Raw genomic sequence first — 57,995 nt, 5'->3', positions numbered from 1 at the left:
AGATGGACACATCGGTCACTGTACTGCTACACTGCATCACAGGCACACCATGCTATATTTTGCAAATATCAAGTACGATATAGCTGTGAACATTGGAGGAAAAGTCCTGAGACTTACACAGTCCAAATGGAGATCAGCCTGCCTCCGACCACAACAGGAGGGGACCCTGGCGTCTCTGCTTCCCTCTACCACCAGGCCAATGCTTCCTGGTGCACGGTACAACCAGCCTGCTTCCCACCTGGGGCCTGGATGGACAGAGGCCCAGGGTCCCCCCCCACCTGTGGCAGTCCTCTGCACCCTTTCCCCAGGCCCCAGACACCCCAGGAGCACACAGCAGAACTGACTTCTGCCTCCTGCAGGCTGGGAACCACCATCCGGTTCCTCCCTAGGGCTTGGGGAGGGCCCCTTTTCAATTCTCACTCCACAGGGGACCTCATTCCACCTTCTTTCCAGAACAATGCGGCGACTTACCCACATTGCTCAGTGCAGCCACCTTAGTTACATCTTCAGGGCCCCCACACTCTTCTCTTCTAGTGAGAGGGTTATAGTTAGTGTCCCCGATTTTATTTACCCTCCTAAGGACTCCAAGATAACCTTCTGGTCCCTCTCTCTGTAGAACAGAGCAGGGAAACCCTTACATCTTCTGCAGGCACCCTCCTACACAGTGCTGCTATTACAAATGCCAAAGAAATTACAACAGTCCCTGATTTTTATTCCATATCACTTCTCTTTGAAGAATCTGTAATCCACCAACAACGTGGTATTAAGTTCATGTATTAAAATTTCAGAAAATAGTAGGCTTGTCCCCAGGTCCCCCAGTTCTTCTGCCCAGAGGTACTGATTGTTACCTACTACACACACACACACACACACACACACACACGTGCACACACATGTACACACACGTACACTCTGTTTCCTAATGTATATAAGATGGGAGTATATCAGAGACACTTCTGTTGTGCTTTAAAAAAAATCTAAATATGCATTGTAGATTGCTCCAGACCAGTATATAAAGAGCTAGTTCCTCATTTCAGTGGCTGCCTGGTAGTCGGGGTCTGGCCGTGGTATATCAGTGAACAGCCCCCTAGTGGTGGATATATAGGTGGTCTCCGATCCTTTGCTATGGCGCTGTAATGAATATTGTTGTCTAAATATCTTTACTTACATGAGCGAGTGCATCCTTGGGATCAATTCTGGGAAATGACATTCCTACTCTCTCTAAACCTCACACCAACCATCACTTCATTTTATCGATGAGAAAATGGACGTTCCGAAAGCAAATTGCTCAGTCCAAGCAGAAATAGGATTTGAATCTGTGAAGTTTATTCACATGGCGTGGGATCTGAGGAGATGAAGAGCCCCATCAGGGTGGTTCCCCTCACTTGAGTTCACCTCTGTCCGGAAGGGAGTGCTCTGTGGCCACCACTTGGAGAGCCCGGGACAGGTGGCCGTGAGGGAGGCCGCTCGGAGCCGGGCTCTAGAGGAGGCCTCTGGAGGGGTGGGCAGCGCAGGTGCCGGGGGGGGACAGTGGGGGCGCCTGGCCTAGGGAAGCGGCGGCTCACTAGCTTGAGTTCCCAAAGTTGGCTCAGTAGAGGCGGTGGCAGCGGAGGGTTCAAGCAGGACAGTGACGTAAAATCTGGGGCCCCAAGCCTAGAAAAGCGACACAGAACCCCACGGGTCCAGAGATGTCGGCTGGGGCCACGACCAAGACTGCTCCCAGCCCAGACCTGCCCTGGGACCCCACGCTGAGCCTCTGCTGCCCTCCCAAACGCCACCTCCCATGTCCACGTCAGAACCCCAACAGGGTTCCCGCGCCGTGCCTCAGACACAGCCAGGACTTGGTCCACCAGGCCTACGCAGACACTGAATGAATGTCATCCTCCAGTCGCTGGACGGCCACCAGCAGGTGCACCAGCACTGTATGGCCACTTCCCCTGTAAGGCCACTGCTCCTCCCTTGGTCTGTCTTTTCCAACAGCTACATCAGCCTTAGAGTTGGAGGGAGGTGCTGAGGCAGTTACAGTGGAGCTGGGGTCCGCGGGAGGTGGGGTGGATGCCCCTCTCCACCAACTGGTCACAGAAGCCCTGCATTATGTCACAGCTGGTGTGTGATGGCCCAGGGACAGCCTGGATCTGAGTTCCAGTTTAGGGCGAGTATGTGAAATGTTCATGTGTGGGGACTTTCCAAGGGTGTCTGGGTGTTTCACTGTGTGTGCCCGTGTGTGGGGGGTACATCTGTGAGTAGATGGTCAGTCTAGAAGTGGCGAGTGTGAAGTCCCCTGTCAGTGCCTCCACCCTCAGAGCAGGCTGCAAGGAGACCAGAAACTTGTGGGCTCTTCTTCTGTTTTGCCTCTGCTGTGTGGAAGGATGTTGGCTAAGCTGCCTGCTCAGGCCTGTTTCCCTACATGTGGACAGGGCCCTCTTCAGATGAGGCCAGGGCCTGCCCACCCGAGGGTCCTGTGCAGCCTCTCCCACAAACTGCTTGCTGTGGGAGGGACCACAGGACTTCAGTGTCTCCTTTCTGGGCCTTGGTTTCTTCAGCTTGGAAGTGGAGCCTGCTGGGAGAGTCACATGAGTGTCTGTGTGCAGAGCTGGGGTGTAAGGCCAGCAGCTTGAGAGTGGTTGGTGGGCCGAAGCAGCTGTCGGCATCCTGGGCCTGTGACTTACCCTCTGACTGGAATGGATCTTGTTGGCATCAAAGTCTTCTGCAGGGGCAGCTGATCCCTCAGTGTGGTGGTCATCTTCGTGACCTCCCAGGGCTTCAGGAACTCTACAGTAGGTTCTGTCAGCCAAGAGAACCTGCAATGGGCACTTGGCATCTTTAGTGAGCCTGCAGCCACCAGCCATATGAATAGCTCTTCTCATCTGGAACTTTGTACTTGCCAGGCATCATTCTAAGTGCTTTATCAACATTAACCTGTATGTCAACTCACAACCATTTATAGATGAGGAAATTAAGGCACAGAGAGGTCAAGTGACTTGCCCAAGCTCACACAACTAGGAAGCCCTCCAAAGTTGCTACATTTTTTTTTTTTTTTTTTTTTTGGTCAGGACCTATCAGTGCATTGATGGTGGGATCCAGGACACAGCCTGGCCACACAGAACATTTAGTAACTGTCACTGGTCGGGGCCCCAGAGCTGCCCAGTCTGGGGGTCTCTACTGATTCCCAAGTGCCCTAGGGCTTTACACACTACATCCCACCCCAGTCTGACCCCATCACACCTTTGGCAGGGGTAGGTGTTCATGAATGTGCTCCTCAGGTGGTTCCCACGAGGCCACTGACTCAGAGCGAAAGAGCCGGCTACGGCTCTGGGATGGCCCCAGGTGTCCCGGCCACCTATCTAGAGGCCCTCAGCTCTGATTGGGATGGGGGCGGGATGCAGATGAACCCCAGACTGTCACAGAGCTCCTCAGGGAACTCCCTGTGGATGAGAAACCTCATCCCAGGTCCACACTATATGCCCCTGGAATGCGCTTTGGCATGGCCTCAGGGGAGGCAGGACTTGGCCCTAGGGGCCTCGGAGTCTAGTACCTGTATGGAAACTTCCTGGCAAATTTTTCCTGGGCCTTCTTTCTACTCTTCTTGTACTGGGGGCACTTCTTGGGGTTCTTCGAGTTCATCACGGAAGGAGGTTAAGCTGTGGCACACTTTTCAGCCATGGCTGGAAGACAAGAGGAGGCCTGTCAGAGTGGGGAAGGGGATGGGAGCAGCCAGACTGGACCTGGACCAGGCACTGGGCTTCCCCTCGGGATCGCGAAGGGGACAGAGAATGGGGCCCCTGCCTGCCCCTCAGGGCTGAGTGAGGGCTGGGTCATGCTGGCCCATCGCCCATGCCCGGCCTCACCACACTGTACCAGTCATACATGCTCTCACGTGTGAGTGTGTGTGTGGGTGTGTCTGTGAAATTTTATGTGCACAGCTTTGTGTAACCACCACCTGGGATGGTTCTCAACTAAACAGCCCATCCCAAACTCTGGCAACCACGAATCTGTGTTCGTCTCTATACTGATGTGACTTTACAAGTGTTATACCAATGGAACCACGCAGGAGGTATCTGGCTTCTTTCTCTCAGCATAAAGTCCCTCAGGAACCAGCCCGGTTGTGCATATCAGCAGGTGGTTCTTCTTTCAGTGCTGAGTAGGATTCTATGGGATGGATGTGCCATGCTTTGTTTAATCCTCAACTGTTGCCATGCTTTGTTCAAACTACATCTGGGTAGTTCCTGGTATGGGGCTATTATGAATAAAGCTGCTATGAATATTCATGTGCAAGTTTGCGCATGAAAATAAGTCTTTGTTTCTCTGGACTATATAAGGGTGCAGTTGCTGTGGCTTATGATAAGTCCATTTTTAGTTTTAAAAGGAGCCACCAGCGGAGCAAGATGGCGGAGGAGTAGGAGACTTGGATTTCGTCTGGTCTCAGGAATTCAGCTGAATAGGGATCAAACCATTCTGAACACCTACGAACTCAACAGGAGATCGAAGAAGAGAGTAGCAACAACTCTCTGAAAAGAGAAACTACCACTTACTGGAAGGTAGGACGTGCAGAGAAGTGAATCCGAGGTGATATTTGGGAGGATAAATGGCGGGGGAGGGGGCCTCCGTTGGCCGCTTCTGGCAAGTGCTAGAGCCGCGGAGCACAAAATCAGAACTTTTAGAAGTCGGCTCCGCTGAGGGACGTCACTCCAGTGGCTAAGCGGGGGGTGGAACCCTCGCGGGACAGTGTGGTCTCAGGACCCTCAGGGTCACAGAAAGACCGGGGGTGCCTGAGTGCGGCAGAGCTCCCAGGTATCAGGGCGGGGAAGCCAGCTGCAGAGACGGAGCCGAGGCGCGGGCTCTCAGCTCAGGGTTGCCATAAACTGTGATCGGTGACAGTCGGGCCACTGCTCCTCCAGCAGGGACCCAACAAGCGGCAGATCTGGGGAGACTCCCCTTCCTCCCCCCGGAGGAGCGGCACGGGAACGCACTGCAGGGATCTGCTGGGTTTGGAGACTCCACACAGGGTCGGGTGCCAGAGGTAGCAATGCTCGGTCACAGGCCGGGTGAGCACGGAGTGCGGCCGGAGACCGGGGAGACGGGAGTGACTGCTTTTCTCTGGGGGCGCACTGAGGAGCAGGGCCCCGAGTTCTCAGCTCCTCTTGGCGGAGATTGGGAGGCCACCATTTTCACTCTTGTCCTCCAAAGCTGTACCGAGAGCTTGCAGGGAACAAAAGCTCCTGAGAGCAAACCCGAGCAGATTACTTAGCCCGGACCGACAAGGGCGGGGCAATTCCGCCTCCGGCAAAGACATTTGGGAACCACGGCAACAGGCCCCTCCCCCAGGAGATCAGCACGATCGGCCCACAAGCCAAGACCAAGTTTACCGATCAAGGAGAACGGGAGAACTCCAGCGCTAGGGGAATACTGCACATAGAATTCATGGTTTTTTTACCATGATTCATTTGTTTTTCAAAGTTAATTTTTTTAACTGTTTTTTTTTAATTTTTCTTTTTCCCTTTTTCAACCAACATCTTATCAATCCCTTTTTTCAGAAAAACATTTTTTATTTTTCATTTTTAGAGTCATATTTTATCCCTTCATAGTAGTTACCCTTATTTTGGGCATATATATATAAGTTGTTCTCTCTTTAAAATTTTGAGATACAGTTTCTTCTAACAGATCAAAATATACCCTAAATCACTAGTGTATGGCTTTGCTCTAGTCTCCCTTTTTCTTTTCTTTTTTTTTTAAATCTTCTTCTTTTTCCAAACAAGTTCTTATCAATTCCTTTTGTAAATTCTTTTATAATTTTCATCTTTATAGTCATCTTCCATCCCTTCATTGTATCAACCCTTATTTTGTATATATATAAGTCTTTCTTCCTTTAAAATTTTAGGAGGCACTTTCTCCTAACAGACCAAAATACGCCCAAAATCTAGTGTGTGGCACTGATCTATGCACTAGCCTGATCATATCTGATCATATTCTGGTTTTTTTGTTTTGTTCTGTTTTTGTTTGTTTTTATCTTTTTCTTTTTTTCTCTCTCTCTTTCTTTTTTCTTTCTTTCCTTCCTTTCCCCCTGGTTTCAGGTCTTTTCTGATTTGTATAGAGTATATTTGCTGTGGACGTTGTTAACCTGTTAGCATTTTGTTCTCTCATTTATCTATTCTCCTCTGGACAAAATGACAAGATGAAAAAAATCACCTCAGCAAAAGAATAAGAGGTAGTACCGTCAGCCAGGGACCTACTCAATACAGACATTAGTACGATATCGGACCTAGAGTTCAGAATCATGACTTTAAAGATACTAGCTGGGCTTGAAAAAAGTGTGGAAGTTATTAGAGAAACCCTTTCGGGAGAAATAACTAAAATCTAGCCAAGTCGAAATCAAAACGGCTATTAATGAGGTGCAATCAAAAATGGGGGCACTAACTGCTAGGATAAATGACACAGAAGAGAGAATCGGTGATATAGAAGACCAAATGATGGAAAATAAAGAGGCTGAGAAAAAGAGAGAGAAACAACTACAGGATCACGAGGGCAGAATTCGAGAGATAAGCGATACGATAAGATGAAACAACATTAGAATAATTGGGACCCCAGAAGAAGAAGAAAGAGAGAGAGGGGCAGAAGGTATATTGGAGCAAATTATAGCAGAGAACTTCCCTAATTGGAGGAAGGAAACAGGCATCAAAATCCAGGAGGCACAGAGAACCCCTCTCAAAATCAATAAAAATAGGTCAACACCCCAACATCTAATAGTAAAACTTACGAGTCTCAGAGACAAAGAGAAAATCCTGAAAGCAGCTCGGGAGAAGAGATATGTAACCTACAATGGTAGAAACATAAGATTGGCAACAGACCTATCCACAGAGACCTGGCAGGCCAGAAAGGACTGGTATGATATCTTCAGAGCACTAAACGAGAAAAATATGCAGCCAAGAATACTATATCCAGCTAGGCTGTCATTGAAAATAGAAGGAGAGATCAAAAGCTTCCAGGACAAACAAAAACTAAAGGAATTGGCAAACACGAAACCAGCCCTACAAGAAATATTGAAAGGGGTCCTCTAAGCAAAGAGAGAGCCTAAAAGCAGAGGTTAGAAAGGAAGACAGACAATATACAGTCACAGTCACCTTACAGGCAATATTATGGCACTAAATTCATACCTTTCAATAGTTACCCTGAATGTAAATGGGCTAAATGCCCCAATCAAAAGACACAGGCTATCAGATTGGATTAAAAAACAAGACCCATCCATATGCTGTCTGCAAGAGACTCATTTTAGACCCAAAGACACCCCCAGATTGAAAGTGAGGGGGTGGAAAACCATTTACCATGCTAATGGACACCAAAAGAAAGCTGGGGTGGCAATCCTTATATCAGACAAATTAGATTTTAAAACAAAGACTATAAGAAGAGATGAAGAAGGACACTATATCCTACTTAAAGGGTCTATCCAACAAGAAGATCTAACAATTGTAAATATCTATGCCCCTAACGTGGGAGCAGCCACTTATATAAGGCAATTAATAACAAAAGCGAAGAAACACATTGACAACAATACAATAATAGTGGGGGACTTTAACACCCCCCTAACTGAAATGGACAGATCATCTAAGCAAAAGATCAACAAGGAAATAAAGACTTTAAATGAAGCACTGGACCAAATGGACTTCACAGACATATTCAGAATATTCCATCCCAAAGCAATGGAATACACATTCTTCTCTAGTGCCCATGGAACATTCTCCAGAATAGATCACATCCTAGGCCACAAATCATGTCTCAACCACTACCAAAAGATTGGGATTATACCCTGCATATTTTCAGACCACAATGCTTTGAAACTAGAACTCATTCACAAGAGGAAAGTCGGAAAGAACTCAAATCCATGGAGGCTAAAGAGCATCCTACTAAGTAATGAATGGGTCAACCAAGAAATTAAAGAAGAATTAAACAAATTCATGGAAACCAATGAAAATGAAAACACAACTGTTAAAAATCTTTGGGATACAGCAAAGGCAGTCCTGAGAGGAAAGTATATAGCAATACAAGCCTTTCTCAAGAAACAAGAAAGTTCTCAAATACAGAACCTAACCCTACACCTAAAGGAGCTGGAGAAAGAACAGCAAATAAAGCCTAAACGCAGCAGGAGAAGAGAAATGATAAAGATCAGAGCAGAAATCAATGAAATAGAAACCAAAAGAACAGTAGAACAGATCAACAAAACTAGGAGCTGATTCTTTGAAAGAATTAACAAGACTGATAACCCCCTGGCCAGACTTATCAAAAAGAGAAGAGAAGTGACCCAAATCAACAAAATCATGAATGAAAGAGGAGAGATCACAACCAACACCAAAGATATACAAACAATTCTAAGAACATATTATGAGCAACTCTATGCCAGCAAATTAGATAACCTGGAAGAAATGGGTGCATTCCTAGAGATGTATCAACTACCAAAATTGAACCAGGAAGAAATAGAAAACCTGAACAGAACTATAACCACCTAGGAAATTGAAGCAGTCATCAAAAATCTCCAAAGAAACAAAAGCCCAGGGCCAGATGGCTTCCCAGGGGAATTCTACCAGACATTTAAAGAAGAATTAATACCTATTCTCCTGAAACTGTTCCAAAAAATAGAAATGGAAGGAAAACTTCCAACCTCATTTTATGAGGCCACCATTACCTTGATCCCCAAACCAGACAAAGACCCCATCGAAAAGGAGAATTACAGACCAATATCCTTGATGAACATGGATGCAAAAATTCTCACCAAAATACTAGCCAATAGGATCCAACAGTACATTAAAAGGATTATTCACTATGACCAAGTGGGATTTATCCCTGGGCCACAAGGTTGGTTCAACATCAGCAAATCAATCAACGTGGTACAATACATTAACAAAAGAAAGAACAAGAATCATATGATCCTGTCAATAGATGCAGAAAAAGCATTTGACAAAGTACAGCATCCTTTCTTGATCAAAGCTCTTCAGAGTATAGGGATAGAGGATACCTACCTCAATATCATAAAAGCCATCTATGAAAAACCTACAGTGAATATCATTCTCCAGGAACGCGGCAGGGATGTCCACTCTCACCACTGCTATTCAACATAGTATTAGAAGTCCTAGCCACAGCAATCAGACAACAAAAGGAAATCAAAGGCATCCAAATCGGCAAAGAGGAAGTCAAACTCTCACTCTTTGCAGATGATATGATACTTTATGTGGGAAACCCAAAAGACTCCACCCCAAAACTGCTAGAACGCATACAGGAATTCAGTAAAGTAGCAGGATATAAAATCAATACACAGAAATCAGTGGCATTCGTATATACCAACAACAAGACAGAAGAGAGACAAATCAAGGAGTCGATCCCATTTACAATTGCATAAAACCATAAGATACCTAGGAATAAATTTAACCAAAGAGGCAAAGGATCTGTACTCAGAAAACTATAAAATACTCATGAAAGAAATTGAGGAAGACACAAAGAAATGGAAAAATGTTCCATGCTCGTGGATTGAAAGAACAAACATTGTGAAGATGTCAATGCTTCCTAGAGCAATCTACACATTCAATGCAATCCCCATCAAAATACCATCCACTTTTTTCAAAGAAATGGAACAAATAATCCTAAAATTTGTATGGAACCAGAAGAGACTCCGAATAGCCAGAGGAATATTGAAAAAGAAAAGCAAAGCTGGTGGCATCACAATTCCAGACTTCCAGCTCTATTACAAAGCTGTCATCATCGAGACAGTTTGGTACTGGCACAAAAACAGACACATAGATCATTTGAACAGAATACAGAGCCCAGAAATGGACCCTCAACTCTATGGTCAACTAATCTCCGACAAAGGAGGAAAGAATGTCCAGTGGAAAAAAGACAGTCTCTTCAACAAATGGTGTTGGGAAAATTGGACAGCCACATGCAGAAGAATGAAACTGGACCATTTCCTTACACTACACACAAAAATAGACTCCAAATGGTTGAAAGACCTAAACGTGAGACAGGAGTCCAACAAAATCCTAAAGGAGAACACAGGCAGCAACCTCTTTGACCTCAGCCGCAGCAACTTCTTCCTAGAAACATCGCCAAAGGCAAGGGAAGCAAGGGCAAAAATGAGCTATTGGGATTGCATCAAGATAAAAAGCTTTTGCACAGCAAAAGAAACAGTCCACAAAACCAAAAGACAACCGACAGAATGGGAGAAAATATTTGCAAATGACATATCAGAAAGAGGGCTAGTATCCAAAATGTATAAAGAACTTATCAAACTCAACAGCCAGAGATCAAATAATCCAATCAAGAAGTGGGCAGAAGACATGAACAGACATTTTTCCAAAGAAGACATCCAAATGGCCAACAGACACATGAAAAAGTGCTCAACATCGCTCAGCATCAGGGAAATCCAAATCAAAACCTCAATGAGATACCACCTCACACCCGTCAGAATGGCTAAAATTAACAAGTCAGGAAATGACAGATGTTGGCGGGGATGTGGAGAAAGGGGAACCCTCTCCTACACTGTTGGTGGGAATGCAAGCTGGTGCAGCCACTCTGGAAAACAGTATAGAGGCTCCTCAAACAGTTGAAAATAGAGCTACTGTACGATCCAGCAATTGCACTACTGGTTATTTACCACAAAGATACCAATGTAGGGACCCGAAGGGGTATGTGCGCCCCAATGTTTATAGCAGCAATGTCCACAATAGCTAAACTGTGGAAAGAGCCAAGGTGTCCATAGACAGATGAAAGGATAAAGAAGAGGTGGTATATATACACAATGGAATATTATGCAGCCATCAAAAGGAATGAGATCTTGCCATTTGCAACGACGTGGATGGAACTGGAGGGTGTTATGCTTAGTGAAATAAGTCAATCAGAGAAAGACATGTATCATATGACCTCACTGATATGAGGAATTCTTAATCTCAGGAAACAAACTGAGGGTTGCTGGAGTGGTGGGGGGTGGGAGGGATGGGGTGCTGGGCGATAGACATTGGGGAGGGTATGTGCTATGGTGAGTGCTGTGAATTGTGCAAGACTGTTGAATCACAGATCTGTACTTCTGAAACATATAATGCAATGTATGTTAAGAAAAAAAAAGAAGATAGCAGGAGGGTAAGAATGAAGGGGAGTAAGTCAGAGGGGGAGACGAACCATGAGAGACGATGGACTCTTAAAAACAAACTGAGGGTTCTAGAGGGTAGGGAGGTGGGGGGATGGGTTAGCCTGGTGATGGGTATTAAAGAGGGCACATTCTGCATGGAGCACTGGGTGTTATGCACAAACAATGAATCATGGAACACTACATCACAAACTAATGATGTAATGTATGGTGATTAACATAGCAATAAAAAATAAAAAAAATAATAAAAGGAGCCACCAAACGACCTTCCAGAAGAACTGTACTATTTTCCATGCCCACCAGCAGTACACGAGTGACTGTCTTTTTAAAGCTCCTTGTGCAGATGAAGGTAGGTCAGGGCAGAGAACAGCAGGGGTTAAGGACTGATGGATGGTGTTTCCTTTGCCATCAAATCGCGCAACCGTTGCCTGCCAATGGCTGTGGTCATATGCCTTCACTGTGGTCAAACCAGCCATCGTATTGTGAACATGTGACCTCAGAGCCCGTTGTGACAGTGCCAGCCTCCTGCCAGAAATGCCAGCAGCCCTGGATTGTGGCCTGGCCCCTCAGACCCACCAGGAAGTCTTCCCGACCTTCCACATACTTGCCCACCCAGCAAAGAGCTTTGTTCAAAGTGCAGCTTCTCTACACCAGTGCTGGCCAGTGGGGGCCTCCGTGGCCTCTGACCCCAGACCGCGACTGTTATAAGGACACTGGGGTCCCTTTCATGGGCCTGGACCCACAGCCTCCACTGTCATGTAAACCCGGGCAGGTCACTATACCCTGGCCCTCCTCCTCCTGCTGAAAAGCCAGGTGAGGGCCCTGGTCCAGGATGGGTGCCTGTTTCACAGTGGGAGGCACGGGCTCTGGGCTCAGCCAAGTGTCTGCTAAGCTCCATGTGTGACCTCATTTAATGTTCTCCACCTGACAGAGACCAGGTGATGGTCACCCCCGTTTTCCAGGGAAGGAAACTGAGGCTCTGAAAGGTTAGGTGCTCTGCCTACATCCTGACCCACCTGGTGAGTGGGGGCGAGGTGGGGTCCAGAGTGCCATCTGAGCTCTACAGCCTCAAACAGTCCCGAACGGGGCTGGGAGAGGTGACTATACCAGCCATTGACCTGAGGAAGTGGCGCCACTACAGGAACCCAGCGGTCTGGAGGAGGCAGGGGAAGGGACACCCCTCAGGCCCACCCCATACCTACCCGCAGACCCCCTAAGTTGTCAGCGTGACCCTGCAAACTGACACAGCTGAATCTCCCTCCCTCAGGGGCAGAAGGGCCACTGCAGAGGCCAGGGCAGGACTCTGACACCATGGCCATCTGTCCCTGGCGCCATCTTGCTCCTGCTTCCCTAGCTGATCTGGGACTGTCCTTCCCAGCCACCCAGGCTGCCTCCCTAAATCCTAGTAGTGACCATGATGGGGGCTTGGCTCAGGGTGCCCTGGCAGTGTCGGGAAGACACCAGGTATGAGAGCTGCTATGCCCCTTGACCCCCCAAGACTGGTTCCCCCTGGCTACAACACTCTCTTGGTTCAGTGACATAGAGAGGCACAAGCCTGGGTACACAGAGCCTCCAGCCAGAAAGGAGTGGGTGAGTGGACCATCTAAGCTGCAGGCTACTCACAGGCTCGCTTATGTGATGCCAGAAGGGTGGAAGCTGGCCATGGCCCTAGCTACCATGCTATCACAGGAGCACTGGCCCTGGGGCCCCAGCAGTCCAGGCCCACAGGGTCATTGCGACATCAGAAGCCCTTGAAGTCACAATCAATGACACTGCAGTTGCTGAACCATGTGGCTTAGAAGCTGGCCTGAAGCCCCTCTAGCCCAGAGTGGCTGTAGAGATGGCAGCAAGTAAACCAGGGCTTGCTGGCATTCCCATGCTCAGCACCCTGGGTGGATCATCCACCTGAACATATTCCTTAGCAGGGATCTCTCCCATGCAGATTCTGGGGACAGAAGAGATATCCCAGAAATAGCTAAAATCTTACTTTGGTTGCAGAAAAGTTATCCTGGCTGACTCTGACCTGAGCCTTAGCCACAGCCCAACAATCATGGGATGAGGTTTGAGCCCAGGGGAGTGTGAAAGTTTAGGGCGGGGCCCAAAAGGCCCATTCCCTTTCTCCCAGTCTGGGTCACTACCTTCTGTGTGGCCTCAGGCAACGGCTCAATTTCTCTGTGCCTGTGTCCCAGACTACATATGCGTTTTGAAAAAATCGCTCTGGTGGCAGTGTGGAGAACAAAGTGAACAGGGCCAGGAGTAGGTGTGGGTAGACCAGGTGACCAGCAAAGGCAGTAACACCGATGAGGGGTGGTGGTGCTTTGGAATGAGGTGGTGATGGGAGATGGAGGGAGGAGGGTGGATTTGAGAGATTTCAGGAGACCAAGTTGTTGGGAGGGCCAACAACGACTCTGGGTTTCTTTTACTGACACTAGATGGGACTGGACTAGGCCTTGGAGGGAGACCATGGGTTCGGCCTTGGTCAGGTTCAGTTTGAGATGCCTTTGAGGCCTCCCTCCACTTAGGCACTTCTACATCTGGGTCTGAGATCCAGAGGGGTGAGGCCTGGGCACAAAGTATGTTTGGGTGTCACTGATGTATCGGTGGTAACTGAAGACAATCATCTGAATGGAAGGCAATGTGGAAGAAGTGAAGAGGGCATTGGCCTGAGTGTTAAGATACTCAGTATTTAATGATCAAGTAAATATTTAGTGCCTGTGACCCAGACAGAGAGGACAAAGTCAGCGGTGTCATGGAAGCCAGGGGATGATTCCAGCTCAAGAGGTATAGACCAGTCAGTGGTGCCAGTGCTGCAGATGGTTGTGACCAGGTGAGAAGGAAGAAGTAACTTTAGGTTTTAGTGCTGTTTCGTTTTATGCAGAACTGTTTCTGTGGAGGAACACATGCCAGATTACTGTCGAGTCGAGGAATGAGAAGGTGAAGGAGTTGAATTGGAGGTGGTATGGCCATTTCACCCAAGCCATTCTCCATTCTCCATTCTGCCTTCATTCTACTAATGTGATGCGTTACATTGATTGAGTTTCTTATTATGAAGCACCCTGGCATTGTGAGCACAAATCCCACCTAGTCATGACACATAATCCTTTTAATATGCTGCCGAATTTATTTTGATAGTATTTTGTCGAGGATTTTGGAATCTATATTCATAAGGGGTATTGACCTGAAGTTTTCTTGTCTTGTAGTGTCTTTTTTTGGCTTTGCTATCAGGGTAATCATGACCTCATAAAATGAGCTTGGAAGCGTTCCCTTCTTTTCAATTTTTTGGGAACTTTGATGAGGACTGGTGTTAATTTTTTTAAATGTTTGGTAGAATTCACCAGTGAAGCCATCTGGTCCTGGCCTTTTCTTTGCTTGTGTGTGTGAGTGTGTGTGTGTGTGTGTGTGTGTGTGTGTGTGTGTGTGTGATTCTTAGGGGTTTGTAATTGCTCTGGATAGAACTTCTAGTACTAGGTTGAATACAAGTTGCAAAAGCAGGCATCCTTGCCTTGTTCCTGATCTCAGTGGGAAAATTTTCAGTCTTTTTACCGTTGAGTTGGACATTAAGTGTGGGGTTTTCATATATGGTTTTTATTATGTTGAGGTAGGTTTTTTTCTATTACTAGTTTGCTGAGTGTTTTTTTTAATCAGGAAAGTGCTAAATTTTATCAAATGCTTTTTTTGGCATCAATTGAGATCATCATGTGGGATTTATTTTCATTTTTCTTTAATGTGGCATATTTGATTACCTTTCATAAATTGAACCATCCTTGCATTCCAGAAATAAATCTCACATGGTCATGGTGTGTAATCCTCTTAATATGCTGCTGAATTCAGTTTGCTAGTATTTCATTGAAGATTTTTACATCAATATTCATAAGAGATATCAGTCTTAGTTTTCTTTTCTTGTAGTGTCTTCTGGCTCTGTTATCAGGGAAATGCTGGCCTCATAGAATGAGTTAGGAAGTGTTTCCCCCGCTTCATTTTTTTGGAAAAGTTTGGAAAGGATTGATATTAGTTCTTTAAATGTTTGGTAGAATTCAGTGAAACCATCTGTTCCAGGGGTTTTCTTTGTTGGGTGGTTTTTGATTACTGAATTAGTTTACTTACTATTTATTTGTCTATTCAGACTTTCTATTCATGATTCAGTCTTGGTAGGTTGTGTGTTTCTGGGAATCTGCCCATTTCATCCAGGTTATCCAATTTGTTAACTTATAGTTTTTCATAGTATTCTCTTATAATCCTTTTAATTCTCTATAATCAGTAGTAATATTCCCATTTTTGTTTAAGATTTTTAGTAATTTGAATCTTCACCTTTTTTTTCTTAGTCAGTCTAACTAAAGGATTCACAATCTTGTTGATTATTTCAAAAATCGACTTTTGGTTTTGTTGATTTTCTACATAACTTTCTACTCTGTGTTTTATTTATCTTTATTCTAATCTTTATTATCTCCTTTTTTCTGCTAGCTTTGGATTAATTTGCTCTGCATCTTCTAGTTCCTTAACTTACATGATTAGATTATCAATTGGGGATCTTTCTTCTTTTTGAAGATATATAAATTTCCCTCTTTACACTGCTTTCACTGCATCCTATAAGTGTGGTATGTTTTGCTTTTGTTTTCATTTGTCTGAAGGCATTTCTTAAATTCCCTTGTGATTTCTCCTTTGATTCAGTGATTGTTTAAGAAATGTTGTTCAGCTACCACATATTTGTGAATTTTCCAATTTTCTGTCAATTTCTAGTTTCATTCCATTGTGATCAGAAAATACATTTTGTATGGCTTGAATTTTTTAAAACTTATTAAATTTAATAAGACTTGTGTTTTGTGGCCTAATGCATCTTGAAGAATATTCCAGATACACTTGAGAAAAATGTATATTCCACTATTGTTCAGTGGAGTTTTCTGAATGTCTGTAAGGTCTACATTTGGTTTATAGTGTTGTTCAAGTGCTCCATATCTTTATTGATTGATCTTCTGTCTAGTTCTATCTATTATTGAAGGTAGGGTATTGACTTCTCTATTATAGTAGATCTACTTTGCTATCCAATTTTGTTAAATTTTGATATATTTTTGGGCTCTGTTGTTAAGTGTGTATATGTTTATAATAGTTATAAACATTATATGTGTATATGTTTATAATAGTGCCCCTTTTTGGGGCACCTGGGTGGCTCAGTCGTTAAGCATCTGCTTTCTGCTAAGGTCATGATCCCGGGGTCTTGAGATCGAGCCCCGCATCAGGCGCCCTGCTCAGCGGAGAGCCTGCTTCTCCCTCTCCCACTCCCCCTGCTTGTGTTCCCTCTCTCACTGTCTCTCTCTCTGTCAAATAAATAAATAAAATCTTTAAAAACAACAACAACAAAATAAAAATAAACAAATAATAGTTATATCTTCTGGATGGGTTGACCCTTTTATCAATATTTAATGTTCTTTTCCTCTTGTAATCTTTTGACTTAGAGTGTATTTTGTCTAACAATAATATAGCTGCCCAGCCCTCTTCAGGTTACTATTTTCATGGAATATCTTCTTTCATCCTTTGCTTTCAACTTCTCTGTGTTTTATATCTAAAATGAGTTTCTTGTAGACAACATATAGATGGATTATTTTTATACATTTTAAAATAATCTCTGCCTACTAATTGGAGAGTTTTATCTATTTACATTTAATATAATTACTGATAAGGAAGGACTTTCTTCTGCCATTTAGTGTTTGCTTTTTTTATGTCTTATATGTCTTTTTCCTCAATTCCTCTACTGCTCTCTTGTTTGTATTTAATTGAATTCGGTAATGTACAATTTTGGTTCCTTTCTGTCCTTTTCTATATATATTTTCAGTTACTATCTTAGTGGTTACTTTGGCGGTTATGATGAAAACCTTACATTTATAACAACTTAGTATGAATAACAGCAACTGAGTTACAATTGTGCACACTCTGCTCCTATACGTCTTCTCCTCTCTTTATACTGTTATTGTCACCCATTACACCATTAACACAGATTTGCAATTATTACATCGTGCATTTATGTTTTCATATAGAAAAAAGGAGGAGTTATAAACCCAAAATACAATCACATTGACCTTAACATTTACTTATATACTTGCCATTACCATTGTTCTTATTTCTTCCTATAGCTTTGACTCACCGTCTAATGTCCTTTCAATTTTGCCTGAAAGACCCCCTTTGGCATTTCTTGTAGGGCAGGTCTATGAACTCCCTCCATTTTTGTTTATTTGGAAATGTCTTAATTTTTCCTTTATTCTCAAAGGATACTTTTGCCAGATATAGAAATCTTGGTTGAGAGTTCTTTTCCTTTCAGGTCTACAAATATGTCATCCCTCTGCTTTCTGGCTTCCATGGCTTCTGATGAGAAATCAGTTGTTAACCTTATTAAGAATCCCTTGAATGTGATGAGTAACCCCTCTCTTGCTGCTTTCAAGATTCTGTCTTTGTCTTTGAGTTTTGACAATAAGACTATCATGTGTGTTGGTGTGGATCAGTTTGAGTTTATCCTGCATTGAGTTCATTGAGGTTATTAGGTATGCATTATCATACCACAGGGAAGACAGAACTGGTGTATTGAATTAAGAACATGTAGATTATGACCTGATGAATGAGAGCACAAGCCACCCACATGGGGGTCAGCAAGTAGCTACCTCAGCATCCAAGTTCCCTCTGGATGGTAAGTGAGACCCATGAGGTCATTTGGATTGAAGACACAGTTTCAGTACACCCACACAAGAAAGTAGCTACCAGAGTTATTATTATTCAGAGATCCCAGATGTGAGGGGGTGCAACTGAGCCAGTGGAGGGAGGGCAGCTCCCCAGGTCACAAGCAAGCAGGAGATAGAGAGCAGGTAGCAAGGACCTATTACTTACAAGGCGGTTGGGGTGTAGGTCACTTTTTGTGGGATCAACAATAAAGTGGTTACTTTTAAAGGTGGCTGGGAAAAGTAAAACAGGAACTTATGGTGGGCATCCTAAATTCAATTCCTTATCTAAATATCCAGAGTCTGGGTGTGTGCAGGGTTATCATACTAGGTAAAATGCCTAAGCAACAACTCAGAAAAACAAAGTTGTTTTCCCCAGATATTCTTTTCCTGATCACAGCATGCTTTTCATCAGATTTGGGAAGTTGTCAACCATTATTTCTTCAAATAGTTTCTGTCCCTTTCTCTTTATCTACTATTGGTAGATAGTTGGTATTCTTTTTATTTTAAGATTTTATTTGTTGAGTAATTTCTACACCCAACATGGGGCTTGAACTCACAACCCCAAGATCAAGAGTCACATGCTCAACCAACTGAGCCAGCCAGACATCCCTCTGTTGGTATTCTTGATGGTATCACACTGATACCTCAGGCTTTGGCCTGAGGCATTTTTCTTCATTCTTCTTTTTTATTTTTCAAACTGGATAATTTTGATTGCCTCACCTCCAAGTTACAGGTTAAACTGTCCCTTCAAAATTCATATGTGGAAATCCAAAACCCCAGAATATGAGTTCATCTGGATATAGGGTCATTGCAAATGAAATCAGTTAAGATGAAGCCATACTAGAGTAGAGTGGTCTCCTAACCCAACATGACTTATGTCCATATGAAAAGAGAAAATTTTGGATGCAGACACACACATACAGAGAATAACATGTAAATATAAAAGCAGAGATTTATAAGGCAAGAAATGCCAGAGATCACCAGCAAACCACCAGAAGTTGACAGAGAGGGATGGAACATATTCTCACTCAGTACCCTCAGAAGGAACCAACCTTGATGACACCTTGATCTCAGACTTCTAGCCTCCAGAACTATGAGTTAATAAATTTCTGTTGTGTAAGCCACCCAGTCTGTGGTACTTTTTTACAGCAGCCCTAACAAACTAACACATATCTTTGTTTTTGTTTTTGTTTTGTTTTTTTTGAGAACTGGACATTCTAAATATATGATAACTCTGGAAAATACATATTCCCATCCTCAGGATCTGCCGATGTTTGTTTGTTGAAGGCTAGACCCATCTGTCTGTGACTTTTCCAAACTATTTTGGAAACTGTGTATTCCTTATTTTATGTGGTCACTGAAGTTTCCGTTTCCTGTGGTCATCTAGTAACTTGACAAAGATTTCTTTAAGTATCTGGCTTCCAAAGGGGGAAAAATAAAATAAAATATTTAAAAAGTACTGCCTCTTTAAATTCTCTTGTGGTAGGGAAGTTGCTTCAGATTGTGAGGGTTGAATGATCAGCCTCTGTGCTAGCCCCTCAGCAGTCAATAGCAGCAACCAGCAGTCAAAACAAACAAACAAAAAAACCCCCTGAGTTTTGAAGGACAAGGTCCTATTGCCCCAGTAAGCCACACCATGAACACAGGCCCCTGTGCCTGTGGCTCCCTGCCACGGTGCTGGAGGATGTAGGGTGTTAGCCGCTGGAAGCACGGGAACATGGAAATTCACCAAAATTTACAAGCCTCTTCACCAAGCTCTCCCCTGGATGCTTTAAGTATTTGATTAGATTCTAGAGCTCCCAAACACTTGCTTCAGACAGTCCCTGCCAGCTCAATTATTGTTTCAGTGGAGGGATGGATTCCTGGAGCATCCTACTCTACCATTTCCATAATGTCACTCCTGTTCATCTACCTTTATTGCTGAGTAGGGTGCATCACTGTTTGTTTAACCATTAACCCATTGTAGGACATTTCAGTTGTTTCCATTTGGGGGTTATTATGAATAAAGCTGCTATATACAATCATGTACGCATGGAGATGAATGGAAGTCTTTGTTTCTCTGGGATAAATGCCCATCCAGTGGTTTTTAATTTCTGCTATCATATTTTGCATTTCTAACAAGTGTCCTATGGTCCTCAGAATGTTACTTCTGAAGGGAAGCCCTATTCTCTGTTCCTGAGTGGAATACATTATCTCTGAGCATATGTACAGTCTCCATTTCTTTCAAGCCATGTACTTTGTATGATTTGTATGTTCATGTTAAATGTTGGAGATTAAAAAGATGTTTCACTTTGGGGATGATGAAACTGTTCTTTATCCTGATTCCATTGGTGGTTTTACAAATGTTTGAACCAAAAAAAAAAATCTTAATTTTGTTGTAAGTAAATTATGCCTCAATTAAAAACCTTTTTTCAAGTTTGAAAGCTCTGAGCTTGTGTTTACAGCTTACTGAATTTGGACTTCACCGTCCAATTTTCTAACTGGGAAGTTCATTTGGGGACCCTTATCCAGTATCTTTAGGTCTCTTTCTATGGGCTGTCAGAGTCCCCTGAGAAATCAGACTCTACCCACCTCTGGCCAGAGAAGGGTAAAGGCTTGTTGCCAGAGTTCCAGGAGCTCAGTGGGAGATGTGTAGGATTCAGTATGTATTTTCTCACTTCAATATTGTGCTGGGATAGCACACCTTCATTTGATCCCAGTGCCCCTAGTCAAGAGGCCTTTGGTTTTAAACATTTCCAGAAAATAACCTTCCAGATATTTGCCAGTGTGTGGAAAGTGCTCTGTAGAGTGTCCGGAGGTGAAAGTCTCATTATTTCTTAAATGGATTTTTGGTCTGCTTGATGTCAGCTGGCCCCCATACCCCCTCCAGACATACACGGTGTCACTAACCTTTGATGACTTTGATGAGAAGCCAAGCTGGTTTCTTGACTTTTCCCTTATGTGCTTATAAATTTTTTTAAACCCATCTATGTGCTTTTCTTTCAAAAATTTCGTTTTTATTTGCCTCTGTTGCTATTCTGAGGGAAATTAAATAATACCTAAGTAAATGAGGAAAGAACCCTGCTTCGGGACTGGAAGATATTTTTTAAGATAGATTTATTTATTTATTTATTTATTTATTTATTTATTTATTTATTTGACTGAGTGAGAGAGAGAGCACAAGCAGGGGGAATGGCAGAGGGAGAGGGAGAAACAGGTTCCCCACTGAGCAGGGAGCCCAATGAGAGGCCCGATCCCAGGACTCTGGGATCCTGAGCTGAAGGCAGATGCTTAACCGACTGAGCCACCCAGGTGCCCCTTGGAATTTAATATTGCTAATATGGCAATGAAATATTCCATAGGCTCAATGAAACCCCTATCAAAATCCCATCAGATTTGTACAGAAATAAAAAAGTTGATTCTAAAATTCACATAGAATTTCAAAGGGCCCTAATTAGCCAAAATAATCCTGAAAAAAGTAAAACATACTTGAAAGACTCATAGTTCTTGATTTCAAAACTTGCAACAAAGCAACAGTAATCAAAACAGAGTGGTACTGGCCCTCGGAGAGACAAAGATCAAGGGAATAGAATTGAGAGTCCAGAAACAAACCCCCAGTTACAGTCCATTGATTTTGACAAGGGTGCCAGGACCATTTGGTGGGAAGAGCATAGTCTCTTGAACAAATGGTGCTGGGACAACTGGAAGTTCCACATGCAAAAGAATGAAATTGGGCCCTCATCTCATATGATATACAAAAATTAACTCAAAGTAAATCCAAAACCTAAATATATCTAAGTGTCTTCTAGGGGCATCTGTGTGGCTCAGGGGGTTAAGCGTCTGCCTTTGGCTCAGGTCATGATCTCAGGGTCCTGGGATCGAGCCCCGCATCAGGCTCTCTGCTCAGTGGGGCATCTGCTTCTCCCTCTCCCTCTGCCCCTATACCCTGCTCTTGTTCTCTATCTCTCAAATAAATAAATAAAATCTTTTTTTAAAAAAAGTCTCCTAAACTATAAAACTCTGAGAAAAAAACATAGGTGTTGCTCTTTGTCACCATGGATAAGGCAAGGGCTTCTTAAATATGACACCAGTAGCATAAGCAACCAAAAAACAAATGCAAAACACATATCTCATGATGGTTGTTGAGTTCAACAACAACAAGACAAACCATTAATTTAAAATGGGCAAAGGACTTGAACAGATGTTTCACCAAAGCAGAAGTACAAGTAGGCAACTAAGTACAAGTAGGCACATGAAAAGATGCTTAACATCATTAGACAGCAGGAAAATGCAAACAAAAACCACATGAGATACCATTTCAGGCCCATTCAGATGGCTATTATAAGAAAAAGAGAAAGAAAAACAAGTGTTAGTGAGGATGTGGAAAAATCAGGACCTTTGTGCATTATTGGTGGGATTGTAAAATGGGGCAGCCTCTGTGGAAAACAGTTTGGCCGCTCCTCAAAAAGTTAAACATAGAGTTATCATATGACCCAGCAGTTCCACTCTTAAGATATACCCCAAAGAATTGAAAACAGGGACTTAGAATGATACTCACAGTGAAGGTTCACTGAAGAGTTATTCACAATAGCCAAAATGTGGAAACAACTTGTGTCCATCAAGAGATGAATGGATAAACAAAATGTGGCATACCCATACAATGGAATCTTACTCAGCCTTAAAAAGGAATGAAATTCTGATCCATGCTACCACACAAGCTTTGAAAACACTTGGCTGAGTGAAATAAACCAGACACAAAAGGGCAAACATTGTGTGATTCCACCTTTTTTTTTTCTTAGAGAGGGAGAGAGTGAGAGTGTGCACATGTGCAAGTAGTGGAGGGCCAGAAGGAGGAGGGAGAGAGAGAGAGTCTTAAGCAGGCTCCACGCCCTGCACAGGGCCTGATGCGGGGCTCGATCTCACAATCCTGAGATTGTGAGCTGAGCCAAAATCAAGAGTTGGAAGCTTAACCAACTGAGCCACCCAGGCGCCCCTGTGTGATTCCACTTGTGGAAACTACAATAGACAAATGCATTGAGGAAGAAAGTAGAACAAAGAGTTCCAGGTGCTAGGGAGGAGCAAGGAGTTGGCAGTTATTGTTTAATGTATGAAATGCCACTGAACTGTATGTTTTAGGATGGTTAATTCATGTTATGTGAATTTATCTTGATATTAAAACACACACACACACACACACACACACACGAAAGTCTAGAACATCTTGTTTGCCAGAAAGGAAGTGATCAAAGAATGATGAGGATACATCAAAATGACACAGATCTAGTTTGAACTGGTCAAATCGGGACAACTGTGTTTTATTAGTCTGTTGGGACTCAGCCATGGAAAGGCGTGAACAGCTGATACCACAACAATAGGGAGAGTCTCACAGGCATCAGGCTAACTGATAAAAGTGAGCCGCTGAAGACTAAGTACCCTCTGATTCCATTTGCAAAACGGTTGTGACGAGAACAGACCGGTTGTTGCCAGGGGTCAGCCCTGGGGAGGAGGAGACTGGTTTCAGATGGGCACAGGGGAACTCTTTTAGGACTGTGGAATTATTCTGAATAATGATCAGAGAGGTGGCGACCTCAGTGAACCTGATAGTAAAGGAATTAGTTGCCTGTATTTGAAAGAGATTCAGTTAGAAACACGAATTCCTCGTTTTTCTGAAGTTTTGGTGGGGGGGGTCCTTCCCCCAACAGGCCTACATTACCAGGGGGCAGTAGCGGGCTGAGGGGAGACTGGAACCTGCCCCAGTGCCTGGGCACCTTCTGACTTAGCACCTGGCCCTGAAGACACCCAAGGTTGAGACTCTTGACTAAAAGAGAATTTTGCCTGCCTCCTAAATGGATTACAGGACAGAACAGGACTGAAGCGGCACAGGGACTGAGAGATGTGTCTTGGGAGCCCAAGGCCAGGGCAGCTTGTGGGAGTCTGCAGGAAGAGCCACTCCTCACCTAGAACCTCCGCCCCCCACCCACACCCCTGCACCAGCCTTGCTCAACCCTTTCCCTGCAGCGGTGGAAACTGGCTCCCTGGTGCCATCGTGTGGGCACAGGGGGGAAGAGCAGGAGTGGCTTCTTGGAGATTTACCACCTCCCTTTGGGACTTTGCAGGCCTTAGAGATTTTGAGCATTTAGAGATGGCAATAAACATAGGGGTGCATATATCTTTCTGAATTTGTGTTTTCATTTTCTTTGGGTAAATACCCAGCAGTGGAATTACAGATGGCAACTACACTTACCATGGTGAGCATTACGTAAGGTACAGTTGACTCCTTGGACAACACAGGTTTGAACCGCGTGGGTCCATTTATATGCGGATTTTTACTGTATGCTACTGTAAGTGTATTTTCTCTTCCTTATGATTTTCTTAATAACATTTTCTTTTCTCCAGCTTACTTTATTGTAAGAATACAGTTTATCATACATACAACATACAAAATAGGTGTTAACCAACTGTTGATGTTATCAGTAAGGCTTCTTCTGGTCAACAATAGGCTATTAGTTGTTAAGTTTTGGGGGAGTCAGAAGTGGGTTTTTGTGCATTTTCAACTGTGCAGGTGGTGGGCGCCCCTACCCCCCGTGTTGTTCAAGAGTCAGTTGTATATAATTGTTGAATCGCTATGCTGTGCACCTGAAACTCATATGATATTGTATGTGAACGGTACTTCCGTTAGAGGGGAGAGGAGAGAGGCAGCCCCAGCAGGCCAGCAAGCCTGCGCTCTCTGACCGGCGTGTCTGGGCTGGAGGGGTGAGCAGGAGCTGAAACCACATTTGCCCTCAGAGTTTCTGGAGTTTCACAGCCAGCCAAGAGGTTCTGGTTGTTTATCTTCCCAGTATGGACAAAACCCTCCTTGTCCTGTTCAACATCTTTTCCTTTTGATTCTTTTTTCTGACATTACGATTGTGACCCCGAGGATTTTGCCTGGGCAAACAGGTTTCTTCCGGGATAATGCAACCCTCCTCTCCCCCTCCCACCTCCCATCTGGGCACCCCCAGATCTTGGGACCTTGAATCCTGCTGAAGATTTGGAGCCTGGGGCCCGAGAGTCCACTAAAAAGAAAACCCAAACTGCATAATTTTAATCACAGAGACCCAAATTCAACTTTGCCAGTAGAGTGCTGTGTTTGTGGGGTGCGGGAACTGCAGGGTGAGCTCCTTCCCAAACCGGGGTCTGGCTTGTGACTACTGCCAGAGCAAGGACATTTGATATAGGTGACATTTCACTTGGGTGAAATCCTCAAAACTTGTGTTTTCGTCCTGAGTGCTCGGTGTGGCCCGGCCCTGTGGTGGGAGTTGCACCACCTGGGGCGGACGGTGGCCCAGAGACCGCGTCTTCTCAGGACAGGGGCCATGAGAGCGGGGGCCCTGGCACCACGGGTAGCTGTGGGAGGCGCCAGGAGTCTGACGTCTTTCCCCAAACGCCACAGTCAGGTGGCCCTGGAAGCGGAGGCGTATGGCCGCAGGGCTTTCCGTGGGGCGGTCTTTGCCCCCCCCCCCCCGCCCCGCGCGGTGGCGGCGGCGGTCCGGAAGCGCGGGCAGCAGAGGGGCAGGTGCTCAGAGGGGCTGCGGTGGCCGAGCAGCCCAGCCCGCATCCGCGGTCGGTGGTCCCAGCTGTCTGGGGTGATGCGGCCCGCGGCGAGCAGCTGAGGAGGCCCCCACCCCCACCCCGGCGCCTTGCCCCAAGCACGCGCCAGTCCGTCGGGCCGCTCGTGGCCCCGCTCTGTAGGCCTGCGCTGTCCTCAGCTGTAGAGTGGGGACACCAGGGGCCCCGCTTGCTGGGGTGTCTGCGGGGCTGGGGGAAGGAGGGTGCCCAGCGCGCCGCCGTGGCTGACAGCGCGCCACATCCTTCCCTTGGCGGCTCGCGCACCCTGACTCGCCGCGCGGGTTTGCAGCGCGTCGTTTCAGGCAGGAAGGCACGCGGCTGACAGTCAAGTGCCCGAGAGCAAAGACCCACCCCCCCCCCCCCCGCCGCCCGCCCCGACGCGCTCCAGGACTCAGCCAAACTCACAGAGCAGGGCCTGGGCGACGCGGGGAGCGCGAAGGCTTGCTGGCAGGGCTTCCTCAGTCTCCTCCCGGACTGGACGACTGTGGCAAGTGGACAAGGAATCCCTCCACATCACTTGGCCAACATTACGGAAGAACTTGACGTGTGTGGAGGAGCAGATTCCAGAGCGCGCCCTAGATGGCTCCTTGAAATAAAACGCCGCGAAGCCCCAGGCTGTCCCCTCCCACCCGTCAGGTTCCCGCAGGAAACACTAGCTGGCCTGCTCCCAGGGGCTAGGGGCTGGGAGAGTCCCAGGCTGAATGTGCGGGAAGAGGGGGTAGGTGATGAGGACCGAGGGTCACGGTGGGGAGCTGTTTGCACCCACAGTGGGAAGGGGGGGTCGCCGCAGCTGTGGGAGGGCTCACGGGGGGGGCGGGGCTCCCAGCCCCTCGGGTCTCTTCTGAGTGCCTCCCACTGGCTGGACCCAGCTAGTCCTACCGACGAGGCCCCCGTCATCTCCCAGGACACAGGGCAAGTGGAGAAGAGGCTGGAAGGGCAAACACAATACCCAGCACAATCATTCTGCGGCAGGACTCGCTTTGCGGGGCTCGACCGGCTGCCAGAGCAGCGGAGAGGCAGCTATGTCCTGCCCTTTGTTCCTTTACACACACAAAGCAGGGTTCTCCCCGCTGGCTGCCTTCAAAACTAAAATCCAGACCTCTCTCAGCAGGTGCCATTCTCCATCCTCTCGGGCGACAGCCATCCCCGTTCCCCCAAGGCCGTGACCGCTGTCTGCTTTAGCTGTCCGTTCCAGCATTTCTACCTCAGGGCGTTGCAAGCCATTTGGGAACAGGGCTATCTCTGGATTCTTCCATTTCACTGACCATCTCTTGAGTCTGTGGCAGGGGATGAGGGCTCCTCTGTCCCAGACACGCCGCCTCCGCGCCGCTCTCACCTGCCCAAAGTAGTTCCGTGACAACTTTCCGTTCAATCAATGCTCATTGCCTCATCTCTAAGCCTGAGCAAGTATGATCTTTTCTGATCCTTTCCTTTCCTCCAGGGCCAGAATCACTTCTCCAGGCCCTTCCTCCCAGCTGTTCAGGCCCCCAGGAGGGCCTCTTCCAGTCTCCTGGCTGGAGGGTAAAGGCCTGGAGCTGGGCAGCTGAAGAGGGCCTGTCGTCAGCCTTGCTCACTTACTTCTGCACTGGTCTCTCAGTCCCTCCCAGGGGCTGGACCCTAGTCCAGAAGCCTTTGTTCCACACTCTCCAGAGTATGCACTGACGGGGACCAGCGCTCAGCCTCCCCATGATGGGGGGCAGGGGGGCTGGCAGCCCAAGGTGTGACTGCTTCTTCTCGCCTTCCCCAGTGCCCTCCACGCCTGGTCCCTGTCCCAGCAGGGCAGGGTCTGGGCTCTGAGTCCCCACGGCTTCTGTCACTCAGCTCTGAGCTCTGGCCAGGCACTCTGGAGACCCCTCTCCCACCACACGTCCCCGAGTTAGTCGTCCTCTGGTGCTCCAGCTCCCACAGTCAGGGGCAGGGGTCTCCTGCACCTCCCAACCCCTGTGAGGGGTGAGACTGAGCTTTAATGAAACATCCTTTTACTGCAACTTGAGAGGGCTTTGAGCAGGGAGACAGGAAGTATTACTACATTTGTTTTCAACCCACCATCCTAACCCAGAAGCCATTTTATTTTTATGTTATAATATCTTTTCTTTAGTGCTTTGACTATTATAATTACTTTCTGTTTAAGGCAAATAAGACTGGTTTCTATTTGTAGTGGTAATATGAAGTTTCCTTTATTTAAAAGACATATACTTAAGTACATATTTATTAAATGTGAGTTGATTTATGAAGACGTTATTGAGTAAATAGTACAAGTGAAAAGAGACATGAGTCATGAATGATGGAAATTCAGAAAACACACGGCTAAATGAATTTCAAGGTTTCTTATATTTCTGAAATTCAATGATTTTTTTAATGATTAGGGAAGTAAAAAACATACCTAACTGAATCTTTAAATTTGGTTGCTTTGAAAAAGTCACACGATCACTTTAAGAGACAGAGGAAAGCATTTGACAAAATCCAACACTCCTTAATGGTAAAATCTCGCCATGAACTAGGGATAGAAGGAAATTTCCTCAGCCCAATAAAGGGCAGCTACGAGAAACCCACCGTTGACATAATCCTTTATGGCGAGAGACTACATGATTTCCCCTGAAGGCCAGGAAGGTTGTCTGTTCTCGCTACTCCTATTCAACATTATACTAGAGGCTCTAGCCAGTGCAATGGGGAAGCAAAAAAGAAATCCAGATTGGAAAAGAAGAACTAAAACCATCTTTATCTGTTGACAACATGATCCTGTATGCAGAAAGTCCTAACGAACCCATTAGAAAAACCTGTAGAACTAATAAACCAGTTCAGCAAGGTTTCAGGATACACGATCAATTTAAAAAAAATCAATTGTACCTCTATACACTAGCAATGAACAATCCAGAAATGAAATTAAGGAAACAATGCCATTCATAATAACATCAAAAAGAATAAAATATTTGGGATTAAATTTAACCAAAGAAGTACAAGACTTATACCCTGAAAACTATAAAACATCGCTGAGAGAAATTAAAGAGGTCTGTATAAATCCTGTGTTTATGGATCCTAAGACTCTATTTCTATGATGGAAATACTCTCCAAAGTGATCCATATATTCAATACCAAACCTATCAAAATCCCACAGCAGGATTTAAAAAAAATTTTTTTCAGAACCTGATAAGCTGATCCTAAAATTTATATAGAAATGCAAAGGATACAAAACAGCCAAAACAATCTTGAAAAAGAAGAACAAAGCTGTAGGACTCACACTTCCTACTTTCAAAATTCCTACAAAGCTACGATAATCCAGACTGTGTGGTATTGGCATAAGGAGAGATGTACAGAACAAGAGAATAGAAGGAGAGTCCCTCTGTACTTGCATTTATGACCAATTGATTTTTGACAAAGGTGCCAGGCAATTCAATGGGGAAAAGGTAGTCTTTTCAACACATAGTGCTGGAACAACTGGGTATCTACAGGCCAGAAGATGAATCTAGATGCTTACTTCACACTGTACACAAAAATTAAAAACAAATCATACACTTAAATATGAGAGCTAAAACTATAAAAATTCTAGAAAAAAAAACAGGAGAAAAATCTTCATTATTCTGGGTTAGGCACAATTCTTAAATAAGATTCCAAAATCACAAGCCATAAGAGGAATGATTAATAGATAATAGACTTCATCAAAATCACGTTTGCACTTCCAAAGACATCATCATGAAAAGGAAAAGATGTGCCACAAACTGGGAGGAAGTATTTTCAAATCACATATATGCTAAGTGACTTGTATCCATAATATACAGAGAACTCTTACAACCCAATAATAGGAAAACAACCCAATTACAAAATGAACAAAAGATTTGAATAGATATTTCATCAAAGAAGGTATATGACTGGCTTAAAAGCACAGGAAAAGAGTCTCAATATTGTTAGTCATTAGGAGACTGTAAATTAAAACCTCAGTGAGATACAACTTCGCACCCCCTAGGTGGCTATAATTATTGGCGAGGATGTGGACAAACCGAAAATGTCCTACATTGCTAGTAGGAGCATAAACTTGTATAGCCACTTCAAAAAACAGGTTGGCAGTTTCTTAGAAAGTTAAACATAAACTGACCATATGACCAGCAATTCCTTTTCTCATTTCTTTCAAAAGAAATGGAAACACAGGTGCCCATGAGGACTAATGCATGAATATTCATAGCAGCCTTATTGATAATAGCCAAAAGGTAGAGACAACCCAGTGTCCGTCCGCTGATGAGTGGATAAATAAAACGTGGTCTATCCAGATAACGGAATATTACTCAGCCATAAAGAAGAATGAAGTACTGACAACTTGGATGAAACCTGAGGGCATTATGTTCAGGGAAAGAAGGCAAATACATAAAAACTACCTATTGTATGATCACATTCATACATGATGTCCAGAATAGGCCAATCTCTGTAGCCAGGAAACAGCTGAGCAGCTGCCTGGGTGGAGGTGGGAATAGGGATTGACTGCCAATGGGCTCGAGGGATCTTTCTAGGATGGAAATGTTCTAACACTGGATTGTACTGATGGTTGCCCAACACTGTCAATGTATTTAAAACCATTGAGTTGTACCCTGAAAACAAGGTGAATTTTATAGCTTGTAAATTATATACCTCAATAACATTGTTGAAATGTTTGTTTGCTTCAAAAACATCAGCTTGGATCTGAATTTGACCTTGCCTAAGTTAAAAGGTCTATTTGATGATAACAAAGCAGGGCCAATTCCTGCGCAGGTGTCTTGGGGCTGGGAGGAAGACTGGGAGATGCAGGTGACAGCACATGGATACACCAGGTGGCAGCATGCCTCAACAGAAGGGGCGACTGCAAAGTAGGGTCATCACAACTCTTTGTTCAAGTGACCCTCAATGCAGAACTTTTGGACAATACAGAATATTAGAAATTAAAACACACCCTTAACTTAATCAGCCAAAGAAAACCAGCAGCATGCTGGAGACTGGCCTGTGGCCTCAGAGACTACTGGCCTCAGGCACAGACAGGCTAGTGGTGATTGTGGACTTCCTACTTACACTTTCTGTGCCTCGGCTTCCTCCTCCATAAAATGGGGGTGATAGTCAGTTGTGGGGAGGACAAAGTAACCATGTCCAGGTCCTCTGCCCTGGGCTTGCACACAGGAAGTGCTACGTGGTGTTTGCTCTTATGCGGTCCAGGAGAAGCAGGTGTCTTTGACAGGTTTTAAGCAGGAGAGTGCCATGCACCGTCAGGTGTACGGACACAGGGAGGGCAGGTAGAGAGTGCAGGGCACGCCAGGAGGGATTTAGGAAGTGGAAGAGGGTTGGATGTGAAGAGGGAGGTGAAGGAAATGTCAAGGATAATCTGAGTTTGGGGCCGGGTAGGGGTGCCATTGGCTGAGATGGGGGTCCTGGGAGAGAATCAGACACAGGTAGGACAAGAACTGGTCTAGGCCACTGGGCCTAGGTGATGAGTGCTAGGGGAGGCCAGAGCTCTTGGCTCAGCTCTGGAGATCGAGGCAGGTGTGCTCTGGGGGCCGTGGCATGGATGGAAGGTCCGGGAAGGGTGGCGCAGCAAGGACTGAGGGGGTCAGGAGGGATGGGGGTCTTTAGCCTTGGCAATGCTGACATTTGGGCCATGACCCCTTGCTGTGGGGAATGCCCTGTTTGTCTGCATCCCTGTCCTCTGTCAACCAAATGTAAGCAGCAGCTCCCCATTCACCAGTTGTGACAACCAAAATGTCTCCAGTCATTGCCAAATGTCCCCTGGGGGCAAAATCACCTCCTCCCCACTCCCTGCGGGCAAGAAACGTTGCTCCAGGCCTGGGGGCCACCCCACTACCCACAGGCAGTCCTAGACTCCAGAAGTACCACTCTACAAGGGCAGCCCACATTCACATCTCGTTCAGATGCCCCGGGAGCAAGGCCTTCCCTGCCCGGAATGGTCAGAGGCAAAAGACTTTATTAACAAGGTTAATAAAAAATTAACACGAACTACAGCCCCAGGGCCAGCTGGGCCTCCCTGCGGTTGTGCCCCGGCAGACAGGGCATGTGGAGGGTGAGACCTGGCCTCAGCTGGCCTGGGCCTACTCCTGTCCTGCCGCTTACAAGCTGTGTGACCCTGGGCAAGTCGTTCATCTCCCAGGACCTGTTTCCTCAAATGCAGATGGGGGATATGCTATACCGCCTTGCAGTCTGGTTGTGGGGTTAAAGTAGACAAGAGCAGTTCCCAGGCTGGGTGCCTGCCAGCTTAGCCACTCAGTGCCACAAGGCAGGGGAGAAAGCTGCCCTCGCTGGGCCTCAGAGCGTCAGTCCCCAGCGACTCCCATCACTGTGCTCAGGAAGGTCCTGGGGCACCTGTGCCTTCAGGAGGGTCCAGTTTGGGGGCTGGAGGCAGGAAGTGAGCTATAGAAAGGACTCCAGCCCCTGACCACCCTCTCCAGGTGTTCACAGGCCTATTTCCAGACTGCTTTCTCTGAGTCCTTCTTGTGGTGTCAGCGAGTGTCGTACATATTGCCTTTCCAAGAGAAGGGACCAAGCCAGGAGGGGGGCCCCAGTGCCCCTCTGCACCCCCGCTCACCCTTTCACAGGCCAGACCCAGACCTGCGGGTCTGCTCCCATGGCGCCTCTGGCTCTGGGGGTCGCCCAGAGCCCTCCTCCTCTCCACCCTCTCCCACCCCCTCAAACCAGGGGCCAGGTCTAAGGGGGGAGGGCCTTTGATCAGGGTCTGCACCAAGGGAAACAGGAAGATGGTGGGGATCCCTTCAAGTGCTGAAGGGTGGGGCTTGTAGGATGTGAAACTCAACTTCTCCGGCCAGCAAAAATATCCCTCAAAAATGATACTGGCATAAAGACATTTTCAGGGAGACAAAAGCTGGGGAAATCTGTCTCCGGCAGATCTGTGAGAAATGCTACAAGCTCTCAAGACAGATAAAACTGAGTTGTTTTGTTTTGTTTTCACTTGCAGGACAAATGGAAAATGGCTTAACTTCCTAGAAATCAAAATATGTACATGTGATTCCCAGAGCCTAATTTGGAGGTGTGTGGCCTTTCCCGAGGAGGATGAGGAAGTGGTCCGGGGAGCCAGGCAGAGTGGAGCAGGGGAGCAATTTGAGGTCCAGGAGTTCCCAAGAGAGGCAGATGGAGCCAAACACAACCTGCAGCATGACATCGTTCAAAAGCAGATGAAGCAAACCCCCTCCTGTCCCAAAGAAGCCTCATTTATCCTTGCCGGGGAACAACCTGAGCCCCAGGTCTTCCCGTTGATGGCTACAAGCAGCATGGATGGCTGAGGGACTGCAGCTGAGGACTTTGTCTGAACCGCTTGAACAACCACAACCCAGCCTCTGATCACCCTCAGAGGCTCAAATTTCCATCAGTAGAAGAGATTCTAAGCGAGGATGGGTCTCTGCCTTTAAGTGCGCATGCCTCTCAAACTGAAGTATTTCTCTTTTATGGAAATTTTAACAAGTGGAAGGTGGCAGACCAGTTATGTCCCTCCCCACCAACGGTAAAATGTCCTGGTCACACTAAACAAAAACAGAGCCCTGATCCATGAATTTAGTAACATTCTTCCCTGCTGCTGTGATACAATGCAAAAGGATTGTGTTTGGAGTCAACAAGCTTAGGTGTGAAACCCGGATGCACAGGTAACTCTCCTTGTGGACATGGTTTCCTCATCTGTGCTTGTAATCGACATGATTGGGTTAAATAAATGTGTGACCCAAGCATCGGTCTGGCTTATGATAGAATTCAAGAGTCATTTACTGTAAACTCTTGGAGGGCAGAGACCATATATAACTCCCAGGTGAGGCTGGGTCTAAGGCACAGTGTGTTCTCCACAGACTGAAGGAGCGAGCATGATTTCCCAGCGCTGCGGTAGTCACACTGCTCACTTCACCTGGCAGGTCTGCCAGATGAGCTAATGGCTGTCAGTGATAGTGAATGAGTTCACCGGCGTTCAGTTTAAGGTGAAGGAGTCATGCACACCACCTTACAAAGTCATCACAGCCTTCTGTGATGGGGGCTTTTGCCTTTAGAAGGGGATGAAAGCAATTAAGCAGTGCAGAGAACATTCCCCACCTAGTATAATCAGAGAGCCTCCAGGGAAGAGCTGATTCAATAGTCTGTGGTCATTACTATCACACAGAGAAAACATACTGAGGAAACAGTTGTGTTTTAAGAAGGCAATTTGGGGGGATAGAGTCGCAGCATGTTTGCCATGAGTGCATGCACTGAGTGCGTTTCCTCGCACGGCTCACTCTATCTGCACAGCTTTGCCAACATCCAGCCGTGATTTCACCCAAAGATTTACATCACCGAGCAAACAAGTACAAAACTGCCATCCTGCATTCATCCCTGAGGTAGAAACTTCTTCCCGGGAAAGCCACAATAAATTTCAGGTTTTCCCCACTTACTTGGCAGGTGGTCTAACAAAAGAGAATTGAAACCAAGTTCATCGCTCCCCAAACTGTGGCAGTCACGTATCATCTTTGAATTTAGGGGCAATGTAGAAGGACTGAAGAAATCTGAGTGAACTGGGGTAGAGGTAGCCTGGTTCAATTCATAGGAGCTCTAAGTAGGTAGTGCAAACAGAAACAATGATGCCACTAGACCTGGGCACTGATGCCACATGGCCCTTCCTAGTTGCTGGTCACAGTGGGGAACAAATAATCAAACCGCGGGGCAGTCCGTCAGTGTTAATGGAATACGTTACTGATCAGGGGGGTTCATGAAATTGCCAGTCTACAAATGGGCAAATTCTGAGGCACTGAGTCACAGATGCCAACTCAGGATCACACACATAGACACGCAGACACACAGACACACACCCCTCTATCTGGATCCTTATCTCTCTTGATTCACCCTCTTCTCAGCCACTTCAGCCACAAACATTTGAGACACCCCCAATTCCTCTTGCTACATTCATTCTCACCCAACCAGGGCCTACTATTTAGAAAATGTTCAATAAACATTTAAGCATTGAATAAAAATCAAATTTGAAGTATAATTTACATACTGTAAATTTGCACCCATTTAAGTATTCGTTTTGACTTACGATTGATCAATGAGTTGATGAATTCATGCAATTCTGTAGCCACCACCACAATTAAGATCCAAGAAGTCCTCCTTCCCAATCACTAACCCTCACCTCTAGGAGAGCAATGATCGCTTTTTATCACTACAAAGTAGATTGGCCTTTTCTAGAATTTCATACACAAGTATGAACATACACAAGTAATCTATATATATTTTTTAGCCTGGCTTCTTTTGCTCAAAATAAGAATCTTGAAATTTATATATGCTGTTTCATTTGCCAGTGGTTCATTCATTTTTTATTGCTGAATAGTATTTTATTATATGAATATATCACAGTTTGTTCATCCATTCATCTTTCAATGGACATTTGGGTTTTTTACAATTTTATGCTGTTATGAATAAAGTTGCTATGAATATTCACACATGAGTTTTTGTGCAACACCCGGGCGAAGACTTGCTGGGACATATGGTAAGTATGTGACTAACTTAGGAACTGCCAAACTGTTTTCAAAGTAGTTCAACCATTCTGCACTCCTACCAAAAACATATGAGAGTTTCTGTTGCTACACATTCCCACCAACATTTGGTTTTGTCAGTATAAATTTTAGCCATCCTAGTGGATGTGCAGTAGTTTCTTGCTGTGTTTTTCACTTGTATTTCCCTACTCCAGTGATGTTGGGCTAGTTTTTATGTTGCTTTTTTTGGTCAAGTGTATACTTTTGTTGCCAAGTGTGAAGAAATTCTGCTCAAATCTTTTGCCCATTTTTTATTGGGTTGTTTCTCTTCTTACTGACCAGTAAGGAAACTGTATATTCTGACTACAAGTCTTCCGTTGGATATGTGCATTGCAAATATTTTTCTCCTAATTGGTGGCTCACATTTCACTTTTTAAATGCCGTCTTTCAAAGAGGTTTTAATCAGAGGGAGACAAACCATAAGCGACTTAACTATGGGAAACAAACTGAGGGTTGCTGGAGGGGAGGTGGGGGGGAATGGGGTAACTGGGTAATGGGCATTAAGGAGGGCACGTGATGTGATAAGCACTGGGTGTTATAAGCAACTGACGAATTACTGACCACTACATGTGAAACTAATGATGTACTATGTGTTGACTAATTGAATTTTTAAAAAAGTGATCAAGTACAATTTATCTTTCTTTTCTGATTCATAATTTTTGAATACTAAGAAATCTTTGTCTACCTCACAATCATGAAGTTTTCACCTATAATTTCTTCTAGAAGTTTTAGGTTTTACTATAATCCATTTTAGTTGATTTTTGTTTGTGATTAGAGAAGGCCAAAGTTCATCTTTTCCCCTTATGGATACCCGCTTGTTCCAGCAACACCTTTCATTTTGTTGAAAAGTTTATCATTTTGTCATAGATTTACCTCAGTACATTTGTCAAAGCAACAGACCAATATATGTGGGTCTATTTCTGGACTGTGCTTCTGCTCCAATGATCTATTTATCCATCCTTACGCCAATACCACACTGTCTTGGCTACTGCACTGTTATAGTAAGTAAAGAAATAAAGTAATAAAAAAATAAATAAACCTCTATTTTCCAATGTAGTTTTAGCTATCTGGAAATCCACCACATCTTCATATAAATTTTAGATTCAGTTTTTCACAATTTATCTTTATTTGTATTTATCTTTTAAACATGATACAGAAGTCTATTTAATCTGCATGAACTTTGTTTTTTTTTAAGATTTATTTATTTATTTGAGAGAGAGAGAGTGTGTGTGAGTGAGCAGGGGGAGAGGCAGAGGAGAGGGAGAGAGAAACCCAAGCAGACTCAGTGCTCAGCATGGAGCCCAACACAGGGCCCGATCCCACAAACCTGAGATCACAACCTGAGCCAAAACCAAGAGTAAGTAGGGAGATTAACTAACTGTGTCACCCAGTGTTTTTTGTTTGTTTGTTTTGTTTTTTTGTCTTTAATTTTTCACTGGGGTGTAGTGAACACCCAATGTCACATTAGTCTCAGGCGTACAGCATGGTGATTTGACTAACTCTACATGTTATGCTATGTTCACCACAAGTGTAGCTGCCATCTGTCCCCATGTGACGCTGCTACAGTACCATTGACTACGTTCCCTGTGCTGTGACTTTCATCCCCATGACTTATCATTCCATAACTGGAAGCCTATACTTCCCACTTCCCTTCACCCATTTTGCCCAAACCCCTTTTGCCTTCCTCCCCTCTGGCAACCATCAGTTTGTTCTCTGTATTTATGGGTTTCTTTCTGTTTGATTGTTTTTTCATTTGTTTTGTTTTTTACATTCTACATGTAAGTGAAATCATATGGTATTTGTCTTTCTGTGTATGACCTATCTCACTTAGAATAGTACCCTCTAGGTCCATACATGTTGTTGCAAATTGCAAGATCTCATTCTTTTTGATGGATGAGTAATATTCCATTATATACCACATCTTCTTTGTCCATTCTTCTGTCCATGAACACTTGGGCTGCTTCCCTATTTTGGCTATTGTAAATAATAATGCTGCTATAAACATGGGGGGCATGTATCTTTTCAAATTAGTGTTTTTGTTTTCTTTAGGTAAATACCTACTAATGGAATTATTGGATCATACAGTATTTCTACTTTTAATTTTTTGAGGAATCTCCATACAGTTTTCCCCAGTGGCTGCACCAATTTATATTCCCACCAATGGTGCATGAGGGTTCCTTTTCCTCTACATCTCACCAGCATTAGTTATTTCTTGTCTTTTTGATACTAGCTATTCTGACAGGTGTAAGGTGATATCTCATTATGGTTCTTATTTGAATTTCCCTGATGATTAGTAATACTGAACATCTTTTCATGTGTCTGTTGGCCATCTGTATATCTTCTTTGGAAAAATATATATTCAGGTCCTCTGCCCATTTTTTAATTGGAGCATTTGTTTTTTCACAATTTATTTTTTATTTTTTTAAAAGATTTTTATTTATTTATTTGACACAGAGAGAGAGACAGCAAGAGAGGGAACACAAAGAGGGAGAGTGGGGAGCCCAATGCGGGGCTCGATCCCAGGACCTTGGGATCATGACCTGATCTGAAGGCAGACGCTTAACGACTGGGCCACCCAGGTGCCCCACAATTTATTTTTTTAAAAAAGACTGCTGGGAGGTTCTAGTTCTGCATAAGAAAAAGCTAGCACATTCCATCCTGTCTCTCCCAGCTATAAAATCTGGACAGAATGCAGAATAGCAATGAGGCTGGAAAGTAACTAGAAGCAGAATTGGGGGAGTAAATAAAAAAGAACTGGGACACTAAACTGGCAGTGAGTTTAACATCTATTTTCTATTTCATAGCCCCCAGTCTGGACTCAGTGTAGCCTGAAATGCTAAACTGGGTATCAGTGAGGACAGAGAAGGAGCTAGTTGAAACCTTTCTACTTCTGGCTTGAGGAGTGGGGATGGGGGTCCCCTAACTTTCAAAGAGAGAGTGGGTTTTCTTCTCTGTTCCCTCTGCCCCATGGCAACAACAGTGGTGGCAGGAACAGCAGGGAAGATAGGTGTCTAAAACTCTGAGGGAGAGGAACCGCTGGGCCCCTGATGTGGACACAGTTGCATAAAGTGTGTGGCAGAATGAGGTAAATAAAGCCCCAGCTGTGGGGCCCAGAGAACAAAAAAATACTGCTGAGATTGTGGAGAAGGAGGAACGTGGGGAAGTGACACCATAAAGTTGTCCATAAACCTCTGGGCTCAATGCCCAAACTGTGTATTCATGGATATGACCATATAACACACTACTGATGTTGAGAATTGAATTATGGGGCAGCCCAATCACAGAGAGAATACTGTGCATAGACACTGTGGAAAAGGAACCAACATTGAATTCACAACACAGAATGCTTGCTCCAACTTGTGAACTGAACCCAATCAGCTCAACTGCCTGATAAAACAAAAATGTCAACTTTCTCTGTAAGATTTAAAGAAGACCAAGAAACTCATAACATAATACCCAAAATATCTGAGATACAATACAAAATAATTTGGTATATGAAAAACCAGTAAAATCTCTATTTGCATGAGAAGAGACAATAAATAGATGGTGATGCTGAGGTAACACATTCATAGCTGACAGAGCTGTGAAAACAGCTGTTATAAAAATCTCTAACAACAGAAAACACTCTTGAAATGAATAAAAAGATAGAAGTCTCAAGAAAGAAACAGAAGACATAAAAAATAAGTGGGAACTTTAGAACTGAAAAATGCAATAAGAAATTATTGGACTCAATAGCAAAATAGAGACAACAGGGAAGTCTGTAAACTTGAAGAGGGATCATTAGAAATTACCCAGTCTAAACAACTGAGAGGTAAAAAAAGATTTTTAAAATAAACAGAGCCCCATGGAACTGTGGGGGTAATGATAAGAGATTGAACATTTGTGTCATTAGATTCCCGAGGAGAGGAGAAAGAGTATAGGGATAAAAACATATTTAAAGAAATAATGGCTGAAAACTTACCAAATTTGACAAAAGACAAACCTACATATTAAAGAAATTTTGTGAACCCCAACTAAATAATCTACCAAAGAAATCCACATCTAAATGCATCATAATCAAACTACTAAAAACTAAAGACAAAGAACAGGCCTTAAAAGCAGCCAGAAAAAAATCAACACATTACCTATAGAGGAACAACAATTCAAATTATGGCAGATTTGCCATTAGAACCACAGAAGCCAAAGGAATTGGCACATTTCTTAAATGCTGAAAAAAGAACCAGAATTCTATACCCAGCAAAAAATATCCATCAGGAATGGAGATGAAATAAAGACATTCTCCAATGAAAGAAAGGGGAATTTTTAAAAAGATTTGTTTATTTATTTGAGAGGGAGGGGGTGGTGGAGGGGCAGAGAGAGTTGGAGAGAGAATCCCAAGCAGACTCTACGCTGAGCACAGAGCCTGATGCAGGGCATGATCACACGACCCTGAGATCATGACCTGAGCCAAAATCAAGAGGCGGACACTCAAATGACAGAGCCACCCAGATGCCCTAAGAATTTTTTTTTTTTTTGCCAGCAGATCTGCTGGGATTTTTGACTGGAGTTGTATGGAATCTAAAAATCAATTAAAGGAGAAAGGAATAACTTAATACTGAGTCTTCTAATGTGAAAATGGTATGTTTTCTATTTATTTAAGTTTTTAATTTCTCTCAGAAATGTCCTATAGTTTCAGTCTATAGGGCTTACATATATTTCATTAGATCTATCTCAAAGTGTTTCATATTTATATGCTGTTATAGTCTTTATTTTGAATTCACAATGCTTTGTTGTTAGAAATACAATTGATTTTGTATATTGATTTTGTATTCTTTGACTCCTAAATTCACCTACAAATTCTAGTAGATTTTTTGGGTAAATTTCTTGATTTTCTTTTTTTTAAAGATTTTATTTTTTCATTTGAGAGAGAGAGAGTGAGAGAGTGTGTGTGAGCAGAGGAAAAGCAGAGGGAGAAGGAAATAATCTCCAGCAGAGTCCGTGCTGAGCACAGAGCCTGATGCAGGGCTCAATCCAAGGACCCTAAGATCATGACCTGAACTGAAACCAAGAGTTGGTCAATCAACTGATGCCACCAAGGCACCCCAATTTCTTAAGATTTTCTAGGTACACAATCATATCATCTGCAAATAAGGATAGTCTATGTTTCTCTTTCAAATCTGTTTATGTTTCTTGTATTGTTGCACTGCCTAGGACCTCCACTATAGTGCTGAATATAAATGGTGCAGGTTGGCATCCCTGCCTTGTTCTCAAGGTACACCATTAAGTATGTTGTTGGTTATAGTTTCCTTTTGTCGAGGCTCTTTACTAGTTTGAGCATGTTTTCGTCTCATCCTAGTTTGATGAGAGTTTATATCATAAATTGGTATTAAATTTTGTCTCCTGCATTTACTGCGATAACTATATGGTTTTCTCCTCCCCCAGCCCGTAACTTGAACCAATCCTGAATTCCTGGAGCAAACTTGGTCATGATGTATCATCCATTTTATATGTTGCTGGATTCAATTTGATGGTATTTTGTTAGGAAGGTTGAGTTGACTTTCATGAGTAATATTGGTGTATAGCTATCTTTCCTTCAAAATATTTGTCAGTGTTTGGTAGCAGGGTTACACTGGACTCAGTGTTGCAAGTGTTCCTCCTCTTCTATTTATGAAACATTTGTATAGAACTTGTTTTTTCTTCCTTAAATGTTTGATAGATTTGACAGCAAAGCCATCTAGTCCTTGATTTTTCACCATAGGAAGACTTTAAGTTACACATTCTATTTATTTAATGAATGTAGTGCTCTTTAGATTTTCTATTTCTTCTTGAATCAGTTTTGGTACTTTGTGTCTTTTTAGGTACTTGTCCATTTTTTCAAACTTGTTGAATACACTGGGATAACATTGATCAAGATATTCTACTATTTTTTAAATGTCTGTAGGATCTTTCTCATTTAGAAAAAAGGTTTCTTTCTTTCTTTCTTTCTTTCTTTTTCTTTCTTTCTTTCTTTCTTTCTTTCTTTCTTTCTTTATTTATTTAAGGTTTTATTTATTTGACAGAGAGAGACAGTGAGAGCAGGAACACAAGCAGGGGGAGTGGGAGAGGGAGAAGCAAGCTTCCCGCTGAGCAGGGAGCCCGATGTGCGACTCGATCCCAGGACCCTGTGATCATGACCTGAGCCGAAGGCAGACGCTTAACGACTGAGCCACCCAGGTGCCCAAAAGGTTTCTACTTTTAAAGTTTAGATTTACAAAGGAGAAGGAAGAGGAGAAGAAAGTAGAGTTCCCATATACCCCCTCACCCAGTTTCCTTATTAGTATGGCACACAGTACAATTCATGAACCAATATTGATATATTATTATTAACTAAAGTCCATACTTTATTCAGATTTCTTTAGTTTTTACCCAACATCTTTTTCTATTCCAAAATCCCATCCAGAATACCATATTAAATTTACTTGTTATGCCTAAAACAGGTATTATATTTTTTCATCTCTACAAGCTATTTTGGTTCTTTTAAATATCTTCCACTTTTTTTTCATTGTTTTCATGTTTCCCTTTAAATACTTGTGCATAGTTTTAATAGTGGTTTTAATATGCTTGCGTGTTAGTTCAATCAGGTAGTCATTTCCGGGTCTATTTCCATTCACAGATTTTTATTATGGGTATTTTCCTGCTTCTTGGCATGTCTAGTAATTTTTGACTGGCTATTGGACATTATTGTTATAGTGTTGAATGTTCTGTTGCCTTCCTAGAAAGTGTTGTGCTTTCTTTTGCAGGCAGTGACTTCTGCATCATCTTGATCCCATTAAAGTCTATTTTTATACACTGTTAGGGTAGGTCTACAGTAGACTTCCCTCCTGGGATAGTTCAGTCTATCACTAAGGCATGATCCCATATAAGGTTTCCACTTAATGCCTGGGGTATTATTGAGGACTCTCCTCTGCTGGTCAATTAGAATTTTTCATCTCCCAAGACCTGTGGCAAACTACAACTCCTCATTATTTCTTGCTTTACCTTTCAAGATTTTACTCTAAGGATGTGTAGCTTAGTGTTCAGCAAAGACTCAAGGGGATCCTGTTGCAGATTTCTGGAGCCCTTTTCTGCATAGCCTCCAACCTGCAACTTCCAGCTGCCTCAGCCTTCCTGAACTCCAACCCCCACCTGACTTCAGCAAGATAGCCAGGCTTCTTTGGTTCGGGTTCTCCCTTGTGTTTGTAGTCTGAAAAGTACTTCCTGGCAGAAATTTGGGGTAATTGGATCACTTCACGTTTCCCTTCTCTCAAGGATCATAGTCCTACACTGTTGTTCCATGGCTGAGTGTAGTCATTTCATATTTCCTCCAGTTTGTTTATGGTGGGCCATTACATCTAGTAGCATGGGTGGAAGCATAAATCTACATAAGTACTTGGTGATCTCTTGCATTAAATTCCTAACAGGTTTCCCTGCACTGGATGATTCTTCACTGGGAAATAAACCACAACTTGAAAAACTGCACTACTATTCAAAAACAGATAAAGTGTTGTAAACCACATCATACAAGTCAAGCTGTACTAACACTACTCACTTAGAGCTCTATGTTCCAAGAGAAAACTACAGTAACAGGAGCTCTGTATGATCTCATATATCCCCAATTTTTTTTTAATTTTATTTTGGAGAGAGAGTGTGCACATGACTGGGGGGAGGGGCAGAAGGAGAGGGAGAAAGAAAATCTCAAGAAGACTTCACCCTAAACATGGAGCCTGATGTAGGACTTGATTTCATGACCCTGAGATCATGACCTGAGCCGAAATCAAGAGTCAGATGCTTAATCAACTGAGCCACCCAGGAGCCCCATCCCAAATTCAAAAGATAAGACCATTGACACTTCTCCAGCAGCTAGCCTCGGTTACAAATTCTGGCCAATTTCTGCCCAGACCCACTTACTAACCTTTATTGTGTAACTACTACTTAACTAACTCTGGCCTCCCAAATCCTCTAGGTACCCTTCCCTAGCTCCCATTTGAGAGGACACCAAGACTCTGTCAAGGTAGTGCTCTCCCTTGCTAAGTTTGATGAACCCGCCTTTGTATGAACAGGTTTCCCCAGGGTTTTGTTGTTTTGTTTTGTTTTTCAGTGTGAGCTTTGACAAGCTTTGACATGGATGCTCCAAGGAAGTTTAGCAGGGACCCACCACAGCCGCAGCCCAAGACCACCAACTCAGAAGGCACTCCACTGAGGCCTCTTGAACTTTCCCATTTGGGGTTACCTTCTCCATGATGAGGAGTTCAGTTCAGTACTAAGTTTGAGCTCCACTCCCTTTTTGTTGAGATCCCAAATCTGTATGAGCTTTATTTTGTCTGTCCTAGGAAAAAAGTCCCCAAAACATTTTAGTTATCTGAATAGATTTCTACTACTTCTAATTTTCCTTGGTGGCCATATTAGATATCTATTGCTCTGTAACAGATTACTCCAAAACTTAGTGGATTAAAAAATAATTATTATCTCACAGTTCCTGAGGGTCAGGACTCTGGGAGTGGCCCAAAACCACTAATGAAATTTCAGTCAGGCTGCAAGCTGGAGGAAAATTTGCCTGGGAAGTATTCACTTCCAAGCTCATTCACATGGATGATGGCAGACCTTAGGTACTTACTGTTGGCTGGAAACTTCAGTTCCTCACCACCTGCGCCTCTTCATGGGCTTCCTGAGAGTTTTCATGACGTGGCAGCTGCCTTCTCCCAGAGTAAATGATCCAAGATAGTGCATGTCCTTTTATGACCTAATCTTAGAAGGGCATACCACCAATTCTGCCAAATGCTACTGGTCACAGAGACCAACCTTGGTACAATGTGGGAGGAGACTACACAAGGATGTGATTACCTGCAGCTGGGGAGTCCAACCTGGGAGCCAACTTAGAGGCTGCCTACCACAGTGAAGTCTGCCAAAGCACTGATTTGTCAATATTTCTCCCATCAGATCACAGAAGCCAAGATATCCTACACCAATATGCAGTATGCAAGGAACTTAATGTATTTAAGTCTGTGAAACAGACAATATTGTCCATACGTAATAAATGAAGAATAAGAAAAGTTAAGCAACTCGTTCTGTCATAGAAGTTCATATGTCCTAAGTCACAGGACCAGGCATTCCCAAGTCATCATTCTTCAAAGTCTAGGATTTTTCCAGAACTCCTTGTTGACTAGTTCCTGGCTCTAACCTAGCTCTTTCCAGCTTAATCTCCCTCTAACCCCTCACTCACCTCACACTACCTCCATACTCCACTTTCCATCACACTGTACGGACTTTAAGGTTCCTAGGTTCTTAGTGTTAGTCCTGCAGCAGCAATCTTTTTGCCCATTCCTTTATGATATCAGTCTTCCGAAATTTGTTGAAGCTAGCATAGGCAAAGTTTGTAAACATTCCATGTGTGCTTGAAATGAGTAAGTTTTCATGTTGAATGTGATGCTCTTCTGAGTTCATTAAACCGAGCTTGTTAATTGTGTTATTCAAACCTATATATTTTTTAGTGACTTTTAAAATTTTTTTATTTAAATTCAATTTAGTTAACATATACTGTATTATTTGTTTCAGGGGTAGAATTTAGTGATTCATCAGTTGCATATAACACCCAGGGCTCATTCCATCATGTGCCCTCCTTAATACCCTCACCCAACTACCCCATCCTCCCCACACCTCCACTCTAGCAACACTGTTTGTTTCCTAGAGTTGAGTCTGTTATAATTTGCCTCCCTCTCTGTTTTCATTTTTTTTCCTTCCCTTCCCCTATGTTCATCTGTTTTGTTTCTCAAATTCCACATGAGTGAAATCATATGGTATTTGTCTTTCTCTGACTGAATTATTTCACTTAACATAATACTCTCCAGTTCCATCCACGTAGTTGCAAATGACAAGATTTCATTCTTTTCGATGGCTCAGTAATTTACTGACTTTTCTTTTGTTTGATCTAATTACTGAGGGATATTAAAATCTCTACCATAATAGAGGATGTGTATTTTTCCTTGCAAATCTGTATGCATCTGTATGTTATTAGGTACATACATGTTTTATCTTCTGGTGAACCTAATCTGTCACCATTATCTCAGGCCCACCTTTACCCCAGAAGAGGAGAGGAGAGGAAAGAGATGAAAGGGGGAGGGAGAGTATGGGGGAGCCAATTACAGATAGGTTTACATCTAAGACCAATCTCCTCCTTGCAAAGGGAAGATAACTAGCCTCCCCAATAGCCTGCAACCCGGAGAGTGGTTAAAATTCTTTGAGTGAATTACTTCCTCCTAAGAACATAGCCAAGTTTCCTTGCTGCTTCTTTCTGGGAAGCAGAGTATGTTTTTTGCTCACCCTCCCACTGGGGGTACAGCCCATTGGGGTCCCAGCTTTACACAAAGGCTTCCTATTTGGAACCTTACCTGGGCAGGCCTGGGCTTTCAGGTTTTCTGCATTATGCTGAGTATAAGCAGAGACCACTTCCAGGCTTCCTGGTTTCATTTCATTTGGGGTCCTACAAACCCTTGGTTGTTTGCATGTATGTGATGCTCAGCAGTATAGTAACAAAGTTTTTAAAAATTGTTTTATCTAGAATTTTAGTTGAACCCTTCAAAAGCATCATTCAGAGCCTCTCCAGATTGCTTCAAATCCTTGAAATCCTACTCATCCCTCATGGTTCAGTTTAAATACAGCTGCTTTCATTAAACTCTGATCTATCAGCCACCCCACCCCGTATTCAGTGGAAATTAATAGCGTCTTCCCGTTTTTCACCGGGCTGTCTCTACCTGGCTTATAGCAACTGCAACAACCAGCTTTACTTTGCAGAGTTATATTTGTATCTTTCTCTCCCCAATAAAAAGGCAACACAATAACTGGATCCTCTGTCAGGTCCTCGGGTCCCCCTCCCCACTCCAGGCCTGTTCCACTCCCTCCCTGCCTCCGGAGAGAGGAGCAAAAGGCTCTATCTACAGATGGTGTTCCCCAGCTGCTGAATGGCCTCAAATTTTTCATTTGAAACCCCTGATTAGAAATTCTGACCACAGACCTATCCAACCCTAAGACAGTGGGCCCATGGCCCACGGCCGGCTCAGGAGAGCACTGGCTGTCTTCCTTGCACTGGCCGCTCTGTGATGTGCACCCAAGAAAACAACGGATTTTCCAAAAGGACCTTGGACAGGTCCCCACTTCAAGGGCCTCTTAGATGCTGACAGGTGCAGATTCGAATAGAATCTCCCATCACCTGTCCCTTTACTGAACTTGACTGTAATTCATTTTAAAGAGACTGAATCATTTTAAAGAGCTTTAAGTTCATTAGATTTCACATCATACAGTATTGAAAACTTTTTAATATTATTAAGATCAACGTAGAGAAGAAATTCGAGCGTGTCTCTGACATGAGACACTAATAAGAGAGGACTCCGAGGTTGTCGCCACTGGGAACCCAGAGAGGGTGAGGCACGAGGCGGGAGTCTGATGGTGGGTACGCTGGATCCGGCTGACTGAACTCTACACAGTGTGCGCAACCTCCTACTCGTGCACCCACGCCCACGGCCAGCTACGCGACGGCATTTCTAGGACACCGCACACCAGTGACCACATGGAATTCCAGGCCCACATACTGGAGGCTCACCACTTTACAGTCAGCTTCGACACTGAGAAAACACTTTCAGAGAAACAACAAAGCAAGGGGATAAAAACACTAGCAACCAGAAAAGTTAACTTGGATTAGTTGTGCGCTTGCAAGGTCCTTCGGAGGGAAGCTCGATTCTGACATGGAAGAGCATCGGCCTTAGCTCACCTCACAACGGGTTCCGAGCTAAAACGTCAAGGAGGCAGCCCAACTGCCTCTCCCAGCCAAGCCGAGCCCGCTGAGCACACGCCCGCTGCCGTCCTGCCTCCTCGTCTTTCTCATCTCTGTGCTGGGAAGGGAAGTCCAGCACTGGGCCCCGTGCAGGAGAGCAGGTGCATGAGCACCGACTCACTTTACCCGGGGGGCATTCTTATCTTCAAGAGAAATGGGAATAGGACAAGGAAAACCAAACAGCAGCGGGGCTAGCCTCAGCAGCCTTTCTGCGTGATGTCTAGTCCCGACGACTTCGTGATTTCCAAAGTTGTAAACACCTGTTCGAAAGGAAGGAAACCAAACACATTTATATCTAGCCATCAATATTTCAGTATTGCTTTAAGAAAACACGTTTTGAATATTACATCTAGGTTAACCTTTAAAATATACGAAGCAGTTACTAATACAAAATCTTTCTGACGATGTGCTTTAGAATAGTTTTTCCAAACTACACCAACTGAAATCAGTAAAAACACAAACCTATCTCCGTACCTCACCACATGTGGGATGAATTCCAATGGTGTCATCAAGTAGCTGCTTTGTGAGCCCACATTTCATTGCGGCCGCAAACCCTTGGGTGATCTCACCGGCATTCGGTCCAAGAACATGGAATCCTATCACCCGATACTTGAATATGCAAACATCAGAAAGAGAAGCCCAGTAGGTTCATGATCTGAATAGAAGTCTATTTATTGCAAGTTCACAGTTAATATTTACGGCAGCTACTACAGAAAAAGAACTCTAATGTTGAACTGAGCAGAGAACATTATCATGAAACTGAACCACTGTAAGAATCTGTTAAATGAGCCAGTAAATGCACATCCAGAGTTAATTTGCACTCAAATTTACTAGAACAAGCAATTTACCCACTGCATGAAGGAGTTCATTAGCATGATGTAAATTTCCAAATTATGCTGAGATAGTGCTAAACAACAACCCAACAAATCTGAATTAAAGTCCAATGCTGGAATAATTCTAGGGCATCAGGGTTTGGAAAGGTAGTGGTTCCTGGCCCAGTAAACAAGTTGCCCGGCTCCTGACATAACTAAGTAGAGATCAAGGAGTGGCCAGAGCGGGGTTTCCACCCAGGTCTGCACATAGGGAGGGATGGGGCGCAGGGCATGAGCAGACCCACCAAGACAGGAAGCAAGAGTCAAAGTATATTTCCAAGGTAACACTGCATTTTAGGCTGTCCAGTGTTTTTTCACCAGACTCTAGTCTTCATTTTAATGTTCAATAGTGAAAATGCTCACCAGATAAGAGAGAGAAGGCAGAAGGGCAGGAGAGAGACCTCTGCCATCCACATTCTGGAGAAAGAACAAAGAGCACACGACCTCGGGCACATCTACTGGTGGGCACTCACAGGAGAGCCCCTGGAGCGGCATTTCTCAGGGGGCTGGCCATCAGAGGCCACGGGAGCTGTGCATGAAAAGTGGGAGTTCTCGGGATCCCACAGAAGGCTCCTGAGTTGGAATCTCTGAGATGGGGCATCATGCAGCAAAGTGGGGAAAGGGGGGCAGCCCGGAGAGACAAAGGACCTCTGATGAAAATCTCCCCTTACAAATGAAAATGAAGGCAGGTCCTGTGAGAGGGCAAACCTCATTCACCCTTTTTGCCAAATAGCCACAGGAAGGTAGGAAGTACCAGGGCGATACTCTAGAAGTAGCAGTTTGGATGGGGGTAAAAGGAGGAGCAAGCTCTACTGTGGAGGGTGGGCAAGTGTGCAAGGGCAGTGGAGGCTAAGTGGCGGGAGTGGCAAGGGACAGAGCAGAAGATGTCCAAAGAGGGGTGGAGAGACCTTGAAATTCTGCCCCAGGCCCACCAGTCAACACCTCTGTCGAGAGATCAGAAATATCTTGGCTTCCGCAGGGGCTCTACCAATCTGAGCCCAATCCCGCTCACTCTGGGGGGCGGTGGTGCGTGCAGACCATCTCCGCCTGCTCCCTTTGCAAAGGCCACCTGCAGCTGGCATGACGGTAAGCTCATATCACTCATGTCCAGAGTCAGGACAAGCACCCCACAGCTGGCACCACCCCCGGGGAGCACAGCTGGGAATGTGTCACAGCCCTACGGCATTTCTGGGGCGTTCTGACCAGTAATCCCCTTCACTGCCCTGCACACCTGTGCAACGGCCAAGAGACTAAGTTCTAGAGCTCTGGGTACCTTCACCGCTCAGGCAATGGGGCACCTGCTAACTGGCCATGAGTCTGTGATACCTGTTTTCTGTTACACTGAGAATTCGATATATTCAGAGAGAAGATGACCATTATATTTGTAAACTTCATACAAATATCAGTTGTCGCTGTTCACATTTACCTAATTTTATGTTTCATCTCCCAGGTTATAAATTCTTAAAAAGGGAAGAACCAAGTCCTACTGCTTTCTACACTCAGTGTTCTTTACAAAACAAGTCATAAATAACCTGTGCTTTCAACTACAATAATGAAGGCATCTATTATCAATTTCATGCTCACCTCAAGAACGGGGAAGGCAGAGAGCCTCCACCCACCGGCTCTCCACCCCACTGATTCTTCTTTAATGAAAGCCTTCATTAGGAATCAGTTAATTAACTAGTTTTCACTTTGTGCAAACATCTCTTTCTAAAGGCTTCTGACACACATTTGGTCAATTTACAAAAGGCACACACATTTTATTAGTTGATGACCAAAACTTTCACAGATCATCTGGTTCTAAACTGCCAAGTTAGATAGCTCTGGGAAGAGACAACTTTCAACAGGTTTTTTTTTTTTTTTTTGAGACTATTAGTGAGCCTCCATTATAATCTGTCACGTGTTCAACCTCCACAAACACATGGACTTGGTAACAATTTGAAGGATTTCTGCCTCGCCCTGAAAGCGGTCTTTAAAGAGATCGTTCAAACCCAAATACTAGATTAAAAGCAACAGTTTAAAATAAACAGCTTTTTAGCATCCAATCATATTACGTACATTGTCGAATTTATTGCAAATTATCTTTGCATAACAAGTATTGTTGTCTCTGCTGGCCACTGTCCATTCAAGAGGCCAGAACAAAGTATGATACACCTGCAAGACAAGGGAGAAAGAGGCCAAGATTAATGTCTATGAAAACCACTCCCTGATACACTCTTTAATTATATAAAGAGATCATCTCTAGAACAGCTTTCATAAATTTAAAGTTTCATAATCCCGACTTATGTGTCTGATGGGAGCATCTGGGCCACCATTCCTAAAATACCAGCTACACAAGTGTGTGGACATTTTTTTTTCTGTCAGTCCAAAAAAAATCTCCCAATTAATCAAATTCCATTTTCAAACATTTCTAGAGTACTGCTGTCCAGGGCAATGCAGTAGGCCCTGTGGCACCTGAGAAGGTAAATAAAGACAGATTCTGCTTCAGTGAACTTACAACCTGCCTACAAGGTTCACAGTCACACCACATCTAGGGAAAGCAGAAGAAATAAAATAGTCCCAGCCATTCATGGACATTAAGAACACTACCTCTGGGCACCTGGGTGGCTCAGTTATTAAGCATCTGCCTTCGGCTCAGGTCATGATCCCAGGGTCCTGGGATCAAGGCCCATATCGGGCTCCCTGCTCGACAGGGAGCCTGCTTCTCCCTCTCCCTTTGCCTGCCTCTCTGCCTACTTGTGCTCTCTCTCTCTGTCAAATAAAAAAAAAAAAAAAGAACACTACCTCTGCTACTTGAGAGCGCTCCCTCCATGCTCTGAGTGCACCTGTAAGGCTCCTCAACCTGGCCTGGTCAGCTGGGAACCGGGACAAAGTGCAAAAGGTTCTTTACTTGTGGGGCTACATGGTCCCAGCCTCTTTCTCCTAATCACTCCATACAGAAGGCGATGGATTCATGTCTGCTGCCAGGATAAGAAATGAATTCCGAACTAAAATCCACAGTGGAAGGATATAAATACTGATTCTTTGTTCTTTAATAGGATTATGTATTTTATATTTTGAATTATGTTTTTATAAAAACAATATAAGGTTATAATAAGAATAATGCAGTGCAGAAAGTCACAAAGAAAGTAAAAAAAGAAAAAAAAAACCACCATCCAGAAATAAATATTTTGAATGTTAGGGAAGTATCAACTATTGGTGCATAGCTAATAAAGTGAAATTTTTATTTAAAAGATATCATAGAGCACAGTTACTTGTAATAAAAACCATTACATCTAACTTGTATTTAACAGAAGAGAAACAAACTCTTCCACACATTTTAATACAAACTTTTCAATCTCTGTAGCTGTTATCATGTTACAGATAGTATTGCCTAAAATACAGGTTAAGAAAAGAGATGGTGAAACCTCTGGGGTTTCAAACAAGATTTTCCCAACAGCAAGTTTATTCTTGGCTTGTCCCGTGCCACTCTGCTCACATGTCCCACTTCCCTTTGCTTCTTTCTCCAGTTTGTGCTCTGTGTGTGGGTTCCTTTTAGTACTTTGAAGATTTTATTTTATTTAAATCTTTGGTCCTTTTGGTTCAAAGTGGGTGTGAAGTGTGGACCTAACTTTGTTTCTTGAATGGCCATCCACTTGTTCCAACACCCTTAAATGAATGTCTCTTCCCACTGATTTAAAATAAAATACCGCCTTTATCATGAATTGTTCTAAGCATTTGAATCCATTTCCAGGTTTCGTGTCTGTTCCACTCATCTTTCCATCCACCTGTACGCCACTATGGCACGATTTTAACTACTACAGCTATATGATAAACTTTAGTATCTAGTAGGGCCCGTCTCCCCATTGTTCTCCTTATTCAGAATCTGTTATTGCTTGTCTCTTTTTTAATTTATCAAATTATGCACAATTATTAGATGTAATTTTTGAAACTCTATGATGAAAACAACAATATCTGCCTCCCCATGCCCATTTCAATCAATCGGAGGTAACTGCTTCACTTTTTTTTTTTTTAAGAGTATGTTTTCCTACTGCTGGATCAGCAGATCAGTGCTGCAGTGGTCTTTGCCTGGTTTAGAAATGATTTTATTTTGTTGGTCTCATTTTATTCTTCAATCCTTTACCATTTGAAGCCTGTCTTAAACAAAATGCAGATTTCAGACATTAAGGTATTTCCACTTTTTCTCCTCTTCTGTCAGCTTAATAATACCATAGTAAGCACTCTTTTTCCTTCTAGAACTACATACTTTGTAAATGAGTTGTGGGCAAGAGAAAATGCCCGTGGGTTGGCCAAAGTCAGCACCTCTGGATCAATGGTTCACAACCTTGTCTGCTCATTAGAATCCTAGGGTGGGGTGGCATACGCCCAACCTGCTAAATTAGCATCTCTGGGTTGCTTTCACCTCTTTTATTTGCCTCCATGTTTCTAAATAACATGCTTATGTTGCTACTTCTTGAGTTTTCCATCTTAGGCTTTATTGACTTGCCTCTACTGGAGAGGAGGATTTAACTCCCTTTCTTTTCCAGACCCTACCACTCACTGGACACCCTTCCTGCCCCACCCACCACCCCCCATCCTCCCGATTATAGTTTTATTCTCCACTTGATCAATTATCAGTGTTTCCTTTACTAAGTCAAAGCTATTCATAGACCACTGGATATTCACACACAAAGGAATGAAGCTGGATCCCTCCCTCACATCTATTCAAAAATTAACTCAAAATGGATCAAAGATCTAGATGTAAAAGCTAAAAACTTTCATAAAACTCTTAGAAGGAAACACAAGCATAAATCTTCACGACTTTGAACTGGGCAACAGTTTATTCAATGTGATGTCAAAAACACAACAGAAAAAAAGATAAAGTAGATTTCATCAAAATGAAAGACTTTTGAGCTTCAAAGGAAACCATCAAAAGAGTCAAAAGACAACCTGCCAAATGGGTGAGAATTTTTATAAATCATCTCTCTGATAAGAGACTTGGATGAAGAACTCTTAGAACTCATAAAAAGACAACCCAATTTTTAAAAGGGCGAAGGATCTAAATAGACATTTGTACAAATAAAGATGTACACCTAGCCAATAAGGCCATGAAAAGACTCCTAAAATCATTAGTCATCAGGGAAATGCAAATGGAAACTGAAGAGACACCACTATATTGGTGTATCAGTTTCCCAGCACTGCACTAACAAATTACCCCAAACGTGGTGACATAAAACAAAATGAGTTTATATTCTTACAGTTCCAAAGGCCAGAAATCTGAAATCAAGGTGTCCGCACAGCCAGGCTCCTTCCAAAGGCTCTAAAAGGATAATTCCTTGCCTCTGTTAGCTTCTGGTATCTCCAGGTACTCCTTGACTTTGGCTGCATAACTCCAATCTCTGCTTTTGTTTTTACATGGTCTTCTCCTCTTCTGTTTTATAAGGATACTTGTCCTTGGGTATAGGGCCAGAAAATCCAGGATGATCTCATCTCAAGATTCTTAACTTAATTCTACCTGCAAAGACCCTGCTTCCAAACAAGTTCACATTCAGAGGTTCCAGGGATTAGGCTGTGGACATATCTTTTGGGGAGTCACCATTCAACCCACTACAGATAACCATAATCAAAAAGACAGACAATAACAAGTGTTGGCGAAGAGGTGGAGAAACTGGGACTCTCATATACTGTTGCTGAGAAGGTAAAATGGTGCATCTAACTGGAAAATCTACTCTTAGGGATAGACAAGAAAATGGATCGCATTATGTCCACACAAGAACTTGTACAGGAATGTTCAGAGCAGCTTTACTCATGATGGCCCAAAGAGTGGAAACAATCCACATGTCTGTCAACTGATGAATGGATAAATAAAGCATGGTATTATCCATATAATGGATTATTATTCATCAGTAAAAAGAAATGAAGGACTGGCATGTGCCACAACAAGGCTGAATCTTGAAAACTAGCTTACGCTAGGAGAAAGAAGCTGGTCACAAAGGACCACATACTAAATGATGCCACCTACAGGAAATGCCCACAACAGGCAGATCTACAGAGATTGGAAGTAGATTAGTGGTTGCCAGGAGCCAAGGGTGAGGGGATGGAGGAACACAGGGAGGGACTGCTAACAGGTGCCAGGTTTCTTTCTGGGACAATAAAAATGTTCTAAAAGTGACTGGTACTGGGCATACAACTCCGTGAAGATACTAAAATCCATTAAATTGCACACTGTAAGTGGTTAACTATATAGTATATGTCTTCTATCTCAGTAAAGCTATTTTTTTAATTAAGCTATTCACATCTGATTACATAGTACACAATGGTTATTTTACTCTCATGAACTTTTAATTTTCTATGGAATTAAAGAGTACCTTGTTTTGCATTAGATTTAATTCTCCCTCTACCAACACTGATTTATCCCAAATCTTAACAATACTGTATTCTAATCCATGAACAGGCAATGTCTTTCCAATTAATTAGCTCTTCCTTTATTTCTTTTAACAGTGTTTCAAAGTTTTCAGTGTACATATCTTTTGCCATCTTGGTTAAATTTATTCCTAAGTATTCTTCTTAATGCTATTCTAATTGTTTTTAAATTTCGTTTTTGGAGAGCTCACTGTGAGTACATAGAAATACATAGAGTACATAGAAATACATAGAGAGTACATAGAAATTTTTGTGTTTTCATGCCCTGCAACTTTGCTAAATTCATTTAGTTCTATTATGGGCTGAATTATGTCACAGCCTCAAAATAAATTTGTACTTTGAAATCCTAACCCCTAATACTCCAGAATGTAACCATATTTGGATAGGGTCTTTAAAGAGGTAATTAAGGTAAGGTCATTAGGGTGGCCCTAATCCAATATGACTGTGTCCTTAAAAGAAAAGGAAATTAGGACACAGACACACAGAGGAAAGATGATGTGAACACACAGGGAAAAGAGCCATCTACAAACCAAGGAGGGGGGCCTGGAATATCCTTCCATCATGGCCCACAGAAAGAACCAACTCTGCTGACACCTTGGGCTCAGATTTCTAGCCCCCAGAACTGAGAAAATAAAAATCTGTCTTTCACATGAATAGACACTTTTCCAAAGAACACATCCAGGTGGCTAACAGACATGTGAAAAGATGCTCAACATCACTGGGAGTCAGGGAAATGCAAATCAAAACCACAATGAGATACCACCTCACACCAGTCAGAATGGCTAAAATTAACAACTCAGGAAACAATAGATGTTAGTGAGGATGAGAAGAAAGGGAAACTCTTTTGTACTGTTGGTGGGAATACAAACTGGTGTAGCTGCTCTGGAAAACAGTATGGAGGTTCCTCAAAAAGTTAAAAATAGAGCTCCCCTAAGACCCAGCAATTGCACTACTAGGTATTTATCCAAAGGGCAGAAAAACATTGATTTAAAGGGGCACCTGCACCCCCATGTTTATAGCAGCAATGTCTACAATAGCCAAACTATAAAAAGAGCCCAGATGTCCATCGACAGATGAATGGATAAAGATGTGGTTAAAGATGTGGTATGCAAAAACAGAACATAGATCAATGGAACAGAATAGAGAACCCAAAAATGGACCCTCAACCTGACGGTCAACTAACCTTCGACAAAGCAGTAAAGAATATCCAGTGGAAAAAAGTCTCTTCAACAAATGGTGCTGGGAAAATTGGACAGCCACATGCAGAATAATGAAACATTTTCTTACACCATACACAAAGATAAACTCAAAGTTCAGGATGAAAGACCTACATGTGAGACAGGAATCCATCAAAATCCTAGAGAACACAGGCAACAACCTCTTTGACCTCGGCCACAGCAACTTTCATTTATGATTTTAGCCATTTGAGTCTGCCTTTTTCCTAGTCAATCTAGCTAAAAGTTTATTTCTGTTGGCCTTTTTTTCAAAGTTTTCCTTCTGTTACTGATTTCTAGTTTCATTCCACTGTGATCAGAAAAGATACTTTGTATGATTTCAATCTTAAAATTTACTAAGACTCGTCTGGTGCTCTAACATATGGTTTATCCTGGAGAATGTTCCATTTGTACTTGAGAAGAATGTGTAGTCTGCTGATGCTGGGTGGGGTGTCCTAATGTATGTTAGATCTAATTGGTTTATAGGTGCTCAAGTACCCCAATTCTGTATCCTGTCTGGTTGTTTTAGCCATTATTGAAGGAAGGGTAATTTTAAAGTCTCCAACTATTATTGCAGAAATATCTACTTCTCTTTATCTTTCTGTCAGTTTTGCCTCATATATTTTTGGGCTGTATATGTTTACAACTGTTACATATTTTTGCTATATTGAATTTTTAACTCAATATATAATATCCTTCTTTCTCTGTTGTAACTTTTTAAATTTAAATTCTATTTTGTCTGAAAATAATAATAAATCTGTTATTATTTACATAGAATATCTTTTTCTATCCTTTAGCTTTCAATCTGTCTTTATATCTACAGTGAGTCTCTTCAAACAACATATACATAGATCCTATTTTTTAAGTGAAATCTGACAAACTGTCTTTTGATGGCAGACCTTAATCCGTTTACTTGTAACGGGATTACTGATAAATGAGAACTTACTTTTGCATTTATCTATTTGTTTGCTGTAGGTCTTATATGTTTCTCACTCCTTAATTCCCCTATTCCCGCCTTTTTGGTATTTAGTTTATGTCTTCTAGTGCACCATTCTGAGTGCCTTATTCTTATTTTTTGTATATTTAAAAAATTATCATAGTGGTTACCTTGGGAACACCTTACATTTATAATAACCTTGTTGGAATAATACCAACTTAAGGTTTCAATAGTATGCAAAGACTGTGCTTCTATATATATCTCTATCCCCTCCTTTTATATTCTTGTTGTCACAGGTCACATTTTATACCATACATGCTATTAACTTGGATTTATAATTATGTTTAATACAGTCCCCTTTTAAATCAGATAGCCAAAAGAGAGAAGTTACAAACCAAACCAAAAGTGCAATAACACAGGTTATTATGTGTACCTAAGAAGTTATCCTTACTAGTGTTGACTTTTCCTATAGCTTCCAGTTACCATCTGGTGTCTTTTCGTTTCTGTCTGAAGGAGTCTTTTCAGAATTTCTTCGGGGCAGGTCTACTAGTAATGAATTCACTCAGCTTTTGTTTTTCTGGGAATGTCTTAATACCTTTCGTTTCTGAAGGACAGTGTTGCCAGATACAGAATTCTTGGATGATAGTTTTCTTTCTACATCACCCCATTGTCTTCTGGCTTCCATTGTTTCTAATGAGAAACCAGCCATTTACCTTATTAAAGATCTTTTCATATGATGCGTTGCTTCCCTCTTGCTGCTTTTAAAACTAGCTCTTTTTCTTAGGGTTTGGACGATTTGACAGTAATGCATGTCAGTGTGGATCTCTGGGTTTACCCTGCTTGGTTGTCCTTCAGATGCTTGGATGTGTAGGTTTACGTATTTCAAGTTTTCCCCGTTACTTCCTCAAACATTTTTTCTGCCCTCCCTTCTCCTTCTGGGACTTTTTTTTCTTTTTTAAAGATTTATTTATTTAAGACTGAGAGAGCGAATGAGCAGGGGGAGAGGCAGAGGAAAAGAATCTTTCAAGCAGACTCCCCATTGAGCGTGGAGCTCAATACTGGGCTCAATCCCATGACCCATGAGATCATGACCTGAGCCAAAAACAAGAATCGGATGCTCAACCAACTGAGCCACCCAAGCGCCTCCTTCCGGGACCCTTTTAATGCATATGTTGGTGTGCTTCAAAGTATCCCACTCATCTCGGGCTTTCTTCATTTTTCTCCATTCTTTTTTCTTTCTACTGTGCAGAATGGATAATTCCAATTGTCTTATTTTCAAGTTCACTGATGCTTTCTTCTGCATACTCACATATGCTGATGAACTTCTAGTGAATATTTCAATTCAGTTATTGTACTTTTCAGCTCCAGGATTTTTTTTAAATTTTTATTGTTATGTTAATCACCATACATTACATCATGAGTTTTTGGTGTAGTGTTCCATGATTCATTGTTTGTGCATAACACCCAGTGCTCCACGCAGAATGTGCCCTCTTTAATACCCATCACCAGGCTAACCCATCCCCTCACCCTCCTCCCCTCTACAACCCTCAGTTTGTTTCTTAGAGTCCATCGTCTCTCATGATTCGTCTCCCCCTCTGACTTACTCCCCTTCATTCTTCCCCTCCTGCTATCTTCTTCTCCTTTTTTCTTAACATATATTACATTATTTGTTTCAGAAGTAAAGATCTGTGATTCAACAGTCCTGCACAATTCACAGGGCTCACCATAGCACATACCCTCCCCAATGTATATCACCCAGCCACCCCATCCCTCCCACCCCCCACCACTCCAGGAACCCTCAGTTTG

General features: G+C 43.4%; 2 protein-coding genes across 6 annotated transcripts in view; both read right to left on the bottom strand.

Moving 5' to 3' along the window:
- Window positions 1-1,304: 1,304 nt before the first annotated feature.
- CUNH3orf22 (chromosome unknown C3orf22 homolog) lies at window positions 1,305-12,843 on the bottom strand. Its single transcript, XM_025860275.2, is given in 5 exon segments — window positions 1,305-1,529; window positions 1,532-1,653; window positions 2,670-2,801; window positions 3,536-3,665; window positions 12,749-12,843. Coding segments are annotated over 4 exon segments (543 nt in total). The 5' UTR covers window positions 3,625-3,665; window positions 12,749-12,843; the 3' UTR covers window positions 1,305-1,329.
- Window positions 12,844-46,231: 33,388 nt separating this feature from the next.
- Window positions 46,232-57,995, bottom strand: part of TXNRD3 (thioredoxin reductase 3) — a 70,542-nt gene continuing 58,778 nt past the window's right edge. For 4 of the 5 annotated variants that reach the window (XM_025860283.2, XM_073889870.1, XM_073889869.1 and 1 more), the window contains 3 exons: window positions 49,695-49,790; window positions 47,239-47,373; window positions 46,232-47,024 (listed from right to left, as the gene is read on the bottom strand). In XM_025860283.2, the coding sequence (XP_025716068.1) occupies window positions 46,962-47,024; window positions 47,239-47,373; window positions 49,695-49,790 (294 nt within the window). In that variant the 3' untranslated portion in view covers window positions 46,232-46,961. Of the gene's footprint in view, window positions 47,025-47,238; window positions 47,374-49,694; window positions 49,791-57,995 lie in introns of those variants that run through there. The other variant, XM_073889872.1, reaches the window with a different exon arrangement.

The sequence above is a fragment of the Callorhinus ursinus genome, unplaced genomic scaffold (assembly GCF_003265705.2).
Source record: "Callorhinus ursinus isolate GAN/ISIS: 27379988/994484 unplaced genomic scaffold, GSC_fseal_2.0 scaffold119, whole genome shotgun sequence".
Taxonomy (NCBI): domain Eukaryota; kingdom Metazoa; phylum Chordata; class Mammalia; order Carnivora; family Otariidae; genus Callorhinus; species Callorhinus ursinus.
Note: the sequence above shows the minus strand (reverse complement) of the source record. Positions and strands in the feature narration are given on the sequence as shown.